Raw genomic sequence first — 72,089 nt, 5'->3', positions numbered from 1 at the left:
TAATTTCCTCTAGTGGTATTGGAAACTCATATATTGAAAATTAATCATGTTCAAACAATTAAATTAATCTTTAAATGATATTTGAACATAAAATTAATTTTTCATAAAGAATCATAAACTCCCCCTAACTAATAGCAATGAATGCAATCAAAAAATTACTATTATAAGCATTTTTCATTTATTCTTAAAAGTGCTAAAATTATTTTAAACACTAAGTGAAGATAGGTTGGTCAAACCTAATTCTCTCCTAAGTGTCCAAAATCTTTCCTTGTCTAAAGGTTTTGTGAAGATATCCGCTAATTGGTGCAATGTATCAACGAATTCTAGAACTACATCTTCCTTAGTGACATGGTCTCTAATGAAGTGATGTCTTATTTCAATGTGCTTAGTTCTAGAGTGTTGGATGGGATTTTTAGTGAGAAAAATAGCACTAGTATTGTCACACTTGATAGGAATGGTACCAACTTCAACTCCATAATCAAAAAGTTATTGTTTCATCCATAAAACTTGTGCACAACAACTACCAGCTGAAATGTATTCGGCTTCAGTAGTAGATAATGCAACACAATTTTGTTTCTTTGAAAACCAAGAAATCAGCATATTTCCAAGGAATTGGCAAGTACCGGAGGTGCTTTTCCTATCTAATTTGCATCCTCCAGAATCCGCATCAGAAAAAGCATGCAAGCTAAAGCTAGAGTCTCTAGGATACCAAAGTCCTAAACTAGGAGTGTATTTAAGGTATCTAAAGATTCTCTTAACAGCTAGTAAATGTGATTCCTTAGGGCATGATTGAAATCTAGCACATAAGCAAACACTAAACATAATGGCTGGTCTACTTGCAGTTAGATAAAGTAGAGATCCAATCATTGACCTATATAATTTAACATCTACACATTTATCTCCTTCATCTAAGTCAAGCTATGTTGAAGAGCTCATTGGAGTGTCATGAGGTTTGCCATTTTCCAGTCCAAACTTCGTGAGCATATCTTTGACGTACTTAGCTTGATTGATGAAGATGCCATCTTTTCTTTGCTTGATTTGGAGTCCCAAAAAAATGAGAGCTCCCCCATCATGGTCATCTCAAACTCACTTTGCATTAGCTTAGAAAATTCTTGGCAAAGAACATTATTAGTAGAACCAAATATTATATCATCAACATAAATTTGAACTACTAATAAATCTTTACCTTTATGCTTTAAAAATAATGTAGTGTCAACCTTCCCTTTTGAAAAACCTTTTTCAATTAAAAAATTTGACAATCTTTCATACCAAGCTCTAGGAGCTTGTTTTAAACCATAAAGAGCTTTTGTCAATTTAAGAACATGGTCCGAAAATTTTGAATCTTCAAAACCTGGAGGTTGTTCCATATACACTTATTCCTTTATAAAACCATTTAAAAATGCACTTTTAACATCTGTTTGATATAATTTAAATTCATGAAAATATACAAATGCTAATAACATTCTAATTGCTTCCATCATAGCTACGGGAGCGTATGTTTCATCATAGTCTATGCCCTCTTCTTGAGTATACCCTTGAGCAACAAGTCTAGCCTTGTTTCTCACTATATTACCACTCTTATCAAGCTTATTCCTAAATACCCATCTAGTACCTACAGTAGATTTATTACTAAGCCTTTCAACTAATGTCCATACTTTACTTCTCTCAAATTAATTTAACTCTTCTTGCATAACCATAATCCAATGTTCATCATTTAATGATTCTTTAATATTCTTAGGCTCTATGCATGAGATAAATGCAACATAATTACAAATATTTCTAAGAGAAGATCGAGTTGTTACCCCTTTGGATGGATCACCTATAATTTCACCATCCTTGACATAGTAGTACTCTCTTGGATAATATACTTCCCTTTCTTCAATGGTTGGATTCTCAAAAGGATCATGAGTTTCCTCATTTTTTGTTTCTTCCTTTGACAATGGTTCTCCAACGTCATGTCTAACGTTATTTGCATTTATAACACCTACATCATCATTCATACAAGAGTCCTTCCTCGGAAGGGGATTATCATCGAAAACAACATGTATAGACTCTTTTACAACTAAAGTTCTTTTATTAAATACTCGATAAGCTTTAGAATTTAAGGAATAACCCAGAAAATTCCTTTATCACTTTTAGCATCAAATTTGCCAAGGTTCTCTTTACCGTTATTTAAAACAAAACATTTACATCCAAAAGGATGAAAATAGCTAATGTTAGAATTTTTATTTTTGAAAATTTCATATGGAGTTTTCTTTAAAATTGGCCTAATCATTACTCGATTTATAATAGACAAGCGGTATTTGTGGCTTCCGCCCAAAAATATTTTGGCAAATTATTTTCACAAAGCATGGTTCTAGCCATTTCTTCTAAAGTTCGATTTTTCCTCTCAACAACTCCATTTTGTTGAGGGGTTCTAGGTGCTAAAAAATTATGGCTAATACCGTTAGAGTTACAAAATTCAGTAAATCCAAGATTTTCAAATTCAGTTCCATGATCACTCCTAACACTAGTTATAGAGTAACCTTTTTCATTTTGGATTACTTTTGAAAACGTGATGAATTGTTCTAATGCTTCATCTTTAGTACTTAAAAATAGAACCCAAGTATATCTAGAATAGTCATCTACCAAGACAAATACATATTGTTTTCCACCCAAGCTAGTAGTCCTAGTTGGCCCAAAAAGATCTATATGGATCAATTGTAATACTCTACTAGTTGATACGTCATTAATGGATTTAAAAGAAATTTGCTTTTGTTTTCCTTTAGCACAAGCATCACAGATTTTATCATTATCAAATTTAAGCTTAGGCAACCCTCGAACTAAATCACCTTGAATTAGCCTTTGCAAAACACTCATACTAGCATGTCCTAGTCTCCTATGCCATAACCAACTATCATGTTCATCCTTAGCAACTAGGCACAAATTAGTCATATCAATAGAATCTAAATGCACCATGTATATATTTCCTATTCTATGACCAACAAGCATAATCTGATTAGATGCAATGTCAATGACTTTACAACCATTAATATCAAACATGACATTGAATTCCTTATCACAAAATTGACTAATACTTAATAGATTATGCTTTAATCCATTCGCATATAAAACATTCTTAATTTGTATGGAAGAGGTATTACCAATAGTACCAATACATTCAATGTGACCTTTTGAATCATCACCAAAAGTCACTTCTTCTCCATTTTGGCGTTAAGCTTAATGAATCGGCTTTTGTCTCCGGTCATGTGTCTTGAGCATCCACTATCAAGGTACCATGAGTTTGAATTTGTTTCCCGTGCCTTGTAGCAATGCTCATTTTCCTACAAACATAGATTAATTTCTAATTTTTGGTACTCAAATTCTTTTGGGTCCATATTCATTAGTTTCCAAAATTCTAGTCCCCTTAGGTATCCATTTGTGTAGGATATCCTTATCTTTAGTAGTAATGAGCTCTTTAGGAACCCATATACTTCTAACGATTTTTCCATTAGAGGTTCTTTGGGGACCTCTATGATTGTAGTTTTTAAAACTTTTTCTAACAAAGTTGGATTTAGAATTTTCTCCACATTCAAAACGTTTTGTTCCAACTTTATCAAAGAAGATTTAAGATCATCAATTTTCTTTTGATGATCATCATTGACCTTTGAAAGTAATTTTGCAAATTAAATTTTTCTTTTCAAACTCTTCTAGTTTGATTTACAAATCTTTGATCTTACTTTCAAGATCGTTGTTGTTTTGGATAGCTTATTTTCATTTTTCAATTTTGAAACATCATTTTTATATTTTAAAAACAATTTCTCATAATCCAAGTCAACCCATTATATTCCTCTAATGCTCATCATAGGATAAATCATCAAATCAGATGAGTTAGAGGTTACCTTAGAATCTTCCCCGAATGCCATCAAGCACAAGTTTGCTACTTCTTGTTCCTCTTCATCAGAACCTTCTTCGTCGCTCCATGTAGCCACATGAGCCTTGTGCTTATTCTTTGATTGACCCTTTCTCTTCAATTATGGGCAATCATATTGACATGCCCCGGTTTTTGCATTCATAGCAAATAATCGGGTCCTTTTCTTTTGGTTCATTTTTGAGGCCTTCATTCGTTTGAATTTTCTTCTCGGTAAGGTCTCATCATTTTCTGAACCGTTTGGCAAACAATGCCATTTCCTCGTCATCGTCATCTTCATCCAATCACTCTCATTTTTTGTGGATTTGAGAGCAACTCCAATGTTTTTCTTCTTCTCCTTCCTTTGTGTCTCTTCAATCTTATCAAGGTCCACCTCATCTTCAAGCATCATTTCATGAGTGAGGAGTGAACCGATTAGCTCTTCAAGAGTTAAGATGTTAGATCCTTAGACTCGATGATTACCGTCTTCTTTGATTGCCACGATTTTGGGAGAGTAGACTAACTTCCTCACAAGCTTTTCATTTGAAATGATCTCCATATGATTTGAGACCATTGACAATCGTTGAAAATCTATCCGTCATAGCTTTGATATCTTCATTTGGTTTCATCTGAAATTTTATAGCTATGCGTTAGAAACTAATTTTAGATTTCTTTACCTCATGGTACCTTCATGAGTGACTTGAAGTTTGTCCCATATTTCTTTGGCGGTTGTACAAGATGAAACTCTTCCGTATTCATCTGGTCCAGAGCACAAATATGATATGGATGGCATTGGAGTTGAGCTGGAACATTTTTGTCTCTCCTTCACTCCATAATCTTGGATGAGTGAGAGGCTTGAAGTATCCTTCTTCTATGACATTCCATGCTCCCATGTCACTTGCTTGAATGAAGTACATCATTCTATTCATCCAATAGGCATAGTTAGCCCCATTGAAGAAAGAGGCTTGTTGACGGGCATCGAATCGAGACCGGAGTCGAAGTTTGAAGCGGAGGCCATTGATGACTTTGATTATCGATATAACTCTTCCCGAATGACTCAAGACGATTAAACCTTCAAATGAGTTAGGCTCTGATGCCAATTGTTGAGTTAATCGATTGAGGAATTGGCCAAGGGGGTGATTGGCAATTAAAAATTTGGTGGAAGCTTTTACAGAAATTGAAAGTAATTGCACAGCGATTTAGAGTGGTTCGCTTTCTTAATCAAAGTCCACGTCCACTACCTTAGCTATCCACACTAAGATTCCAACAAATTCACTAATTTGTTCTTTTTTAGGCCAAAGAGATAACCTTACAACACCCTCAAGAATACCCCAATTCTTGAGAAACTCTTTCCCAAAGAGAAGATTACAAATTTGCAAACTTACAAGGAAAACCTCACAAGGTAAGATGTTTGCACAATTCTAGAACAAGAAAAGAACACTCACAAATATTACAAATGAGCAAATGGTGTTCTTTGAAGCAAAATGAATATTGAAAGGAAATTGGCTTGATTTGCATAAACTTGGTTTTGATGCTTTCTCTCTTGTTTCTCTATGATTTCTTCTTGATCAAAGGCTTCAGAACTTGTTTAAATACACCTTGAATCACTTCTAACGTTGGGGATGATTAGTGAAGATCATATAGTTTTAGTGTGAAAACAATTAAAACAACTTGGAGCGTGGGGGGAATCGTACCCCCTATGGGAATCGGTTCCCTAAGTGTAAAATTCAAATATTTCGACCGTTATAAAAGGGGGAATTGGTTCCCTCCGAGCATACTGGAATTCTCGGAGCCAAACCATTCAGGGGGGAATCGGTACCCCCTGGGGGGGAATCGGTTCCCTCTGAGCAATCTGGAATTTTGGCTTTGAAATGGTTCGAAATACTTTGTAAAATTATTTTGAGATTGTTTTAAGATTAAAACTTAATTTTACACTTGAGTAAGGATTAAAAATGATTTTTGAAAGATTTGGAGTAATGTTTTGATATTCAAATAGTTATATCGAATATACTTAGAAAATCATTTGGAAAATCTTAAAATTCATTTAACTTAATTTGTTATATCGAAATATCAAAATGTTTTCAACAAAGTCACCATTGAAAATTGAGGACAGAGAAGACATAAAATCAAAAAAAATTATGACAAAATGTGATGGTTAATTGCTGGAAATTGAAAAGATGTAAATGAATAATGGTGACAATTGGGTTTAAAGATACAACTTCTCACCAAGAGTCACGATTCATGTCTTCAAAAGGTATGTACCCCTTCATCAAAACATCACGATTTTTCATTTTTCAGGAGAAACCAAATGAAAGGTCACTTCCAACTAAGATATCCTTAGAAGAAGATCTTTCCGAAAAGATACATGTTGGTAGATTATACTCAAAGAAAGGCCTTAGGAATCTTATAAAAACCTATTGGAAGTACCCATTCCTCTAAAGGATACAATCCTTTGCCGAAAGAGAAGATTGAACAAATAGCTAAGCATTTGGAAGGACACAATGTTGGACCCTTCAAGCATACTAAAGGCTTCGATTTGAGGAAAAATCACCCTAAAGAAGGGGGATGATGCAAGCTCGTTCATATAAAGATGTTTAATTATGCAAGTTACTTATTTGATAAAACTCATAACTAACAACCTAAGTATGAAATGTAATTGGTTTATAAATGATCATAATAATGAAAAGAAAGTAAAGTAATATAAAGTCTAAGAATACTCCCTTGTAGATTAAGTAAACAATGCTTGCAAATGGTGAGAACGAGCTTGAATCACCTATGTTGTACTTATACGGATATGAGGACGAGTACATGCAATGATGGATTCACATGTATTTGAGGGTGGACAAGTGCCTATTTTAAAATTTAAATCTTTTTAATTAATTATTTATTTTACTGATGATATCCATCTTAAAATTTTATATGTTTCCTCTTATTCAAAAATTTTGTGTTATTAATATATGTGTACTCACTCTAAAAAATATTTCAAGAACCGTCATTGGATACGAGGATGAAAATGAAAACCAATAATTTTCAAAATTATAGGATAGGAGTTAAATAGGGTACGGTTCTTAAACTATGCTACCCATACCACTAATCTGTCAAACCATTCATCAACACCAACAAAACTAATAATCCAAGTAGCCTTTCATTAAAGTTTCTTACGCTTACATACTACAGGGACGGAGATCCTTATGGTAGAAAGGCTCTCCCATGTTAAAATTTATATATTTAATATAATTTTGGTTTAATAGTATTTTAGTTCATGTAAAATTAAATATTTAAATTTAAAAATATAAATTTTATTAAATATTTAATAAAGTAGGATCGAACTAAAAAATGATAAGTATGTGTTCTCAAATTTTTAGTTAATTATAATTTAGGTCATTGTAAGTTTAAATATAGACAAATTAAAATTTGTCTTTTGAGTTTTAAGTTTTTTTTTTAATTTAGGTGAATACAAGGTAATATATGTACAAAACTTTCAACTATTTGACAATGAACGTTTATACCCTACATATGTGCTTGAACTCGGGACCTCAAGATAACAATAATCTCTAATCACTATGGTCACTTGATTCATGTTGAATTTTAAATTTAAATATCTAATAAGTATTTATATTTTTATTAGATTAATCTACGGTTTCTTATACTGCCGTACTCTATAACTGAGCAAGAGTAGAATCCCTTGGCCGACATTCGATGTACGATTCCAATTTCGCATTCCTCTCCAGTTGGTCGAGTAACTTAAAATCAATAAAGAGAAATTGCTTAAGATCAAGCTTTAATCTCACCCTATCGATCTATGTTTCTTTTTCAAAACCTACATCCGAAGTTCTTAGTAGATTTATCATGGTATAATAATAAAATTAGCCTTCAACATTTATTAAAACTGTCATTTTAGCCTCAATTTTTTTCTGAGTATTTTGACCTCCAATTTTTTTATTTTAATTCTATTAAATATTAACGACAAATGATTTAATTAGTATTATTTAAACATTAAAGTGATCTAATTGAAATAATTTCAAAATCGATGGTCAAGTGAAATTAACCTGCTTCCATGACGCACGTCAAGCTGATTCCAAACTCAAATGCGTGCAAAACTAACAAACCACAAATCTATGCCGTAAAATTTAAGGCTTTTATAAACTGGAAATTAGGTTTTGAAGGATAAGAGATTTGAATCTTGGAGATTTTAAGGACTTAAAGAGATTTAAGTGACAAAAAGAATAGTGATGGATCACTAGATGAATGTTGATGGATGGGTAATCGTTTAGCGATGATAATGGTGGTCGGTGATGATCGAGAGATGATGATGGTTTGAAATTAAATATTTTAAGAGTTTAGTTTTTTAGATTTAAAAAATGAATTTTTTATTTTTGTTTTTGTTTTAATATATAAATATGAAATGTGTCAATAATAATTTTTTAAGACCATTACACGGTATACATTTAAGAAAAGGGTAAATTACATTATTCCCACCGAACTTTGCTTTCTTTCCTATTTTATTCATTGTACTTTAAAATTTTTAATTTACTCACTTAATTTTCAAATTGCTCATGTTTTGATTACTTTAAATTATTTTATTATTATTTTCGTATGACATGACATTTTTTATTATTTTAACATAAAATAAATTAAAATATAAAATAAAACAGTCACCGGATGCAATCACCAACCATCATCAACCGTCATAAATGGTGGCCATCGTCTCAAATTTCATAGGTTGTTTTGCATCGACACCCTGAGTCCAAATCCGACCTCCATTTTGTAGGAACTTGCTCTGAAGTCCACGAGTTGGAGGTCAAAAGTGAGGAAGTCGAAATGTTTCAGTTGAGATTCACGGGGTTTGAGATATTTTCCGATGAAACAACCATTAGATTTAGACTCAAGTATCAAGACGAATCGACCAATAAAATTCGAGATCAAATGACTACCATCTACGGCATTCGAATAAAAACAATCCACTAAATTTATCGTATTTTTTTGGGTACAAGGCTAAATTTACCGTGTAAAGCACTTTAAATCCGACTCCGATTTGTTAGTGTCCCTATCTAATCCACTCTGAATCCAATTTCAAAAATGCTGTCGGGTTGGGTTGAAATGATCGGGTTCAGTTTCTCCTCAAAGCCTAGGCCCAACTGCACCTGCCCATGATCAAACGAATTGAAAATCAAAGATCTCCCTCCCAATACAGAAACGACCTTAGATTTCTTAAGATTTGGTTCATCTATATAATTATATCTTCTCACTCTTGTGCTTTACTTTTCGTTTAAAAAATTAAGATGTTGCTTTAATTGGAGTTTGCTTCCGGGATGTTGCTACGATTGATTAAGGTTGATAGCCAAATTATTTGATCGGTTGACTTCATTTTTTTTTGCGTTTTTTATGTTTTTATATGGTTCAAGCTTATATGCTTTATATGTGGGGGGGGGGGATTTAGAAATCTTTTCAATTTGTTGAATATTGTTTAAGCTGCGTATTTTTTAGGGTTCAGACAACTTAATTGAGTTTTTGCTTTGAATTTTGCGGTAGGTTTTGTTTATTTGCTCTAAACAATTCTTAAAAAGTTTATGTTGATTCGGTGCCTTTGATGCATGAGTTTACAGTTTAAATATTGCATTAACTGAAATTTGTGTGGTCTCCCTCTGAGTTTGAAGGAAGTAAAGATTACGAGAGTATTTTTAGAGAAATGGAAGAGAATGAGATATGTATAGGACATTCTTCACTTTACGAGTGGTACGCGCATATTTCCTTGAAGCCAAAGGAATTGGGAAGAAGCACAAATAATTTATTGAATGGGTATTTCAAGGTTTTCTTCCCTTATTTTAATTCTTTTTTCTTTTTCTTTTTTATTGGGATTTATGTTTTTGATGACTGATACTTCTATTGTTTTTGGAGAAAAGGAAAGCTGAGCCCATTGAGAAGCTAAAGTTGGCACAATCCTTATTTGTTAAAAGAATGTCTGAAAGGCTTAATACTTTTTCGCTTGGGAAGGTATTTAAAGCTTAACCCTTGGATGCTACCAGCACCGTTGTTATGACTTTATATGCTTGTGTGCATATATACAGTAGGTGCAGAATTGGATATTTCTTTTTTGATTTATACACATTTCAAATATTGTGATGAGAGTTCACTATGTATGATTTCATGGAAATATCAAGCTAAGGCAAAATAATTTCCTCTTATGGTAATTTGAAGTTTTCCCCATAAGATGGAGTTTGCATTTATTGTTTTCGAAAGTTTCATAGATTCATTGGTGTTAAGTGTTTTGAATCTTTTCTAAATAATATGCTAAGGCTTCAACGTCAGCTTTTTCCTTCTTACCCTTTTTACGGATGCATAACTAGGTATCATTGATAAACATTTCACTAATAAAGAGTAATACATTACATCAGAAGGTGCGCTTTGTTTGAGTTTTGAAATAAAACGCCTGGTTGGGTAAACCCTTGCTTTCTTTCCATTCAGGTTGATGGAGATGAACATGCTGAGTTTGGCAAGAAATTTATTAACCCATGGTCTCCCTTCACCGTAGAAGAGCTTTTAAAGAAGATACAGCCACAAATCACAAAATATGATGTGAGAGAGTTTGCCAATATTTGTTACGTGTTTCTTCACTTTTTAGTCTGCTACTGGTTAGTCTTATTTTAGCCTTTTTGACATTTATTTTAGGTATACCACCTGAGTAAGAAAGCTTATTCTGGAAAAGTAGCCTTATCTTCTTTGAAGAAATATTCAAGGAATAAAATTATTGAGATAGGTACTTTTTGTGATGCTACAATATGGTTCTAGCTTGATCCTTTGAAGTCATTGTGTGGTGAGAAAAAATTCTATCCAAAATTTCCAAACCAGATCTACTTGAATAATTAGTGAGATTAAAGGTGAGGGTGAGGATTACAGAAAAATATGAGATCAAATTTGCTGCCAACAATAATATGTACTTTTGCTTAAGGCTTTCATAATATTTACAAGCAACTTCTTTCATCTTGTAAGGAACTAAATGTGTTATTCTTTTATCTCTTATTTTCAAAAGGTGGAAGGAAGTATCAGATTAAGGGGTGTGCTGGTCAGGGTGGCTTTGCTCAAGTATCTAAAGCGCATGTTGATAGGAATCCAGATGATGTTGTTGCATTAAAGGTTAATTTTTCCTTCCTTTGATAAAGATCACAGTTTTTTCACATATTGGACTCTTTTCAAATTTGTACGAACTCCTCTTGCAAATACAAAAGCCTGCTTTCCCTTGGGAATTCTACATGTACCGTCAACTTGATGAACGCATATCAGGCGAACAAATACAACAATTCTAGTTGCTTATGATTTTACATCATTATCAGTATTTGCTGGTCCAATGAGCTTTTCTGATTTTTCTAATTTCATTGTATCAGAGATCAAGCTTTGGTTTTGCGCATAAAATTCATATCTATTATGATTTTAGCATACTCATATGTGACTATCTATCTCATGGGACACTTCAGGTAGGTTAATGTCCTCATGCTACAGCTCCAGCTAAACATAAGGGAAAAGGGATGCCTCTCTTACATTTGCCATTGTGTTGTACAGGATGCCATTAATTCTTATGTTGTCACTGGCAAGTTCATGGAAGAGGTATTATGTATTTATTACACTATGGAGATGCTTTATATGTTGGAAACTTTGCATAGTGTTGGCATTATTCATGGTGATTTCAAACCTGATAATCTCCTCATTCGCTATTCTAAGTAAGTGTTGCTTTCCATCTCATCATTATAGATAATGACTGAAGGTTTAGTACAAATTTCTTGTACGCTTGTAGCTATAGATTGTTACTTGATATATTGTAAAACATCAGCAACTATAATAATGATGTTTATAAAAGGAAAACTAATGATCCTATGGACAATGTATGAACTGTTATTTCTAATCTTTTAGATTTAACTCTACCACAATAAACACTACATTCCTGATGGTTTAATGTGAATGATATTGCACATTATTTATTAAAATGCATTGAGGAGAAGAGGACTCACGATTCACCTGTTAGTAGATCAGCGCACTAATGTATAAGCCATTTGCACCTATTTAAAAAAGTCATGAAGATATCTATGCAATACTCCTTTTCACCTTTTAAATAATCAAAAAACATATGCAAAACATTTTGTTGAGTTAATCGATCGGATGAATTAGCCAAGAGGAGGTGAATTGGCAATTAAAACTTTGATAGAAGCTTTGACAGAAAATTGAAAATATTTGCATAACGATTTAGAGTAGTTCGACTTTCTCAACTAAAGTTTACGTCCACTACCTTAGTTATCCACACTAAGGATTTTTCACAAATTCACAAATTTGTCTTTCTTTTGAGGACAAAGAGTAACCTTACAACTCCCTTAAGAATTATACCCCAAATTCTTGAGAATACTCTCTCCCAAAGAGAAACGTACAAATTTTGTAAACTTATAGAAAAACCTTACAAGGTAGAATGTTTGCACAATTCTAGAACAAGGAAAGAACACTCAAAGATAAATATAATTGAGCACAAAGTGTGTTATTGAAAGCAAAATGAATATTGAAAGGAATTTGTCTTGAATTGCTCAAACTTGATGTTTGATGCTTTCTCTCTTGTTTCTCTAGCTTTTCTTTGTAATGTTTAATGATCAAAGGCTTCAAGAACTTGTTTAAATACACATTGGATGAGTTCTAGCCGTTGAGAATCAAATTGGTGATGATAGAGCCATTGTAGTGTGAAAATCCACTTGAAAAAGCTGTTAGGAGCGTATGGGTATCGGTACCCCTTCAATGGGTATTGGTACTACCTGTATAAAATTCAAATATTTTGACCGTTATAAAAATAAGGGTATCGATACCTCTCAAGGGGGTATCGATACTTCTATGCAAAGAGGTATCGATACCTGTCATGATATCGGTACCTATATTGCAATCTGTTATTCTCAGAATCAAAATCAACACAAGGGGTATCGATACCTTTTCAATACCTCTGTATATAGGGGTATCGATACCCTATAGGGCATTCATACCTCTTTTGCATTCGATGTTTGGGGTATCGGTACCTCTAAAGAAGGTATCGGTACCTCCCTATTTAAAATCAAATTTTGACCCGATTATGGTTCGAAATTCTTTGTAAAAATTATTCCAAAAACATTTTAAGAATAAATCACAATTTTCATTAAGCAAGGAGTAAAAATTGATCTTTGAAAACTTGAAGTAATATTTTTGATATTCGAATAATTTAATCGAATATATAATTTTGAATCGAATATAAAATCTTAAAATTCATTAACACTTTTGTTATATCAAAATATCAAAATGTTTTCTCAACAATCTCCCCCTTTTTGATATAACAAAACATTTTATAAATTTTAAGATTTTTGTCTTTTGAAAAATTACTTTGAAAATTAACTCCCCTAATTAACTACCCCTTACTATAACATTTCTCTCCCTTTTTGTTAAATAAAAAAGACTCCATAAAATGTTTAAACAAGTTTTTAATAAAATAGTTAATTGATTTATATAGATATAGCTTCTAAGATCAAAGCCAAGAGAAATATTAGTCATTAGTCCATAATCAATATTCATAAACAATGTGTAATTGGTCATAATTTGATCTAAAATGTAGATGATGCATCTTAACATAAAAATGTAATATAAGTTCAAGTAACTAATAATCATCCAAAATCAAACAAAAACATTCAAAACACAAAGAATCTAAACCAAAATTAAAAATTGATCCAAATCATTCAACTAAGTTCACAATTCAACCTAAGAAAACTAGCAAGAGAAGGTTAATCATCTGTCGGAGGATCAGAAGGAGATAGATGTGCCCATATAGAAGCCACATCTTGTGTAAGCGCATCGACCCTAGTGTTGAGTTCATCAAAACGAGCTTGAGTTGCCCGTTGTTGCTCTTGATGTTGTGCAGTGAGCTGAGACTCAAGGGATGTAAACCTCATGTCAAATATCTCCATGAACGATAGAAAATATGGAGGCATCTGACTCTCTTACTAGATTGGCTCGTCGTAGGCCTGATTTACGGGATTGTCGACATCCCGTAGAAGATATTCTAGCTCTTGAGCATCAGCCGGAGTCGGAGCAGCTTGTGAAGAGCTAGCACCTGGAGTTTTTAGAGTTGAACGAACCTATTGATCTTTGTCTCCACTTCATCCCGATTTACGTAAAGATGTAAGATTGATTTGGGTGGTAAGGGGGATGGCTACATCAAGCTCTACCTTAAGCTTGGCTTTGATAAACATATTGCTAAACAGACATCCGTAAACTAAAGTTTCTACATGTTTAGAAGGGAAATTGTTTACAGTTTTAACGAGCTCCGCAAAGATAATTTGTGGCAGATTTATTTTCTTATTTTTCTGGATACAATGTATCCACCATAAGTCAAGTGCCCTAAGAGTAGAGTATTTTCCTCCCGAAGGTCTAAACCACCAAGAGATAATCAGATGAAGAAAACGTTCTTGATGATCTAAAACACTCGCACTAGACTTGGCTTTATAAGGAGTATCCATTATATCTCGCTCATTATCTAACCCTCTATTATTTAGACCAAATGCATTAGCGATGTAGTATTAGTAAATATGAATGTATTGGCCTAGGAGATAAGACCGAATACTCTCGGTTGCGGTTCTAGACTCGTTTTGGACACAAACATCATTTGAGTAGAAAATACGAACAAGTTGGTGGTAAACAATTGGTTCAAGCTGAAAGAGTTTATCAAATTTCCATGATTGGAGGGTAGGGAGATATTTAAATTTCATGTCTATCATGGTTTGTAGAGATAAGATACGTTCTTCCCTAATACTATAAGTCTCGAAGTGGTGAATGAACCTAGTGTAGAGACCTTTACGGTTTGGTTCACCAAAACACGAGTTTCGAATAGTCATCTCCGGCTTATTAGGGATTTGTGGTGGAATAGGATTTTGAGGTGGAATTAGAGGTGGGTTTGGAGATCGGTTTGATCGACTAAACGATGTCATAGGTCGTTTAGAATGAGACATGGTTACGAAATTGGAATATGATAGAGTACCTACAATTTTAAAACACATATATGCAACACAATCAATCCCAAAACTCAATATGAGTCCTCAATATTCAAGGTTCTCTAAAAACTAACCTAATGGGAAAAATTTGAAAACTATTTTGAAAACTAAGCTTAAAAAATTATTATGCATATAGTTTTTTTTAAACATAATTAAATCAAAAACAACAATTTAAAACAAAACTATTTTTTATTTAAAAAATTTATTTTTTTTTTGAAAAATCTTGTGTTTTTGATGAAATTAGTTATAGATCCTAGTTCTAAACTATAATCTATCAAATGCTTGATATTTATTTTGAGAACTAACTAAAACTAGTCTTATGTTTAAAAATCAATAAAATAGTGTTTTAGAAAATATTCCCTTGAAATTTGGATTTGAGTGGAATTTGTTGTTGTTTGCACTAATTTGATGAATGCAACAGATTTAGAAGTTGAAAAATGGAAGAAATCCGACTTGTATTCGAAGGATTTGAGCAATAAGAAGATTTTGGGTGAAAATGAGTGGAACATCGGGAGTGTTTTTAGTTTTAGGTTTTGGTAAAATGAAGAAATTTAGGGATTTTAAAGCCTAAACCCGACAGGGGATATCGGTACCCATCGAGGGGTATCAATACACATTCAAGGAGGGTATCGATACATATTGAATTAGTATTGATACAGAGCAAGGGGGTATCGGTACCTTTAAAATTTTATTTGAACATATCATTAATTTTCACTAAAGATCATAAACTCCCTTTAACTATTAGCATAGAATGCATTCAAAAATATTATTTTTATAAGCAATTTTCATTTTGCTAATTAAAAGTGTTAAAATTATTTTAAACACTAAGTCAAGGTAGGTCAGTTAAACCTAATTCTCTCCTAAGAGTCCAAAATCTCTCTTTGTCTAAAGATTTTGTAAAAATATCGGCTAATTGATATAAAATATTTTCAAATTCTAGAATTACATCTCCTTTTGTGAAATGATCTCTAATGAAATAATGTTTAATTTCAATGTGCTTAGTTCTAGAGTGTTGGATCGGATTTTTAGTGAGACAAATAGCACTAGTATTGTCACACTTGATAAGTATGGTACAAATTTCAATGTTTCATCCATAAAACTTATGCGCAACAACTATCGGCTGAAATGTATTCTGCTTAAATGGTAGATAATGTAACACTATTTTATTTTTTTGAAAACCAATAAATCATCATATTTCCTAGGAATTGACAAGTATCGGAAGTGCTTTTCCTATCTATTTTGCATCTTCCATAATCTACATCAGAGAAGGCATGCAAGCTAAAGCTAGAGTCTCTAGGATACCAAAGTCCTATACTAGGAGTATCCTTAAGGTATCTAAAGATTCTCTTAATGGCTTGTAGATGTGATTCCTTAGGGCATGATTGAAATCTAGCACATAAGCAAATAATAACATAATGTTCGGTCTACTTGCGGTTAGATAAAGTAAATAACCAATCATTGACCTATATAATTTAACATCGACACATTTACCTCCACAACTTCACTTGTGAGAGCAGCTTCTCCCGGTCCACGGTCCTGCGACTCAGTTACTGGCCGTTCCATTGGGTATCAGGAAGAAAGAGGTCTTCCAGAATGCCTTGGTATGTTTCATTGTCTGTGTCTTGCGCGAATGTGGTATGGCGGTCTTCCAGAACCTGCAATTTAAAGTAACGATTAATAGCAGTAGGAGTAAATCGAATAGAAATATCGCGAACTAAAATGCCATGTTGGTTGGGCTCAGCGATGTTTGAGTAAAACTTCTTCATTATCGATGTGTTAACAGTGGCGGGATGCTTGGCAAATTTTTGCCACTTATGCTTGTTAACCACGTCGAGCACCTCACTTCCTAAGGTAACATTCTCCTCTTCGGAGAAGACGAACCCCAACTCAAAAAGATCCGTCATTTTTTTATGGTTTGAAACCAGTCTCGGGTGACATCATCCAAAAAATGTGGTGGTGCAGAAAAAGAAAGTCGGGATCTTACCATGATGAAAACACAAAGTAAGGAAAGCGGTGGAAAGCGTGGAGCTTGGTTGACTATAGAGGTTAGGTCAAAACGGAGGGAAGAAGAAGATGAAAGAAAGTAAAAGTGAAAAGGTAAAGTAAAAGTGAAAAGAAGATAAGAACAAAAAAGATTTTTGGGGAAGAATATTAAATAGGAAGGTGGGGTCTAGGCGAGAAGAAAACAAAAAGAAAGAGTAAAAATATTTAATCCTGAGTAAGAGTGAAAAGTGAAAAAGTTTCCTCCTTTTACTATTCAAGTATGCCGCCCAAATTTTCACAAGGTTCCACCATACACCTCACATGCTAGCCATGTGGAATATCCCTTGCAACAAAAATAAAATAAAAGCAATTAATAAAAAGAAAGACTAAAATAATAGCAAAATCAAAATTATTTATGCACATGAGTAAATTGAAAATGTCTCGGTATCCTTAAAATGCTGGGCCAGTATCGACGTCATGCAAGAGAAACGCCGACTTGTCACGCAATGGTGGGACTCCCTGGTAAGCATTCAGGCGCTGGCCATTGACTTTAAAGATGAACCCATCATCCATGTTCTTGATATCAATAGCGCCGTATGGGTAAACGTGGTGGACTTGAATGGTCCCAACCACCGTGACTTCAGTTTGCCCGGGAAGAGTTTGAGCATAGAGTTAAATAACAGTACTTTCTGGCCCACATGAAAAAGTCGTGGCAACCGCATTTTGTCGTGGCAACTGTATTTTGTCGTGCCACTTCTTAGTCTTTTCCTTGTAGAGCTTGGCATTTTCATATGCTTGCACTCGAAACTCTTCCATTTCGTTCAGATTGAGCAATCGTTTCTCCCCAGCGAGTTGCGCGTCGAAGTTTAGCTTCTTTATCGCCAGTATGCCTTGTGTTTTAGCTCAACTGGTAGGTGGCAGGCTTTTCCATAACCATCTTGAAGGGAGACATTCCCAGAGTTGTTTTAAATGCCGTTTTGTAGGCCCAGAGTGTTTCATCGAGTTTTGGGGACCAGTCTTTCCTTCGAGGGTTCACCACATTCTCTAAAATTTGCTTGATCTCACTGTTGGACACTTCAGTTTTCCTATTAGTTTGTGGGTGATATGCCATGGCAATTTTATGTTGCACTCCGTATTTTTGTAATGTCTTGGCAATGAGCTTGTTATCAAAGTGGGTGCCTTCGTCGCTGATAATGACCCGTGGTACTCCAAATCGAGTGAAGATGTTCTTGTGAAGAAACTTGAGCACTGTCTTCTAGTCATTCCTCGGTGTGGTAATCGCTTCAACCCACTTAGATACATAGTCTACCTTAAGCAAGATGTATAAATCTCTAAAGAAAGATGGGAACGGTCCCATGAAATTAATGCCCCAAACATCAAAAAGCTCTATCTTCAAAATATTTTGCAGCGGCATTTCGTGTCCTCTGGAAATGTTCTCAGTGCGTTGGCATCTGTTGCATGCTTTGCAAAATTCGTGGGCATCCTTAAATAGTGATGGCCAATAAAAGTCTGATTGGAGGACCTTTGCAGTAGTCCTCACACCTCCAAAATGCCCTCCACAGGGTGTTGTGTGGCAATGGTGTAAGATATCGCGTTGCTCGTCTTCGGGGACACACTGTCGAATCATTTGATCGGCACATTACTTGAATAAGTACGGTTCGTCCCAAAAATAGAACTTGGAATCATGCAGAAACTTTTTTTTGCCCTGACTGTTCAATTTATAAGAAAAACATCACTAACAAGAAAATTAACAAGGTCAGCGTACCACGAATTATCGTGACATATAAAATTTTCTCATAAGGGAATTCTTCTTTAATATCAAAAATGTCATGGCATTCAGAAATGTTTTCTAGCCTAGATAAATGATCTGCAACATGGTTCTCAATACCTTTCCTATCAATGACCTCTAAGTCGAACTCTTGCAGTAGTAATATCCACCTAATAAGTTTAGGTTTTGCATCTTTCTTGTTCACTAAGTATTTTATAGCTGAGTGATCGGTGTGAACTATGACTTTGGTGCCTATCAAGTATGGCCTAAACTTGTCAAATGCAAATACCATGGCAAGTAATTTTTTTCAGTGGTGGTATAATTCAATTGTGCCTCATTTAAGGTACGACTAGCATATATATAACATGAAAGATTTTACCTTTACGTTTACCAAGCACAACCCCCACGGTAAAATCACTTGCATCACATATTAGTTCGAACAATGTCGTCCAGTCTGGGGGAACTACGATCGGTGCAGAGATAAGTCTTTGCTTCAGCTCTTTGAATGCGCCATGGCATTTCTGATCGAACACGAATGGTTGGTTCTGTTGCAGCAAGGTGCATAAGGGCTTGGATATTGTGGAGAAGTCCTTGATGAATCGTCTATAAAATCCAACATGGCTAAGGAAACTCCGAATGCCCTTGACAAAATTTGGTGGGAGTAGCTTCTCGATCACCTCGATCTTGGCATTGTCTACCTCAATGCCTTTTGTAGAAATTTATGGCCTAGAACAATGCCTTTGGTCACCATGAAGTGGCATTTTTTCCAGTTCAGCACGAGATCGGCCTCCTCGCATCGCTTCAGTACCTTTGCCAAATTGCCAAGGCATTTTTGAAAGTTATCTCCAGAAACAGAAAAATCATCCATGAAAATTTCCAGAAAATCCTCAACCATGTCAGAAAATATAGCTTGCATGTAGTGCTGAAAAGTTACCAGGGCATTACAGAGTCCAAAAGGCATTCTTCGAAAGGCATAAGTGCCATAGGGGCATGTGAATTTTGCCTTCTCTTGGTCCTCTGGTGCGACGACAATTTGATTATACCCCGAATATCCGTCCAAGAAACAATAAAATACCTTGCCAGCTAGTCGATCTAGCATTTGATCGATGAATGACAAAGAGAAATGATCCTTCTTGGTGGCCTTGTTAAGCTTGCGGTAGTCCATGCAGATACGCCAACCGGTGACTGTGCGTGTATGTACAACTCGTTGTCTTCACTCGCCACCACGGTCGTGTCTCCCTTCTTTGGCACGCATTGACTGGACTTACCCACGAACTATCCGAAATGGGGTAAATGACTCCAGCGTCAAGCCATTTGAGAATCGCTTTCATCACAACTTGCTTTATGATTATGTTTAATATTTGCTGTGGCTCTATGGATTTGCCATGTCATTCTTCCAACAGGATCTTGTGCATGCAGATAGTTGGACTTATTCCCTTCAGATCTGTCATCGTCTATTCTAACGCTTTCTTATGTTGTGACAAAACACTTAATAAACTAGATTCTTGGTTAGGGGTAAGGGCAGAGAAAATAATCACAGGCAAAGTCTCATTACTACCAGATAAGCATATTTAAGATGTTGTGGCAAATTCTTAAGTTCTAGGGTAGGGGCATGGTGTAATGAGGGCTTGGAAGGAACAAACTCTTCAAAACTCAAAGGTTCAAAGCGCGTACCTGAGCTAGCTTTGAGGAAGCTAGCCTATTGTTCCTCGATAGAAAAATCATTAGGCTCTCAGCCTTCAAGTCTTCAAATAGCTCCTCATCAGGTCCCAGCTGAATGAAATTGGCTTGGCAAAATTGATCTGCTTCTTTCATGATTGATATATCTACTTCTAAAATGCTATGGCATTCTTCAGGATCATCCATGTACTTGAGAGATCGGAAGATATTCACAGTGACATGTTGATCGGCCACTTGCATGGTCAGCTCGTCCCTCTCGCAAGTCGATGAGAATAAGACCGGTAGCTAGGAAGGGTCGCCCCAAGATGATGGGTGCTGTGGCGTCGACCTCACAGTCCAGAATCAGAAAATCAACAGAAAAAACGAATTTTTCAACCCGCATGATGACATCTTCAATTTGCCCTTCAGGACGCACACGTGAATGATCGACTAATTGCAAGATGACAGATGTGAGTCTCGCATTTTTTATCCCAAGCTTCACGAAAATTGACTTAGGCATCAAGTTCACGCTTGAGCCAAGGTCACATAGTGCCTTCCCAACAAATTTGCCTCCTATCGAACATGGGATGATAAACTACCTGGATCATATCTCTTCGGTGGCAGCTTGCTTAAGGAGGAGCAAAATTCTTTTGTCGTGGCAATTGTCTCGTACTGCTCCACTTTTCTCTTCTTGGTAACAATTTCCTTGAGAAATTTAGCATATGTAGGCATTTGTTCAATAGCCTCCAGAAAAGGAACATTGATTTGAAGTTGACTCAAAATGTCAACAAATTTTCTGAATTGAATGTCCTCGTTATGCTTTTTCAGTCTGTAGAAAAGGAGGTGGGGGTCTGACTTCCTGTACTGATGGGGTGTTAAAATAAGTTGCCTTGGTATTTTTGTTTGCCCCCTCAGTTTCTTTACTTGATGAACCCTCATCCTTATCCTCTTCTACTGGTGCTTCTTCCTGCATTTCATGCTCAGCTTGCACGGTCTCAAGGGGTGAATCATCCTTCGGTCTTCCCCCAATCTTGTAAGAAAAATACAAGGAAAGAACACTCAAAGATAAATACAATTGAGCACAAAGTGTGTTCTTGAATGAAAAATGAATATTGAAAGAAATTTGGTTTGAATTGCTCAAACTTGATGTTTGATGCTTCTCTCTTGTTTCTCTATCTTTTCTTTGTAATGCTTAATGATCAAAGGCTTCTGAACTTGTTTAAATACACCTTGGATGAGTTCTAGCCGTTGAGAATCAAATTGGTGATGATTGAGCCGTTGTAGTGTGAAAATCCACTTGAAAAAACTATTAGGAGCGTATGGGTATCGGTACCTCTTCAATGGGGTACCTCTTCAATGGGTATCGGTACTACCTGTATACAATTCAAATATTTCGACCGTTATAAAAACAAGGGTATCGGTACCTCTCAAGGGGTATCGATACTTCTATACAAAGAGGTATCGATACCTGTCATGGTATCGGTACCCATATTGCAATCTGTTATTCTCGGAGTTAAAATCAACACAAGAGGTATCGGTACCTTTGGCATAGGTATCGGTACCTTTGGCATAGGTATCGATACCTCTGTATATAGGGGTATCGATACCCTATGGGGTATTCGTACGTCTTTTGCATTCGATGTTTGAGGGGTATTGGTACCTCTAAAGAAGGTATTGGTACCTCCCTATTTAAAATCAAATTTTGACTCGATTATGGTTTGAAATACTTTGTAAAAATTGTTCCAAAAATATTTTAAGTATAAATCACAATTTTTCATTAAGTAAAGAGTAAAAATTGATCTTTGAAAACTTGGAGTAATATTTTTGATATTCGAATAATTTAATCGAATATATAATTTTAAATTGAATATAAAATCTTAAAATTCATTAACACTTTTGTTATATCGAAATATCAAAATGTTTTCTCAACACATTTTTAATGCTTATTTAGTTATTTTCTCAAGTCCAAAGTTTACTTCAAATTGATTGTTAATTTTATTTTAGGTACGATATGGAACTTTGTTTAAGTTAATCTCAGAGTTTGGCATATAATACATAGTTTTCTAATATTTTCATGGATGACCTCTCAGAAGAAGGGTTTAAAGATCGAACTGGCCCTTGGCTTGATCAGGTTTACTCTGTGTGGATATAAACTAAGAAATTTTTATTGTTAGAATTCGACAATTAGACTTTGTGCTTAAAAGTTCTATTTAGCAAGGTCTTTACCCTGTTGATTGGGGGAGGGGGCATTGATCTGCATCTTTTTCCTGCGAATACAGAATTTACTGGTGATTGTCAAACTTCTGGGTTTCATTGTATTGAAATGCAATAGAAAAAACCATGGATCTTCTAGGCAAGTCTTTGCTTCACGAACGATTGCAAAATGGCATTTTTAATTTTATTGTAATGATTACCTTTACATTGTTGTGTAATTTCTCAACAGACAAATATATTGTAACATCTGAAATACCGGTCTAGTGACCAAAATGTAAGAGTTTAAAATTTGGTGATTAAATTGTGATTAATTGAAAAGTTTAGGGACTTAATTATAATTTCTCTGTGTATGATGAATTAGCAAAAAATTGAATGATGGAAGGGAAAATGGTCTTTAGGCAAGAAATGAATTTAAAATTCATTTTACAAGATATTTAAGCAAAGAAGTGGGAAGGGAAGAAGTATCTGGAAATTTGGTGTATTTCTCTTCTTCTTCTTCTTCTTCTTCTTTTAGCCGTGGAGTTTCCATTCCAACGGTGAGTTCTTTACAAGTTGATTGTTTCTTGAATTTTAAGTTTAGTTTTTGGTTTTTGGGTGATATGGTCTAATTAAGAAGTTAGAAGTATTATAAATGATTAAGAACATGTTTGAAAATATGGTGTATTTTTTAGATTAAGTATTGAAGTGGGATTTTGGATGTTAAGGAATATTTAAGTGATATAAGTTAGTTTTAATAAGTATATTTGAGTTTAATGACTTGAAAGGAGTTAAAAGGGTTAAGTAAGTTTTGGCAAATTTTCGGGTTAAAAGAAATAAGTTATGGGCAAGGGGTATTGGTACTGTATGAACAATACTGATACTTCAAAGCAAAAATATGAGAGATATGGGTTTGGGTATCGATATTGTTCTTCCAGTATCGATACCATAAGGTGAAGTTGTACAAATTAGTAGTGTTGTATCGATACCAAAGGAAGGGTATCGATACTAATGTATAAGTATTGGTACCATTTTGAGAGATGAAATTCCATAATCGAGAATGGGTATCGATACTGAAGTATAGTATCGATACCATAGTGTAGAAGTATCGATACTGAATCTTGGGTACCGATACTATTCATTGAAACAGTGAATTAAGTATTTATGTTAGCTTAAGTTATTGATGATTGATTATAGTAATTCGAATTTTGATTTTCATATGGATCATATATTTGTGTAGATATCGAGCGAAAGCAAAGTGCGGACAAATCGACAATATAAGATTGATCAAGAGAGAAATAAAAGTAGTGTTTTGACTAAGTGAGACTAAGGTGAGTGCATACTATAATGTATATATTGTTGTATGGAAATATGACTTGCGATGAGTCTATTTCCAATGTTTTGATTTTTATGATTTCATGTATACTAGTATGTTGTTGATATAGTTTTATGTGTACATGAATGCAAGTATATGTTTGTGTTATATGCACTATTCTATATGATCTATGTGATACAATTCATCTTATATGCTACATGATTTATATGATTACATGAAATGTGATATAAGCTATATGACCATGATCTATGTGAATATAAGTCTGCGTGATACAAGTTATGTGAAATGTGTTTATGTTAAAGCCCATAAGTATGTGATATGAGAGCCAAAGGTATAATTAGCATGCCAAGAGTCGAGGGTTCTACGCGGTCATTCGGGACAATTCTACGTGGTCATTCGGGATATTTCTACGCGGTCTTTCGGGACAATACTATGTGGTCCTTCCGGGCATTTCTATGTGGCACTTCATTGCATATTCTACGCGGCACTTCGTTGCAATTTATACGAGCTGTGGTGATTGCATTTGTTCACAACCTCAATGCATTCACATACTTTAAGTTCTCAGTAATGTACCATGGGCTATTAAAAGAAATAACATGAATGAACAATGCATAATGTTATATGTTTTTGTTGGTTAAAGGCATGATGTTATATATACTCTTGTTGATTAAATATATGATGTTATCTGTACATTATGAAAGTACGTGATTACATGTTTGAATATTTCATTCATGAATTATATGCCGCACTAAGTTAATGACTTAACGTGTGAGTGATTTTCACACGTAGGTTCTAAGAAGTCGGGAGATCAAGATTAGGGCAAGCCAAGACAACATAGCTCTACAGAAGATCAGATCAGAATTGATTTAAGTTGTTTGTTCTTTTGTTATATGTTATTTTGTTAGCATGTAAATGAAAGTTTAAATCAAATATGTTCTGATCGAATTTTGTAAACATACTTGATTATATTTATGTAAATTATTAATTATTATTTTAAATTGAGTATGAATTCTCTATGATTACATTTATTTAAAGGCTCCACCGCTTTAACGTGATATATTGTTCGAATTATCGATTAGTTTTTAAAACTGAATGTTTTGGAAAATTAATGTGACACTTTGGATTCATATCCGGGTCGGATACGGGTTGGGGTGTTGCACATATGGCCTATGTGTTGTTGTCCATATGATGTTGCACAACACTTACATGGAGATTGAAAGAAAGGCCTCGGATGGCGACTACATCTATTTACACAAAATCATCTTTTAAACGGTATCATTCTTTCATTAACGCATGTCCAATTTCTTAAATCAACTTGTTTTGATCCATTGGCCGCTGTCGCGGTGTCATCTCTGAACCTCCATTACTTTTTTTGCACAATTGCTTTCAGATGTTGAAATATTGACCTATGGAAGGCTCTCTTTACAAAGCTGCTAAATGCCAGCCCAGGCAACAACCATGTAGAGTTGTTGCGCAGCTTGAGGAAGTCATTCCTAGACCACATGCATGCCAATCCCCCGCTTATAAAGAAACTGAGAGAACTGCTAGTCAAACAACGGGCTACCCTGTGTTCTGCTTAAACCACCTCTGATCATCGTCGTTATTCGTGCAGACATTTTGCAACGACAGTCTCGTAAGTTTCCAACGGATAACAAATTGTTATCTGGGAACAGCCTTAAACGGTGAAATCTCCAGATTTCGCAATATAATATATGTATGTACAGCCATAAATCCGACTGTCAGTTTGGTGTTGTATTACTGTATCTCTCGGAGGGTCTTACAAGAGAATTGGTTCAATGATAAGTGTATTGTTAAGGTATCCAGTTGAAAGTTCTAGGAATGTAATATGCTACTTCTTGTTCTCTTCCAATCTCTTTTCGGTTGATGCATTAGAAAGATAGATTCAGTTGATCTCAGTTTAATTATGATTATTAATAAAGTTGGCGTTTCATTAAAAATGTTAGGTTTTTTTTGTGGGTAAATTTACCATTTTAGGTGGTGACATTTGCAGGATTTTAATATTGGTACTTGAGGTGTCAATTAAAGTTTCAATAGCTTGGAACCGCTTGCTCAATTAAGTTGAAAATAATAGGAATGCCACTGCACTAGTATTGCTCCGTGTGGTTAGAATGATAATACTGTTCAAATTCTATCCACGTTTATGTCACATTCTCGGTTAATATTAGGGGTAAAACAACTCTAACCTTTGAATTTGATAGCATTTTTATTTACTCCCTAAATTATTCTTGTTCATGATAATTATTGAAATAAATAAACTAAAATTATGAAAAAACACTTTAGTTAAATGTTGACATTTTGTCAACATATGATTATATGATTAAATTTATTGAATTACAATAAAATTAAAAGTAAACTGATATCATGTTAAATTTTAACAAATTGATAAAATTAAAAGATTGATGACAAAATTGAAATATCTCCTTAAAAAAGTTATCATGAGTGTAGTATATTAAAGGGTTTCTGCAAGTGAGGAAAAACGGTTTAGCTTACTTAGCTGGTAGGGAGTTAGGTTAGGTTGAGTCTGTTAGTTTGTTAGACTTTGCATATCTGCCAGGTTTAAACCTTTATAATCATGTACAAGGCTTTGAATGAAAGAGAGTTTTTGGAGTATTGTTAATTCTTGTGTTTTTCTCTCTCTATATATAGACATATTTGATTACACAATGTAAATTTTTTTAATTTAAGACTGTTGAATGAGTGAAAATAGAAAACTAAAATTATTAATAGAAACAAGAAAATATTCTTAAAAAATACGAGGTTAATCTCAATTATATATTTTTACTAATTCAACATCCTTAATCTATTTAAACCTAGAATAGTTTTATATTATAAGTAAATTTAAACCTATATATAAAATGATTTCACTATTAACAAAATACGATCAAATTTGACTCAATGGGTTAAGTGAACTTTTACATCTTGAGACGCAAGTACAATTTTTTTTTTTAATTTTCCTCCGATACAATTTAACTTATATATAAAAGACATTGTTAACTAAATATTAAGGTCTTTTGTTTCCTTATAATTGATTTTTTGAAAAATGTTTTTCTTATTTTTCAATGTTTGGTTAGGGAAAACAAATGTTAATGTAATTTATTTTTCTGGTCAACTGAATTTCCTTTGTATTTTCTGAAAAATGACTTGTGGTCTGATTTTTCGTAAGTCATTTTATGAACTTTTCATTTCAAAACATAACACTCAAAATATTATTATTTTATATATTATTTAGTATCATTTTACTAAAATATTAATTAATAAATTATATTTATTGATAATTTTATAATATAATATAGTATAATATAATATTTTTATTTTAATAATATATAATAATTTATTAATAAAAACTAATATTATTTATTAATTTCATAAAATTAATATTATTGAATTGTTAAACATTTAAAATATATTTCTTAAAATATAATATAATATTCTTATTTTAATATTATAAATTTTATTAGATTAATAATATTATTATTTTAATAAGTAATTAATATACTTAATAATATATAATTTTTATTTTAATAAATATTTAATATAATTATAATATTTTTATTTTAATAAAATATAATAATATTAATATTTTTATTAAAATTTTAGATATAATATTTTAATAATAATATTGGAATAAATAATATTAGATAAATTATTCTAAAATTTAAAAATATTATTATTATTATTTTATTAAATAATATTATTTATTGCATTTAATGTTTATAATAAAATATTTTAAAAAAATTACCAACGAATGGAAAATGAATTACACAACATCATCTAAACACTGTAAAATGATTTCCAGAAAATGCTTTTAAGGAAATGTAATTTATTTTAAGGAATTTATTTTCCGTAAAACAAACAAACTGTTAGATTTGATATATATTAAATTTTTATTACCCTATTCTCTTTTGCATTTTTTTTCATTTATCTTGATAAAATAATGATATGTATTAAATTTATTAAATTAGTTTTAAATGAGATTAAAATTAAATTAATAAAATGTATAACTAATGAGACCTAAATGTATTATTATACAATTTTATTTTATTTATATAAAATATTGGCTCGCGTCCTTTCGAGAAGGTTAGGAAGGTGTTTAGGAGAGGTGGTTGGCGAGCGCCAGTTTGCTTTTACTGCAGGGAAACATATAGTGGATTGCTCATTGATAGCGAATGAATTAATTGACGATCTAGTGAACAGAAAAAGATCAGTCTTTGTCTTCAAAGCAGATTTTAGTAAAGCATATGATAATGTAGATTGGAGTTTTTTGGACTTCATCATGGGGAGAATGGGGTTCGGGAAGAAATGGCGAAATTAGATTAAATTCTACATATCGACATCCTCAATTGCAGTATTAGTCAACGATTATCCTTAAAACAAGTTTAGAATTAAGAAGGGTATCAGACAAGGCTGTCCCCTGTCCCCAATGCTATTCAATATAGTGGGGGAAGCTCTAAGTGGATTACTGCGAAAAGCTTCGGATGTGGGAATCATTAAAGGGGTTCCGGTGGGGCGTAGCGATCTGAACAACTCGCGCATTCAATTCGCTAATGATCTGATCATATTCTCCGATGTGAGTGTTGAAATGGTTAGAAACATAAAACGAATTTTGAGAGTATTTGAAGTTGTTGCCGGGTTAAGACTGAATCTGAAGAAAACTAAACCCTATGGCATTAATGTGGAGAATGAGTCCCTGTAAGAATGGGTAGAGGAGATCAACTGTCAAGTGGATACTTTCCCATCAAAATATCTTGGTCTCCCTTTGGGCCATAAGAGGAACTCGAAGGAGTTGTAGTTGCCTATTGTGGAGAAGGTCCAGTCTCGCCTCGACGGTTGGAAAGGTAGAATGCTTTCTTTCGGGGGGCACATCACTTTGGTGAAGTCTGTGTTCTCAAATCTTCCAGTATATTTTATTTTCCTTTTTATATTGCCTTCAGCAGTGGCGGATCAACTTAATAGATGCATTGCTAAATTCATTTGGGGAGCTAAGGATGATAGAACTATTCACGGGGTGAAATGGGATTCGATTTGTAAGCCAACTTCATTTGGTGGTATGGGTTTTTTTTTATATCAAGATTAAGAGTCGATCTCTACTAAATAAATGAGTGTGGTGATTTGGACTCGAGCGTGACGGTTTGTGGAGGAAAATCATCATAGCGATATACGACTTTGATGGCGATGCATTGATTCCCAGGCAATTCCATAGGGAAAATCTTCTTGGATATGGAGGAACATTTCCTCTCCACTGCTCAACGAATTGGACCCGTTCACATCCAACCTTGATGTTCAGTGGGAAATGGGAAATGGACTAATTTCTGGGAGGATCATTAGACGGAAGTTCGATCATTGAAAACAGCTTTCGCTCGGGTATTTCAGATTGATGTCCGCAAACAAGGTAAAATTAAAGATTTTGGAGCGTGGGTAGATGGATGTTGTGAATGGAGAATTGCAACAAGAAGAGCACTTTTTGAGTGGGAAGGCGAAATATGGTATGAATTCATGAAAACTATAAATACCTATGAAGCACGGGGACGACACTGCTTCCCACGTTTCAGTACCCGATATGTCCCGACACCGGGACGGCATGGGTACGTATTGGGGACGTGTCACATGGCGGGGTACGGCTGAGTAAACTTGAGGATGTTTCGGGGACGGCATGTGACTATCACATGCGTCTCCAGGCCGCCGAATTGACCCACAACGGCGGAGAATGAGAGTCAAAGCTCGCGGGTTTCATATCAACATGACCCACGTCGACGGTGAGGGTTGGGGTCACAACGTGGAGGCTTTTGGATGATGATCGGCAACTTAAGGATGGTGGCGGTACGACGAGATATGAATTTATGAGATGACCGGCGAGGATTCGTGAATCATCGAAGGAAAAGAAATAGGGATGTGCAGCTAAACGTTAAAACAAAGCCAGAGATTTGTGATTATAATAAAAATGGTATAACTTCAGAGTTATTCCTCAAATATTTTAGGGTTTACAAAACAAGTTATATACTTTACAATAATTACAATTTGGTCACATAAATAATTTAGAGATTTAGGCCAAAATTCCCAAATCTTAGGGTTTCAAATTTTCTATGAAGTATTGACTTTATGAATTTTATTTTCTAATATTTACTTATGGATTTTATTTTCTAATTTTCTGTGAAATATTAACTTTATTTATGATTTTTTATATCTATTTATAATTTAATTTTTATTATATGTCTTTCTCTTGCCGTCCCCGTACCCTGTAATTTTAAGAATTGTCGTTTCCTTATCCGTATCAGTACAACATAGATAAATAGTGTTGGCATACGCTCACTGAGAAACAATCAATTGAAATGGTGAGGATCTTCGAATGGTGTTTATCACCAAAAAGCTCTACTGCTATAATGTTTCTAGTGCAGGACTTAGTGTTGACAAGATATGGAACGATGTTTGGGCCAGCCTCATTTAGAGTTGAGACTTTTGTGTGGAAGGTATTACACCAGAGACTTCCAACTATGATGGATCTATATAAACGAGGAATTTCTGGTTTGGATTCTTTCTTCTGCGTTTTTTGTAAAAGAGAACCAGAGTCTATCAACCATCTGTTGTGTCATTGCGAGTGCGTTTGGAGAGTGTGGCAGGGATGGTGCTGTTTGTGGAACGTGTTTCTCGTGTTTCCTAGTAATGTGAAGGCTTTGTTATGCTCGTGGAACACCAGAAGGTTCATTGGAAGCTGGTAAATATTAGGAGAATGATTCTGTTTGGTATCTTGTGGACAATTTGGAACTGCAGGAACAATATCTTGTTTGAGAAGGCTGTTATCGATGAAAAAAGAATGTTTGATCTAGCTTTAATTAGGATCGAGACTTGGGCAAAATGCAAATGGCCATTGTGCATTCCGTCAGTTCAAGATTTCATTTGTTGCCCGAATGCTGTTTTTGTTTGCAGGAAGTAAGCAGTAAGATGAAGCGTTAGATTTGAGGTTGAAAGTGGATTTTCAATGGTGTAACCACGAGGTTGGATTGTTCTGATGAGGTATAGGAGTTGTAGGTTTAAAGGTTCGCATTGACAGCATTTTTGTCTCTGTTTTGTTTGATCTAAGTTTTGGCTACTATTTAAAGAAGGAAATATGTTGAACCAATGGAGGTAGCACAAGTAGTTTGGTGAATTATAATTAAGAAAGGTACGTGCAAAGTGTGGAGAAATAGGAGGTGCAGGTTGGGGTAGAGCATCGTGGGAATATAGTAGTTGGTCTTTCAAAGCAAAAATTCACATTTGGAGGAATTAATCAAAATTTTTAGGTGCCAGTGGCAGTTCAAGGGTCCTGGGAGCTGGTAAATATGGCAGATTTTGTTCTTTAGCTGGGTTGCTGTTTTGGGGTATGTGGGATGATTACTTGGTGGATGCTGTCTTGATGATCGAAGTCGTTCAGGAGATTAGAGATTAAACATCTGTAACGTGAAGAGTGTGTGGCAGGTTAATGGAATTGATGGTGGTGGAGGTGAGCAGGTTTTTCAAAGTCGATGATCGGGGTTGTAATTTGAAGAGTGTTCTGTTCTCATCTCTTAGCCTGTTAAAGGGATTTTGACTCGATCGATTGTGTTATCTGTTGATGTGTTATTGGTGTGCGTCGAGTTTTCTGTACTGTATTACTTAATGATGAAAGACATGACATATCATCAGTTTTGTGCACTCTTTTCGCTTCAATTAGTATTATGGTTTTTTTTAACGATGTCATACTGTTATCTCGCTGTGTAAATACCTCTTGAATCATACAAAGTTTCTTTTAGAAAAAATAAATTAAAATAATTTATTGATTTTTTTGAATAGTTTAAATTAATTACAAACTAATATTTATTCATAATATTTATTGTATCTATTCGACGTACACAACTACTTGAACTTAATATCCCGATAAAAAACAATACTCGTTTCTACCTCATTCAATAAGACCATTCACCGCATAAGTTCGATGGGAGCGTAATGCAAGCCCGGGAACCCGTCCATAAGATCAAAGGTTAGCATGGATGCCTTTGGTTTTTGTGGCCGCCGCTCCAAGTAAGCCACCGGCAAAGGCGCCGCCGTTCTTCTCTCGTATGTTCCAAGCCACTTGGCCTCCATGTACTTGTGCTTTCTCCAAGGAGCCAAGTGCATTTTATTCTCCTTCGCAGTCATTGGCAGCGGAGCATAAGATCTTGATCAATGCATTTACCCTCTCTGTTTTTCCGATCAAGAGCTCCGGTAACCGGGCGACCAACTTGTTGTAATCCTTGTTGGCTCTCGCCATTTCGAATTCGGCTCGAAAATTTAAATCGGTCACCACTCTCACTCACCTCTCCCTTTTTGGGATTCGATGATTTATCTAAACACTTCCAAATACGGAGGGGAGCTCCTCCATTTGGACTTGCTTATGTAACAATTGAAACCTGATTTTCGGAGACGAACCGAGAGCTCCCTTTGCAGACAGTTCCGGCAACCACCGGTCCGACAACCGCACTTTTCTATTTCATTCAATGCTTGTTTTGTAGCTTGTTGAATTCTTGATTCCAGACAAGTAGTTCGGCGCAAAAATACCTGCAATTTACAATGCATCAACATTAATCACCCAACTACAAGATGTTTAAAACTTTAAACATGGGACATAGTTTACCTGAAGCAGCTGTTGTTGGGCTTCCCAGAAAATTTTGTTGTGTTGAACCTCCTTGCGGTTAACATTTTCATCAGGGTCAACCAAGTCCCCTGAATTTTCCTGACTCGTTGTTTCCATCTAAGAATCCAAACATCATGTCGGCGAAACTCGCTGCTCCGTCAAGGAACTTGTCGATTTCCTCCGAATTATGTAATGTCACCATCATCTTTTCCATTTCTCCGGCCACTTCCCTTGTTAGTTAGGAGTTTCAAAATTTTAATGTGGCAACGAAATTTTGGTTCTCAAATTTATAGCAACTAGCAGAGCGTGTTGGGTTCTACCTGGGACAGTGATGATCGGATGTACCAACTGCCGCGGCCAATGAACGTGGCAAGTGATTATCGGATGATTATTTTGGTGGATTGAGGTAGACAGCTACGATCCACGTCGGATTAGCCAATGAATGGAGAGCAGGGGATATACTGTGATTACCTTTTTTTAAAATTTTCTAATTAAAAAATGATTGATTGTTGTTTCTTTGTAACGGTTAGAGCTTTGGAGCAAAAGAAAAATAGTAGAGAACTGAAAATCGGTTTAGGGTTATCCCTAATCCAAAACTAATTGACGGAAAATAAATGAACAATATGATTTATTTTCGTGTTATTTTATAAAATTTTCAAGCAAAGTATAAATATTTAAAATATTATTAATTTATATATTTAATATTAATATATAATTTTAATATTATTTTAATAAAAATATTGTTGAAAATATTTTGATGTTTCGATATAACAAATTAAATGTTATTGGATTTTAAGATTTTCTAATCATTTTCAAATATATATTCGATTAAAATATTCGAATATAAAAAATATTACTCCAAGTTTTTCAAATGACAATTTTAATCCTTACTTAAGTATAAAGTTATGTTTTAATCTTAAAATATTTTTGAAACAAATTTTACAAAGTATTTCGAGCCTTAATCGAGCCAAAAATCTTTTCTTAATAAATCTCAAACCGAAAAAGGTAGATTGCCCAAAGGATACCGATACCCCTATGTAAGATTTGGCTCCGAAAAATAACAGAATGCTCTGAGGGTACTGATACCCCCAAGGAGGTACCGATACCCCCAGTCTTATAACGGTCGAAAAATTTAAATTTTACACTGAAGGTATCGATACCCTATGATAGGGTGCTGATACCCTCCACGCTCCAAGCTGTTCTATTAATTGCTTTCACACAATAACGACTCTATTGACTCCATCAATGATCCCCAATGTTCAGAATTGATCCAAGGAGTATTTAAACAAGCTTAGAAGTCATTGATCAACAACAATTAAGAAGAATTAAAAGAGAATCAAAGAGAAAGCATCAAACCCAAAGTTTGAGCATTTTAAAGCCTATTTCATTCAATATTCATCTTTGCTTTCAAGAACACTTATTGTGCTTTGTTATATTATTCTTGAGTGTTCTTTCTTTGTTCTAGAATTGTGCAAACATCTTGACTGGTGAGGTTTTTCTATAAGTTTGTGAAATTTGTATTGTTCTCTTTAGGAGAGAGTGTTATCAAAATTTGGGGTATAATTCTTGAGGGATTTGTAAGGTTACTCTTTGTCCTTAAAAGAAAGACAAATTAGTGAATTTGTGAAAAATCCTTAGTGTAGATAGCTAAGGTAGTGGACGTAGACTTTGCTTGAGAAAGTCGAATCACTCTAAATCGTTGCGCAATTATTTTTCATTTTCTACAAAAGCTTCCACCGAAATTTTTATTGCCAATTCACCCCCTCTTGGCCGATTCGTCGATCGATTAACTCAACAATTTGTATCAGAGCCTCACTCATTTGAAGGTTTAATCGCCTCTTGAGTCGATTCGGGAAGATTACATCGATAATCAAGTCATCAATGACCTCCACTTCAAACTTCGACTTTGGTCTTGATTCATTACCCGTCAACAAGCCTCATCTCTTCAATGGAGCTAATTATGCTTATTGGAAGAATAGAATGATGTAATTCATTAAAGCAAGTGACGTGGGAGCATGGAATATCATAAAAGACAGATATATCAAACCTTCCACTTATCCAAGATTGTGGAGTGAAGGAGAGACAAGAATGCTCCAGCTCAACTCCAAAGCTATCCATATTATATTTTGTGCTCTTGGACCGGATGAATACGGGAGAGTACCATCTTGTACAACTGCCAAGGAGATATGGGATAAACTACAAGTCACTCATGAAGGCACAAACGAGGTAAAAGAATCTAAAATTAGTCTTCTAACTCATAGCTATAAAAATTCTAGGATGAAACCGGATGAAGATATCAAAGCTATGACGGATAGATTCTCCACGATTGTCAATGGTTTCAAATCATTTGGAGAGATCATTCCAAATGAGAAGCTTATGAGGAAGTTAGTTTACTCTCTTCTAAAATCTTGGCAATCAAAGAAGACGGCGATCATCAAGGCTAAGAACTTAAAATCCTTGACCCTCGATGAGCTAATTGGTTCTCTCCTCACGCATGAAATGATCTTCAATATAAGGTAAACCTCGAAAAGACGGACGAAATAAAGGAGACGGAGAAGAAGATGAACGTGGAGTTTCTCTCAAATCCACAAAGGATGAGAGTGATTCGGATGAAGATGACGATGACGAGAAAATGACATTATTTGTTAAACGGTTCAGAAAATTAATGAGGCCCAACCAAGGAAGAAAATTCAAACGAAACGAACGCTTCAAAAATGAACTGAAGGAGAAAGACCCTATTATTTTCTATGAGTGCAAAAAGCCGGGTCATGTCAAATACGATTGCCCTCAATTGAAGAAAAAGGGTCAATCCAAAAAGAATCACAAGGCTCATGTGGCTACATGGAGCGATGAAGAAGGTTCCGATGAAGAGGAACAAGAAGTAGCAAACTTGTGCTTGATGGTATTTGGGGAGGATTCTCAGGTAACCTCTAACTCATTTGATTAAGATGATTTATCTTATGATGAGTTATTAGAGGATTATAATGGGTTGACTTCGGATTATAAGACTTTATTTTCAACCACGGTGGCAGGTACGGTTGATCGAATTCAGGGATGGTCAAAGCTTACCTGGAGACGTTTCGGGGACGTCCCGGAGTAATTACCAACGACAAGAATTGCTCGGGCGGAGAAGAGGAAGAGGAAAAGTAAGAGGAGGAGGAGGAAGAAGAAGATGCAGAGAATCAGGTGGTACCGTGGTCAGGAGGTTCTTCTTTCTCGATGAAGAAACCGGTGGCTAGCTCGGATTCTTTGAGTAGTACTGAAAGCGAAGGCGGTGGCGGCGCTGGTTTTGGATTGAAGAGGATGAGAAGAAGTCTTAGTTTCTGCTCTGAAGTATGTTGATTTGTTTCCCTTGCTCTGTTTTTTGACCTTTAATTATATTCATCTTTAAAATGAGCAGAGATCAGAGCCGTTAGATTCCACCTCCCTCCAAATCTCTTATTATATAATAACCTACACCATTCAATTTTTCTTTTTCCCTTTTCTGGAAAATGTTTCAGATTTCTTGACATAAAAAGCCATTGTTGTCTTTTTTTTAATTCCTTTTATTGTTATATTTTAATACTACAATTATTTGAATAAAAAATGATCAACTGTGTTTATAGATATATAATAAATTGATATTTAAAAAATGTATGTAATTAACAGATTGTTTCTTAAAAATTAATTAATTGAATTTTTAATTAAACTCTATGTCCACTTGCTGTTCTACAAACAAATAAAAAATAACAAAGAAAATAAATCTTGGGCGATGGATATATATGGGTACAAATTGACATTTTATGACTTCTTTTATGTCAAAATGAAGGCATATATGTTTTATTTCCACACATGTTTCTTCACATATAAAGGCTTAATAGGGATTTTGGCTCTTCACATATTTTTATTTTCACACCAATTTTTCTATAAAGTATTATCTTTGTAGAATTTACTGTTCTAAATTAATAATGTAGTTTGAGTCTTGATATTTGACTTTATTTATGATTTTTTATATATTTATAATTTTAAAATTATTTTATATGACGTACTCTCGCCGTCCCCGTACCCTGTAATTTTAAAAATTACCGTTTCTCGTCTCCGTTCCCGTCCCCGTATCCGTATCAGTGCATCATAGTAAACTAGTACGCTAAATCAGTAGGTATACTTCTCTACTTTGTTGGAATACATATGTACTTGGAAACACTTGCAATTAGGGTGTAAACGAATCAAGTTTGAGCTTGTGTTCATTTGTTTAAATTTTAAAATATTCGATTCATGTTTGTTTATTTACTTTCAAAAAGTTCACGAATAACACTCTCATTTTATCTTTTTAATTGCGAGTAAAGAAAAATGAAGAAATTACACCACTAATCCTTAAATTCCTTAGACTTCACATTTTGAACTTCAATGTTCAAAGATTACCTTTAATTTAATTCATATATTCACCAATATTTAAAATATGAAAAATACATAAATATTTAAAATTTAAAATTTAAAAGATATAAGAAAAAATATAAAAAAATTGAAAATTTTAAAAATTTAAAAAGGGAGAATTGAGTAAAGAGTTCGATAAATGAATTTATTTGTAAACATAAATAAATTCAACACATTTATATTTGTTTTCGCTCAAATGAACATAAAAATTGCATCCATACTTGCAATAAATGAGCAATAAATGAACAAAGGGATCATAAATAATAAATTGAATACTTTGTTTATTTACACACCCCTGCATGCAATGAATTATTCTTAAGTTATGAGATGGGTCGAAACATCTACTAGGCTTGGGTTAATTTACTGATATCTTAGCTAAGCTCAATAACCCCCCCCCCCCCCGGCTATTATACATGAAATACTAACATAAGCAAGTATAAAAAATGGTAGGAACTTTGGACTACTGTTTCACCACAAGTGATCCTCCTGTCTTTACAATTGAGACATGATCTCGAATTCGTTTATTCCTGACGAAAATAGAATGGAAGATACATATGCATTAGTGCATCATGGAAAGGAAGTGGATGCACCTAAACATCAACTTCATTACCATAAATCAAATTTTCAATTTGTTAGTTTAAAATGAAATATTCGGTAAAGATGCAAAACATTCTTATAGAGCAAGTCTTTTACCTTGGGACTAGAGTCTGCATCTTCAGTTATACGCGCTTCTGATTTCTCGTTAGAATAACTTCAAGAAAAAAAAAGCATTCAGCCTGTGTTAGACACATCGAAACAAACATGACATGCATTCAACCAAACACAAAACCCGGCAATTTCTGCACCAACATGAGCGCCCGATATACGATTTTATCATTGTAGCAACTAAAAATATACTAAGAGCATGCTGGAGAAACAGTTACATATTTGTAAAATATTAAACAAGATGACAGAGATACTTACGTTGACAATATGGTTACCCAGATAAGCTCCACACAATCAACCCAAAGAAGCCTTTGTTCGACAGGTATCACACCATAGGTGATCAAATGAGCAAATGGCCAAAGTTTCCAACCTGCCTGTAAAGTGTTGTGTTATTTATCAGCAATAAATGATGTTTAGCTAAAGATATGAATCAAAAGGCAGTTAACTCATCAAACCCAAACAAACATATCAGTCAACAGACATGTCTAGCAAAACTCATGTATATACCACAATGAATCACACCCAAAATTTACATAGAAAGAAACAGGAGAAATGCTTCTTACAGTTAGCATAGGCCAAAATGTTGCCTTCAGTTCTTCAAAGATATTATCGGAGGATTCGAAACGCAAGAACCCCAAAACCACGAAGTAGATAGTGTTCCAGATTGCTGCCCAAACTGTTTGGTCGAAGAGAACTTTTGCCGGAACCACCCACCAGTCATCAAAAGGAAACAGAGCCTGGAACTCAACGTGACCGATTTCAGTGGTCCATGGAAACATGACAATCAAAGCAGTAACACACATAAATTACGAACCACAACGATTACCTCACAGAACTGGTAATAATAATGTGAAAGTGATCCGTGGAGAGTAAATCCAACGAGGCCGGATCTGAACAGGCGTGTCCTGTCAAAGTCGAAAAGAGGATTTCCTTCATAACACTACACATAGGTAAACACAATATGAGCTGAATGCATACATATTTAAAGGATTTATTGACTGGATAAGGGGGAAGGGAAAGTACTTGTGCAATCCAATCTCCTAGTGAGTAGACTATCCCACTTATTGCCATTTTAGCTATCACTGGATTGGCTTTAAGAGCTTGTTCATATGCGATCCAATTATGTTCAGGAACATATCGGAGTACCTCATAAAGTGTCCATCCCTGATAATAACAAAATAATTGCAGGGATAGAAAACACAATAAGTAGCAGAAAAACAATCTCTAGATTCTAGCACTTTAATTTTCTCTGGGTTTTATTATGAGGATTCCAGCTTCCATTTACATAAACGATTCTGTTACATACTAAATTCTTATGCAGGGAAGAAAAGTTCAAAATCACGTCCAAATCAATTGGTTTTTGAAAGCTAAACTGCATAAACCTCAAATATCACTAGTTTCAGTAAAATCATAAATGAAGAACTCTCTCTCTCTTTTTCTCCCCAAGCAAAACTTCAGCTTTCATGGTTAGTTTAGAAATTTATTAACACGTAAAATAACTCAAAATTAACATAAAGAAATGAACGGAAGAAGTTAACCAACTCTAGCAAATAAAGAAGTAAAACTTAGAAGTACTATCGATGGTAAATACCTTTCTCAAAACAATAACAAACCAAGAGACAGAAGCTCATTTGAATTGAACCTGGGAGATAACTTACATGCCAGTAATCATGATCAATTGTAAGCAGCTTAGATACAGCAAGTGTGCCAAACTCCAAGAACAATAGATGCATTGATCGCTCTACTACTCATCTTCTTGACATCATCACCACCACCTCCCGTATCATCATCAGAAGATTCCAAAATTTTGGACGCATTTGGTTTCTTAGCTTCATCGGAATGGTCAGTCTTGGATGGAGCCAATTCTTTGCCCTCCGTGACTGATCCGATGACCCAATTTCTTCTGTTTTTGGTCCTGAGCTTTAATGGGTTTGGGTTGGTTTTGCAAGAGAAAGGAGTTGAGAGAAGATGTGTGGTGAAACCGGAGAACTTGTGGGATTCGACTATTGGTTTGAAAACCGCCGAGGGTTTATGGCCGGTGATAGTAGCGGCCATGGATCCGAGGTTTGTTGGAGTAAGAGGTTCAACTAAGTTGGATATTATTCAAATGCCGTAACATTGGTTTACTGAAGATCTTTATCATTAATTATAAAAAATGAATGAATGAGACTAAACTAAGTGTGAGCTGATCTTCCTCTATTTTGTCTTCTTATCACTTTGCACGCTCTTCTTTATATTATTCGAATTGTTAAATTTTTCTTTAATCATTAGAACTAGTTCTATTATTCTGAATTTTAAAACATTATGCATACGTGAAATGCTTTATCATCAATTGTTTTGTTCATTCTATTACAGCAAGTGGGTCATTTAGAAATATAAATAATGCATCGATGTGAATTTTGATTATTTTGTAAAATGATTTGAAGCCAATCACATGCATGAAAACAATAAATTATTGAGTTCCAATTAGTTATAATAGTTTAAAGACATGCATGAAAACAATAATATTCAAATGAGTTTGTCTGTCTAAGGGTCAAATTGATTAATTTTATGAGTTTAAAATCTTAATTGATTGCAAAAAAAGGAAATAAGGATTGAATTGAAAACTTTTAGCTCCAGTAAGCCTTGATTAACTTTTTAAAATTTGTTTGAAAAATACTTTGAGACTTTCTCAAAAGAATTTAGATCTAATTAAATTTTAAAAAGGTCAAAACCAGATTTGAATTGGGTGAAATTCAGCACTGATGGTGGCCCAAGGAAAATGGTTGCAATGGGTGAGTTTTGCGTGATTCTTATGGCCGTGGATTTTCGGATTCGCTCGGAGTCTTGGTATGTTTTCTGCCTTAAATGCGCAATTCAGGTTGGGGATTGGAAATGTGGTTGGTCACCGTCCAAATGAGAACACACCCCAAATTACGGCAAGAAGGAAGACTTTTGGAGTTCTTTTCCCGTGGGTTTTAGAGTTAAGCCTCATTTAGACGGTGGTTGGAATTTATTTGGTTTGAATATAATAATTTTTAAAATATAAAATAAATAAAACACATAATATATATATATATTATAATGAGTTTTTTTTTAAAGAAAATCCTGAATTTTACGTTAACGACTTAGTTTGGAGAGAATTTGAATTTGATTTTATAAATTTGATTTTTAGAGTCGTCATCGACCTTTGAGTTAGATATGTCAAACACCTAAAAACGTCTTTTAAAATAATTTTAAGAGAAATCATTTTAAAGACAAAAATTGGTTTGTGTATTATCAAAAATCCATTTTTAAAGATTCAGAAGTCGATTACGCGTGAGGAAAAGTAAATACCCCACAGGGCCCAAGATTAATACCTATAGATTATACATTGTCTAAAATAGTAGAGTTTTATTTATTTGAATCCAAATTTTAAATTACGATCCCTTAACTTCTATTAATGAATTTTGAAAAGAGACAATTTCTTTGTCAAATGTTTGACTTTAAAATGAATTTGATTCACTCGATTTTATTTAAAATGGATATCCCTTTGCTTCAAGAGTTAACGAAAATGATTATACAGTCATGTTTGACATGATTCCATTAACTCTTGATATAGAGTAACATTGCCTTTGATTATTTTAGAAAATGAGAAAATAAATGCATGATTCAATGATGCAACAATAATAAATAATATGAACAAGATGAATGAAATATCAAATATAATAATGATAATTAAATAAATAAATGATAAACACAATATTTTTATTTATTAAGATTTAAAAATTGATAGGATGTCTTTTCATTCGTGCTTTTTAAGAAATCACATTCCAGGTTTTTGAATGTTTTCTCATAGATCACCTTCGTTTGAGACATTTAACATAAAATAAAATAAAATAAATTTTATTTTTTTTTATTTTATATTATATTAAAAATATTTTTTTATTACAAAAATAAAGGAATAGAAAATGTCCCTTCTTCGAGTAATCCTCGAAACAATACTCCAGTTATATTAGAGAGATCCATAGATTAATCGCTCAGGAAGTCTTTTTTTTTTTGAATGATAATGAGATCAGACACCTAACTAGGCAGGTCTGTAAGTACAGTAGGGGGTCGTCAGAGTCGTGTTGCAGCAAGTGTTGAACAAAATTCAGGGCGAGGGAGTGATAAACCAGATCAAAATGGTCCGGTGTGACATTTTTTGCCATGGCATCAGCAGAAAAGTTTGCTTCTCGATAGGTCCAAGTAAAATCAAGCTCCCAACTACGTAGCTTTAATAAGGAGATGGCTCGAACAAGGGGAAGCTGACATGAGAGAGCATTAGGATCGTTGATGATAGCTATGACTTTCTAGCAATCTGATCGGATTTGAATTAATTTGTAGCTAAGGTCCCAGTAAAGACAAAGACCATCTTGAATGGCCCATAGTTCTACTAGTAAAGCATTTGAAAAACCAATGGTGCGATTGAAGCCACCTAACCAATGTCCAGTGCTATCACGCAAGAGGCTATCGATGGTAGCTATCTTCGTTCCTAAGCATAAATCGCCATCTGTGTTAAGAGCTATCCACTGAAATGGTGGGGGAGTCCAGCTGATGAGAGCTTACTGTCGAGGGGGCTGCTTGTACATCAAGCAAATTCCTGCAAGTGCTATAATGCTTTGCCCAGAGTAAGTTATGATGTATAATATTTGAAGAATCGGTGGAACCCGTTGCAAAAATACAGCTAGTCCTAGTTTTCCAAAGATGCCAGCAAATAGCAGCAAAGGTTAAATTCCAGTGGATGTCAGAGATAGACCAGGTTGCAGTTGTGTTGATGTTTTGCAAAATCCAATCATGAACACAGCTGTAAAGAAAGTCAGAATTGACACTTGCGGAGAAACATGGTTCCAAACATCGCAAGCAAAGTTGCAGTCTCTTAGAATATGCTGAAATGTTTCATTAGAGGTCCGACAAATTATGCAAATGGTCGAATTGGATAAGATTCTCCGAAAACGCTCAACATTTGTTAGGAGCCTCTCCTTAAAGGCCAACCATATGAACGGACAGACTCTTTGAGGGACGGGAGAATGCCAAATTGTTTTCCAAACCGTGGAATGGGGCTCCCAGTTATTTTCCATGAGTTTTTCGAGGTGTTGCCGATTGAGAAATTATCGTGCCAACACCAATTACAATAGTCTTTAGTATCACCGATGATAGAACAACGAATGCTAGCAAAATGAGGCAAAACGTCTGCAGGAAATAAAGAAGATAAAAGAGTATAATTCTAAGAACTTGTATTACTCATGAGATCTTCAAAGAGGGGTAGAGTTGTTGTGTCGAGGGATCAGTTACATGATCCCGTAAGGGACCCAAATGAGGAATCCAAATATCCTCCCAAGGATTAATAGCAGAACCTAGGCCTGTAAACGAACCGAACGCACAGGAACGGAGGTATGTTCATGTTCGTTCATTTAATAAACGAACACGAACATAAACGAACAAATTTTTTTTGTTCATGTTCGTTCATTAAGGAATATAGGTTGTTCATGTTCGTTCATTTAATAAATAAACGAACATAAACGAACACGAACATAAACGAACACGAACATAAACGAACACGAACATAAATGAACACGAACATAAACGAACATGAACAAAAAAAACCCTACCTTCCATTGTTCTTTCATGAAAAATAGTCGACATTGCAAATCAACCAAATCTACAATGATAAATAGCGTAAGAGCTGATTAGCAGTGATGAAATGTTTGAAAATATCATATATTTCGATCGATCTTTTAAAGATATTAAATGATTCACACAACTTTAATTTAACACTATAACATTTATCTTAGTGGTCCATGATTACATATGAACAATCATTTTTTACTACGCTATTCTAATAAATTCGTCGGCTAAAAGTTTTGTGACATCAATGTCGGACTTTAGTGAAATTTGTTAATAATGGTCATTTCCATTGGCATAATAGAAAATTTAACAGCATGAAGATTTCGAACGGTACAAATTGAACTACAAGGCAATAACAAGATCCGAAATCCCTCTGATGCTACAAATCTAACTGATATTATTGATAAACCACCATTCAAAATTTTAACGTACCTAAAGTCTACTCCACAACTAAAGGTCACACAAGAACTATGAAAACAAAAGTTCATTGTCAAAGTGTATTTTCTGCTTATTAATGGGTTCTTCCTGGAAAACCCATTACTTCCGCTATTACACTCTTTTTCATAAATTGCATAAAAATCTTTGTTTTGTTTTCTGGCAAATTCTATATATTTTTCTCTTTATTGATGCTCATATATTTCCGATTGTTACCTTTATCTTCCCATCTATTTCTAGAAAGAAATATGATGTTTTCTTGAGTTTTAGATGTGAAAATACCCACAATAATTTTACATATCAACTATTAAGCCAAATAAAATAGAGAAAGAGATGAAAACGGACCTGTAAAACTTCATATTGCACTATAATATAACTTGTTTTGAAGCTTTCACTGATCATCTCCACTTTCCAGTGAACACTAGGGTTTGGGAAAAAAGGGGAAAATGAATATAGGTGTGAGGTGCCTCACGAGTTAACATATTGGATTTAATCTCCAAATAAAATTGGGTTAATTATGGAGTTGGTCATCAGAATATCAGATTAATTAATATTTTTAAGATACTTACAAATTGGTCACCAAAATTAATTTAAGAAGATTGGGTTAAACATAAATGAACGAACATAAACGAACATAACTGAACGTTCACGAACGTAAATGAACGAACGAGACCTATGTTCGTGATCGTTCATTTAATTAAACGAACACAAAATCTTGTTCATGTTCATTCATTTAATAAATAAACGCACATAAAGGAACTTCCCGCCGCACGGTTCATGAACGGTTCGCTGAACGTTCAGTTCATTTACAGGCCTAGTAGAACCATCTCTAATAGACCAAGCTATATGAGAACGAAATTCCTCCCAAAATTTTGAAAGAGATTTCATCAAAGTAGAGCTATTGGAACGTTGAATAGAACGGGGCAACAAATCAATAATTTTATATTTTTACCGAAGGAGCTGAATCCAGAAGGAGCTAGTGTTATTGATTAGAGCAACACCAATCTTCATCAAAAAGATTTGTTGTATTCATATATGCGGCGAAGACCAAGGCCGCCTTTATCAAGCGGTTGACAAACTGATTCCCAATTTATGAGCGAAATCTTCGGGACCGATTGGGTAGAGCCCCATATGAAGTTGCGAATAAGTTTCTCAATATTAAGGCAGAGTGTGTCATAACCATTTGTTCAAAAAAACAATTAAATATTATTTTAAAAAATAGTTATGACTTTTTTATTTAAAATATGATTGATTTTGTATTAATTTGAATTATGTTGAAAAGAGTCGCTATCGACCTTTAGGTTAGGTATGTCGAATACCTAAAAACTGCCTTTTAAAACAATTTTAAGGAAAAATTGTTTTTAAGACGAAAACTTGTCTACGTTTACCAAAATTTTTATTTAAAGGGTCCGAGAGTCGATTACGTGTGGGGAAGGCTAAACACCCCACAACGCCCAAATTGTTGTAAATGGTGGAAATTAAGAATTGAATATAAAATTAAAATATGATCAATTTATTAAGTTGTTTAGAATTATTTATTATTAGGGAAAAAATTTTAACATGAAAAGAAATCTTGAAATTAGCAATCCTCTATCGAGAAAGCTAACTCGCCTATTTCTTATCAGTAAAAGAATATTCCCTCCTCATTGATTTAAAAAACATGAATCGAATATAAATGGAAAATCGATATTTGCATAGAATAACTTACCACATAAAAACGCAATGAATTATTTGAATAAACAAAATTTAATTAGTAAAATGAACGTGATTTATTTCAAGTTCCCATTTCGTTCGAATGTCGTATCGGATCGCAATACTTCGACCAAGTAGTGCTTTCCACGCTGTTCTATAAATCAGTGTTCTCGAAATTATTCAGATAATATTAATCGATAGATAACGAAAAAAAACCGAAACCAAATACAATTTGAAATCTACGAAATAAAATATTCACAACACACAGAGCTAATAACGTCTATTTAAAATAATACATATATATAGTCGTAATATACAAAATACATATGCATGAAGGATTAGAACAAATTAAAATATTACATATCAAAAAAAATAATAAAAAATAATCATATTCAATTTAAAGAATCAAAATAGAAAAAACAGAAATTTAAATGACTAAAATATCAAAAATAGAACTTCGAATGGCTGAACCACAAAATATAAATAAACCAGATCCACAATCAACATTTTAAACAAATACATACACTATAAATGGAAATAACCCATAAATGATGATGAGGACTAGAATAAAATGAACATAAAATAAAATACCAAATAATAATTAAACCAACTATGAAGCAGTGACTAAAAAGAGATAATTACAAATATAATGACCAAAGTCAAACTCTAATAAAAATGTAATAATAAACCATATAAGGACTAAAATAAACTAACCAAGAAAATAAATTGCTTAAGTATAAATAAACTAAAACACGATGACCTAGGCTTAAATAAAATATAAAAGTATCCAAAGGTAAATGAGGACTAAATTACAACATATATAAAAACAAGATATCGAAATAAAATGAAATAAATTGCATTAATGACTAAAATAGGAGGGTACAAGATATAGAGGACCTTCACTGTTAAATAACCCACTCGCGAAAATGATTTCTAGGTCCTCTAAAGTGACATCATATCGATAGCATATAAAATCAAGGTTCAGGCCAAAATCGGCTTCCTCAATTCCATTTGCTTCATTTTCTTCATTTTGAAAAGAGAGAGAAAGAGAGAACTCTCTCAAAAGCTTCAACCTGAATCTTCATTCCCAGAATCCGACGATGTTTCTTCCGTATCAACCACCATCGCCCGACGACAACTACCATACACTGGCGCCGAAAGAGAGGTAAAAAGATACCAACAGAAGTGTCTCCTCCTTCTCAGTATGAATCCGAGGTCATTTTGAGATGGGGGCTAGATCGGAGCAAATCTAAATAAAAAGGTAAACTTTTTCTTCCCTTCTCATTCTTTCTTCTTTCTTTTCTTTTCTTTTTCTTTCGATTTTTCCTTAAAACCCTGAATCCATCCTCTCTGGTTTTTCCCCTTTCCTTTTTTCGAATCTTTTTTTCTCTCCTTCATTGTGTTATTTTTTCCAACCCCGAATCTCTCTTGGTTTCTCTCTTTGTCTCGCTTCGAATCCCCTCTGTATTTTCTCTCTGAACCCGAATAAATCCCCCTTTTCTATTTGCCTCTTCTTTTATGTTTATGGCTTTTGATCCTCCCAAAATAATGCTACCAACGAATCTCCTTTTGACAGGTTTCATATTTCCTTAGGATATCATCTAAAATTTTTTTATTGGGTTTTTGATAGGATTTTGATGGTTGACTGTAGATGAAAACGACGGCGTCAAAGGTGGTTGGTACTGGCAGCAACAACAAATGGTGATGATAGCTCTTTAGGTTTAGGGTTTTAAACCTTAAATAGCCATTGATCTGGGTCGTTAGATGGGTCCAATCTAATGGTACTGACGTATGAGGCGTCAGGGGCAGAGGGAAGAAACCCCAAAGGTTTAGGGTTATTAAATAGGTCAATTCGGGTCCTCTTCGGGTAGGGTTGAGTGTTGTTGGGATCCAAACAGGTCGAAATCGGGTGGGCTGGAGTTGATGGGCCTGGATCGGGTTCTGGATCCTGGGTAGGGTCTGGATCCTCTTATTGGGCTGTTGAGTTGGGTCTTGGGTTATGTATTAGGTTGTTGGCTGCTGGCTGCTGGGTCTTGTATATTGTAATTGGGCTTCTAGGTGTTGTTGTATCTGGGTCTGGGCTCGGGTGGACTTGTTGTTGGGTTGTAATCTGGTTTGGGCTTTAAGGCCTGCAAAAATATAAGATGTAATATTAATAAATAATAATAATGATAATAATAATAATAATAATAATAATTTTTTGTAGAACCGAACAAAAACGGGTGTCTACAGCTGTCCCTCTTTGCACATTCTTATGTTAACAAGAATAAGACAAAGACGAAAAAGGCAACCAGTTTTTGTCTGGTTCTCTTTTTTTTTGGTTTTGAAATTTGATAGTGTTTATGGTTGGGGACGACACTGCTCATACGTGATGAAGAGTTCTGGTCATCTAAGGGTGACACGACTCCTATATGATGAGGAGAACTGGTCGGTGGATGAACGGTTCCTATGCGATGAGGATGACATGCCAACTTTAGGGACGGTAATAATATGGTTCCTACGTGATGGGGAAGGCTGGTTATCTAGGGCTAACACAACTCCTACGTGATGAGTAGGTTTGGTTGGTGGATGACGGTTCCTACGCAATGAGGAGAACATGCCATTTAGGGATTTATTTCAAGGGAAACAGACTCAAAGATGATGTTTCAATGGAAACTGTTTCAAGTGAGACAAAATTCATTTCAAGGGAAACGATCTCAAAGGTGGGTGTTTCAAGAGAAAATTTCTCAAGGGATACAAAACTTGTTTCAAGGGAAATTAACTCAAAGATTTGTGTTTCAAGAGAAACTATCTCAAGGGAGACAATTTGTTTCAAGAGAAACAAACTCAAAAATGATTTTTCAAGGGAAACTGTGTCAAGAGAGACAAAATTCGTTTCAAGGGAAACGAATCAAAGATGATTATTTCAAGAGAGACAAAATTCATGTCAAGGGAAACGACTCAAATATGATGTTTAAAGAGAAACAATTTCAAAGTTTGTCTTAAGGAAGACTGTCTCAAGTGAGACAAAGTTTGTTTTGAGAAAAACAATCTCAAGTGAGATCAACTTTGTTTCAAGTGAAACAAACTCGAAATTTGTATCGAAACAATTTGTTTTATTGTCTAAGCAAATAAAATTGTTTTTTAAGAAAACTTGTCTCAAGCGAGACTACCCTTTGTTTCGAGAGAAACAATCTCAAAGGCGATCGATAGTTTGTTTATTTCTGCATGTGGAGGAAAAGCCTTCAAAGATCTGATCGTTCACTTCAGGATGTTGAATCTCCGAAGATGCCCTCAACATTCATCATTTCTCGCTTCAGCACTGATTCTAAGCATGTGCTTTGTGCCTGAGAGCAACATGTCAACTACCAAGATCCACTCCAGAGAGATTGTCTTGTTTGAAAAACATTTTTCTTCTTCTTTTATTTTCAAAAGTCTGAAAATATCAACTAAAAGAATGTTGAAGAATGTTTAATAAAAAATTTGAAAAATATTGTCGCTTTCTTAGTTTTCACAATTGAGACAAATCATAAAAAAAGAGTTAATTGGTTATCAAAGAATTAATTACTCTTTTAATCCTTCAATAAATTAAAGTTATTCGACAAGTGTCAATATTAATGTTATCTTTGAGTTATTGTTAAGTAAGGAGAGGATAAAATGTGTTAGGTTGTTGCCTTTGGTCAAAGGTTTGGTATTCTCGTTTTTTTATGTTCACTGATATGATGGAGTAGCTTTTATGCTCATCTACTGGAAGTGTTCTCCGGCTCTCGACTCTCATGATCACACTCAGGTTGTGCGAAGCCTTATAAGGATTTGTGATATTATCTTCTATACAACATCTACACAGTTTTTATATTCGAGCTGCCTTTTCAGGTTTTCAACTCGAATCCTCCTTTGGTTTCAAGACGTTATTTAGAATTTATGTCTTGAACCCCCCTTTGTTATTATTTTTTCATGTTTCCATCAATCATGCATTAAAGATTTTAGAAAACCTTTTGTAAATAAAAGATTAATCCTTATGCGCAGGATGAAATATGAAGATAGTATATTCTATTTAAAATCCATGTATGATTAGAAGAGAATTTTAAGGCACTTAATGTAGGTTGTGGTTCATGCTTATGAAAGAAAGGGATAAAAGACCCAAACAAGTGTTTAAAGGTAATTGAACCAATGATCAATTCATTTTGATGCTTTCAATCTTGTCTTGCATGATTTGAATCTGCTCGTATATGTCTTTTATGATCTTCTGGTGAACTGATTCTAGAATGATTGTTCTTGATCAATCTTATGGTTTGAAGCTTGATGCGTCATTTGACTTGAGGGACTCTTTGCATGTGTTTTTTGCCCTATTTTTCTTTGTTTTTATTTTTTTTCTTTGCTTATTTTCTCTTTTTTTCTTTGCTTTTCTCTCTGTTTTGATTTGATCTTTGCATTTTGTATTTGGTTCAGCTTTCGGTATCTCATCAGGATTGATAGTCTTCACTCATGCGAGCAAATTTCCTCCACCTTGCCCCCCAGTGTGGAGGGTGATCCTTGGTTAGGGTTGAATCAGAAGAAAACATAAGTTAGGCTCAAAGGGGATACAAGAGATATATTTTCTCCTTTTTTGAAGGGATAAAGAAAGAAAGTCGTTCATCATTTCATACATAGAAGTCCTTGCAGAAGAGGTATCCCTAGGGGGATAGATTTTCAGGATTAATTTTTATTCACATGAAAACAATGTAATTAATGCATGATAGAATTATTTTTAGTTAATTTCCTTTCTCTTGTTGCTCTCATCACGTCTCAATTATTCAGGCTCATCTTCGGGAAGTTGAGTCGAGATGCTCCATTTTGTCTCTTCTTGTAGGAGGGGTCATGTTCAAGTGAACATCTTGTACTCAATGCCTTCAGGTTTTATTGGTAGAAAAATGTTGGTTTTACGTTAAGAAGACGATGGTGTAACTTTATTTGCTTAATGAAAGTTAAGGGTATGACTTTTTGTGTCTCGAAATAAAGATAAAAGCAATGTTTCAAAATTTCAAATAGAGGAAATGTCAAAATTTGGTCCTTCGGTAGTGACCATGAATTATTTCAAGTAAAGAATTGAGAGATTTTATTTTTGGGTTTTAGATAGGATAAGAAAGGTCTAATCTTGCCACATGTAAAAAATCCACAATTCTTTAAGATTTAAAGAATTCATAATTCATTTGATATTCGAAGAACTAAAGATTAAAACTCGTTCAATTTTTCAACATTAGAAGGTAGTATAAGTTGAATCATTAAAAGATTAAGAAATATGAAAGACAAAACAAAAATGAGTTCAAACAAAATAATGCTCTTAATGCAAGTAGTAGATGCAATGCCCCCGTCCTTCTTCGATTGTCCATGCCCCTGAATTTATCAGGTTCTGGATCTTGCACTTCAGTGCCTTACAGTGCTCAGCGGAATGTCTAGAGCTTCCTATGTGGTAACTGCACACGGCTTCAACATCATAAACCTCAGGATATGGGAACTCTTTTCTCAAATCATCTTGGCAGGCTCAGTCCTACAACCAGCTGAATAGCTCCCACCGTACTAATTTCAGCTTTTTCTTTTAATTGTTCAAATCCTGCTTCTATTATCAATCTGATGTCATATGATTAGGACTACTTCATAGAGTCCTCCATGATAATCCCAAGTTTTCATGAAAGATGCATGTGAAAATGCTTAAAAAATAAAATAAGATGCAAAAATGTTTAACACAATGATGAATATCGTATAATAATTTTCATTGGAAATAAAAGCCTTCACATTACAAGACAATTCATTTCACAGACACACTTTCACGTAAATGCTGAGTCTGAAATAGATCACTGCTTCGTCTCAGATCTTTGTCCTTAAAATGATGCCCCTCAAGCATTCTGTATCCTAACTCTGTTAATGCCCCAGCAGTGCTAAATTCAGTGCGTAGCTCATTAATGACTAGTGATGACATGATTGTAGATAAGACTCCACTGCTAGATTACTCCTCGGATCAGTGGATCATTATATCAGTCTCGAATGCTACACGATCTTCGAGCAAGCCTTATTCTTGTACTCGCTGAACTTCTTTTAGCCTTCGATGCATGTCTGTGTACGCGTCCACTTGATTGAAAACTTTTATCTATTCTTATGAAAATTTTCTCTCGAATATCCCCTTGCGGATCAACACTTTCGCATTATGTCATGTTGATGAAATGCAATGCAAAAGAGGATGAAAAATGACACAAACACAAGAAAAGAAATAAGTTAGTATTGGTTAGATAATTGATATGGATAAAATGTTATACGGAGATGAATATAACACCTACACTATCATGATATCTACCTGAAATACTTTTATTAAATAGCATTCCTACCCGGACATGCTTTCTACCCACAAAGATTTTTCAAGAAATTGTTCCTAACCACATGGTATCTAGTTCGCATGCTTTATTTAACATAATTTAAAGCAAAAAAGAAAGGTTCAGAAATACTCCTAATTTGTGTACCCTTATTTTGGGTACCTACTGACGGATAGAGGTTCAGTATGACTATATCTAGGTAGACCGTTCTACGGTTCACTATATGCATGGTTTCGGCTCTATGAGAAAAAGGGTAATCGAATAGTCCTTGATGTTGGTGCCCCCTTGGGATGTCAAACCCTTGATCATCACCCATTACAGGTTTCGAACGGAACAAGTTCAATTCGAGGGGATTCACTGCCTTATACCCATACGAGGAATAAATTCCTACGAAGGTATAAGGGATGTATCTCATGGGTTATTTGCTAAAACTCATACGAAGAATAAATTCTTACGAGAGTAAAGCATTCACCCCGACTAATTTGGATCGAAGCTCAGGTCTAGAGTTTATGTCATGCAAATGGACGTGATGCGTGTGAGGAGAAACGTACAAACCTTTGACTCAAAAGACGAACAAATAAAAACTCTCAACAAAAACTTAAACAGAGCAGAAAGAAAAAATTAAAATATTAGTATGACAATTAAAAATAAAGAAATTAAAAAGTTCAATAAACGGATCATAAGTTAACTAAAGACTCGAACTCATAGTTTCCACCACAACAACAATGTGTAAGTAACTTACAGCCGGAACTCTCTAAAAAAAGTCCACAGCAGAGTCACCAAGCTGTCATAACCATTTTTTCAAAAAAAAAAACAATTAAATATTATTTTTAATTTTTTTGACTTTTTTTTGAAAAATGGTTGATTTTGTATTAATTTGAATTAAGTTGAAAAGCGTCACCATCGACCTTTGGGTTAGATAGGTCGAATACCTAAAAACTGCCATTTAAAACAATTTTAAGGAAAAATCGTTTTTAAGACAAAATAGTTTTTAAGACAAAAATTGGTCAGCGTTTACCAAAAATTCTATTTAAAGGGTCCGAGAGTCGATTATGTGTGGGAATGGTAAGCACCTCCACAATCAACAATTTAAACAAATATAAACACTATAAATGGAAATAACCCATAAATGATGTTGAGGACTAGAATAAAATAAACTATAAACATAAAATACCAAATAATAATTAAACCAAATATGAAGCAGTGACTAAAAGGAAATAATTACAAATATAATGACCAAAGTCAAACTCTAATAAAAATGTAACAATAAACCTTATAAGGACTAAAATGAACTAATCAAGAAAATAAACTACTTAAGTATAAATAAACTAAAACACAATGGCCTAGGTTTAAATAAAACATAAAAGCATTCAAAGATAAATGAGAACTAAATTACAACATATATAAAAATAAGATATCGGAATAAAATGAAAATAAAGTTGCATTTATGACAAAAATAGGAGGGTAAAAGATACAGAGGACCTCTCTGGTAAATAACCCAACCACGAAAATTCTTTCCAAGTCCCTCTAAAACGACGTCATATCACATAACAAATAAAAGCAAGGTTTAGGCCAAAACTAAATTCCTCAATTCCATTTGCTTCATTTTCTTCATTTTGAAAAGAGAGAGAAAGAGAGAACTCTCTCAAAAGCTTCAACCTGAAGCTTCATTCCCAGAATCTGGCGATGCTTTCGTCGTGTCGACTGCCATCGGCCGGCGATGACCGACGTACGTCGACGCCGAGGAGAGGAAAAAAGATACCACCAGAAGCGTCTCCTCCTTCTCAGTATGAATCCGGGGAGACAGAGGCTAGATCGGAGCAAATCTAAAGAAAAAGGTAAATTTTTCTTCCCTTATCCTCTTCTTTTTTTTCTTTTTTTTCTTTCCATGTTTATTTTTTTCCTTAAACCCCGAATCCCTCATCTATGGTTTTCCCCCTTTGCTTCTTTCGAATCCTTTTTTTTATCTCCTTCATTGTTTTATTTTTACCAACCGAATCTCTCCTAGTTTCTCTCTATCTCTCTTCGAATCCCCTCTGTATTTTCTCTCTTTTTCTTGAACCCAAATAAATCCCTTTTCTCTTTGCCACCTCTTTTATGTTTATGGCTTTTGATCCTCCCTAAACTAATGATGCCACCGAAATCTCCTTTTGACAGGTTTCAGATTTCCTCAGGATATCATCCAAATTTATTTTTATTTTTTATTGAATTTTTGATAGGATTCTTATGGTTGAATGATTTGGTTGATTGAAACAGGAGACTGGTCATGTAGATGAAAACGACGACGTCAGAGGCGGTTGGTGTTGGCAGCAGTAGCATATGGAGTTGACAAATCTCTAGGTTTAGGGTTTTAGACCCTAAATGGTCATTGATCTAGACTATTGGATGGGTCCAGATCCAATGGTGCACACACATGCGGTGTTGGGGTAGTGGTAAGAGTTTGAAAGGTTTAGGGTTATTAAGAGGGTCGATTTAGGTCCTCTTCGGGTAGGGTTGAGTGTTGCTGGAATCTAAACTGGTCGAAACTGGGTGGGCTGGAGTTGATGGGCCTAGACTGGGTTCTGGATCGAATCTGGATCTTGGGTTGGGTCTGGATCCTCTTGGTGGGCTGTTGAGTTGGGTCTTGGGTTCTATATTGGGTTATTGGCTGCTTGGTCTTGCATGTTGTAATTGGGCTTCTGGGTGTTGTTGTATCTGGGCTGGGCTCGGGTGGACTGGTTGTTGGGTTGTAATCTGGTTTGGGCTTCAAGGCTTACAAAAATACATGATGTAATAATAATAATAATAATAATAATATTTTGTAGACTTGAACAAAAATGGATGTCTACAAAGTGTCTTCAGGAGGATAATTGTTTGCATAAAATAAACATATATGGCTTCTAAAACGGACTTGGTGAATGTGATTCGACCCACAAGAGAGGGATTGGGCAGCCCAACCTTTCAAGAGAGAATGCATCTTGTCTAAGATGAAATCAAAGTCAGAACATCGAACACGTTGGTGAATAACCAGAATTTCGAGGTATTTTCCATGAGCATCAACCATATTAAACCCCAAAAAATTAGCAATTGAGCCACGAATCTCCTCATTAGTGTTAGGAAAAAATAATATGTGTTTTTCTCTTGTTAACACTATGACCCGAATACTTTCCAAACTTTGTTAGCACGAAAGTAATGATAAAGCATTGTCCATGTCGGCATGTGTATGTAAGATAAGGTCGTCACAAAAAATAAATGTGAAAGCGGAGTACCTTGCTTGGCAAAACGAAAAAAGAGACCAAGAATTGAGACTAATAACATTTGAGAAAGAATTGACAAGTCTTTCCGTAAAGAGAACAAAGAGATACGGGGATAAGGGATCCCCTTGTCGAATCCCCCGTTGTGGCCGAAACGTTTTGGAGAAATTATCGTTCCATTAAATTTGGAAAGCAGACCCAGTGACACAGTTCATGATAATACGAACAAGCCTAGGAGGAAGGTCTACATCTTCAAGAGTATCTTTACTAAAAGGCCATCAGATACGATCAAAAGATTTTTCTAAGTAGACTTTAATTGTCACCCATCCATGCTTCGACTTGGTGGTTCGCATCGAGTGAATGACCTCTTGATTAATAATTATATTGCTTGTAATGTTTCATCCCATGATAAAAGACAATTGATTGGGAGTGATAAGAAGGAGCATGAACTTTTAAAGGCGCTTGACGATGACTTTAGTGAGAAGTTTGTAAATAATTGAGCACAAACTAATCGACCGAAAGTCAGAGAAAGATTCAGGACAATTGGTCGTGGGAATTAGAGCAATGATTGTTCTATTCAGAGTCAGATCAATATCATGACCCTAAAAAACATGGCAGATATAATGGAAGACTAAGACACCAACCTCATCCCATTTTTTTTTAAAAACTCTACATGAAGGTCATCAATACCTAGTGCTTTTAAAGGTGACATATCTTTCAGAGCTAACTGAACTCGTCCATCGATGGGGGATCATCCAAACCATGTAACATTTCAACCGAAAGTGAAGGTAAGTGACGACTAATAGAGAAGTTTGGTAAATCATAAAAAATAGACGTTTAAAGATGCAAACGCCTTCTTGTTTAAGAACATCATCATCATAAAACCAGTCACCATCAACATGTTTCATAGCTTTGATACGATTGCATTGCTTTCGGATAGTCACTTTACGCTGGAAGTAAGTAGTGTTTCGATCCCTGAAATGAATCCAATCAGAACATGACTTTTTCTTCCATAGGAGTTCCTCCTGATCAAGAAGAGATTTAAAGAAGAAGAGTGTCTTCAAGACGAAATAGAAACCGATTTGGCTGAGAGCACAAAACCTTTTGTACCCCCTAAACCGCACCATAATAATGCGTTTATTAGGCCCAATATAGCCAAAAATTGATTTACTCCATTCTGTTGTGGCAGTAGCAAACTTGGATATATTTAGAGAAATGTTACCTTCAATATCCCAGTTTTCAATAAGCATGCGCATGAAGTGGGAGTAGGTATGCCAAGTAGAGAGGTATCTAAAAGGTTGAATTGGAGTACATCGATGGAGGGCTCCAATATGGAGGACAACAGGTCGATAATGTGAACGCATTCGAATGTGATGATGAACACTGGATTCCGAAAAAAATCGTCCTAGAAGGAGTTACAAATAAAACGGTCCAGCCGAGTAAAAGCATTACCTCTCGACCAAGTGAAATTGGGACCATGGAATCCCATATCTCGTAGACCGTAGTCCTAAAGAAGATACCCAAAAAGAAACACTTGGTCTAGTGGAAGAGGCACAACCTTCTCTATCAGTAGAGAAGATAGTTGCATTGAAATCGCCAAAGATTAACCAAAGTGAGGAAATCCGTGCAACAAGTCGACAAAGATGCGGCCAAAGGGTCTTCTGCTTTGTGGCGTTCGGACTGGCGTAGACAAGAGTACCCAGCGTTGAGGTATTATCTGCTTGGCAGCAAAAACAAAAATGAATAAACTGGAAGTGGTTAGTAAGGATCTCGATGGAGACCGAGTTGTACCAACATAGCCATATCCCTGCCCAAAAAACCCAAGGCTTCAATACGGCGGGGAACCCCAAAGAAGCAATGACAGAGTCAGTTTTAGAGACATTAATCCGAGGCTCAACCAGACCCACAATATCAGTTTTTCATTTCTGATAGCAGACAAAAATCTAGGGTGGCCACAGCCCTACATATTCCAACAAAAAAATCTTTAAAATCATTAATAAAATAATATAGGAGGAAAAACCAACAAGCTTTAGCATTAGCTCTAGTGTCCAAATTTGGCAATGAATCAACATCCATTTCAGGAGTCAAGTCGCGAACTGCATTAGGCAAAACAACTGATCGTTGCAAGTCTCTATGATCAAGAATGTCCGGGGGTACTCTCGGGTCAAGATCAGGAGGATGGATGTTACTCGTGCCCTGCTGTCTTTGCTTTAATTTTGATATAGCATATATGTATCCTATTAACATATAACGAGGATAATGGGATATGCATATATGTATACAATATAAAGTGTAATATATACAATGACGAGTGAAATGGACAAAAATGAAACGGTCAAATGCATGGATCCAACTCACAGAATACACAGGGACTCAATCTAATACAAACCCAAAGCTCACTTCGATCCGTTATGATAAATGTATAAAGCTAATAGGTTATACTAAACCAAAAAAAAATGAAATAATAAGGTAAAAATAGATAGATAGATAAATAAAAGATAACACATAACAATAATATTCGAGACTAAAAGGAGACAATAAATAAAACTAGACAGCCCAATCAGAAATAAATAAACATATGAAAGAATGGAAATAAAGTAGAACAAAATAAACTGCACTTAATAATAAAATAAAAAGGCATAAAAAACTATGAATGGACTAAAATGACTAAATAATAAATACATGGGTTAAATAATATAATAAGAAACTTAAACTAAGAGTTAAATCAAAAGGAAAAATAAAGAAATAACATTAGGCTAAGCATGTAATAAAACCACCAAATCCTAAATACTAAACTAAGGATAATGACTAAAATAAACACAAGAAAATTATTTAAAGCCTAAATTATACATTAATCAATTTTAATCAAAGATAAAAAAAAGACCAAAATGAAAGTCGACTAAATCGAGCTATCCAAATCATAAAGACTATAAAAAATGTACTAAAGAACGAAAACGGATGAAAGTTCGAAGAAATTAAAGCTTGAAAATATAAAAACTAAAACTTCCATTATATGACTAAAACAAAATATTACAAGTTCTAAAGGACTCTTTATAAGAATATACCATGTGTACGGAACCCTAATATAAGCCAAGTAATTGGTTTTAAAACCTTTTATGTTTTAATCTCTCACTCGCCGCACCTATGAACCCCAACAATAACTTTGCTCTCTTTTTTGTTTTTGAGAGATAAAGATCTCTCTCATCTAACTCCAGAAAGCCAAACAAACATCTCCAATATCCTAGATATGAAATTGGGGGAGGGTTACCTTTTGATGGTGAAAGCAGACTCCTTCGAAATAAGTATATTTCTTTTATTTTTTTTATATTTGCTATCTATTTTTGTTGGATCGAATACTGCTCTCTCCTTATTTCTTTTTTGATATGATTTTCTTGAATTTTTTTTGGAATCTCTTCTCTCTTATTATATGTGATCTATATAGAGGGTAACGTGCTTGAGAGATGTTTGGTGAGGGTTAGTGGTTGAGGTATGGTCATGACAGAGGAAGGTTGCTCGGTTGGTGAAGAAAAAAAAGAGTTTTTAATGCCCTGGATTTTCCGGGGTTAGGTTGATTTATTGATCTGATTTTCGGTTGATTTCTTGGATTAGGGGGGGTTTCAAAACCGGTGCAGGTGACGGTGACAGGCTTCTGTTGACTCGAACAACGATAGCGGCGACATGGTACCTTACTAGGGCTAAAAAGCCCTAAGTTTATTTGATTGAATCCGAGCCATCAGATTGCCTTCTGATCCTACGATCAAGATGCTGGCAGCGCTGGAAGGGTTTAGAAAACCTAATTGTGATGGGCTCCACAACTAGGCCTTCGATCCTGGGCTTCGGGATTAAAATTGTTCGATCTTCAGACTTGGGTCTATTTTGTATTTTGTGATTGAGTTTTGGTGATATTTGGATTGTAACCTGAAAAATAAAATATGTAAGTGATATCATATATATATTTTATTTTTAAGTATTATATATGCATTTGATATTTAATAATAATCAAACATAATAAACCCCTAAACAAATAACACTAATTAAAGTAAGCAAGTGATATGTAAAAAAATGCTATTATTAACAAAAAAAGGGGATTGAATTAGAAACCAGACAAAATGTAGTGTCTGGAATATAAATATAGTTAAAGGTGATTACAAGTGAAGATGGGTCTGTCGTGTGATATTTTTTTTAAAATTTAAAATTATCATATATTTTATATTATCTTTATATTTTGTGTTGATAATCTATTTTCTCTTTTAGAATTTTATAAATTCGTCTCCATTTAAAATTTAAAATTTTACTCTCCTAATATAATTTTTTTATGTCCGTCTCTAATTATAAGATAGTATCTGTTCAAATGTTCTCTTAACTTAATATAATGAAAAACTTCTTATAAACACAACTGTTCAAATTTAAGATATCTAGGAAGAATAGAACTTTTCTTTATTATTAAAACCATTCAATTTCAAATGACATCTTAACCATATACCTAAAAAAATTACTAACATTCAATCCCAAACATGTCACAGTAGACTTCCATCAAAGTGAAAATGCGATGGAATCCAAATGGAACCCTAGATTTATATTTTTAGAAACTTCAACGAGGATAAGGCAATGATCCTTTTGTGGTGAACCATTGCCCATTGCAGGACCACGTTCATAATTTTTTTTGAATATACATGAAAAAAAAAAGATATTTTCAAAATACATGTTTTCATCATTATTTTCGATTGAAATGTTTTTTATTTCGTTAGATTAAGACAACTTCACTTGTACATATTTTAAGAATATATATGTCATAAGTAACATAACTAAATTTAAAAGAAAATAATATAATTATGGAGAGATTGATTCCAAATTATCATATATATTTCTTTATAGAAAGTAGCTAGTTTTATTAATAATAAAAAATATCTAGAATTATAATGAAGATTTACAAGCATAACCGTAAACGTAAACTAAATTATAATTATGATATTTTCCTATTACCATTGACACAAAAGTTAGCCACCTAGATCACATAAGGACTAAAGAAGGAAAGGGTTAAAAAACCTAATCAAAATGCTCAGACAAAATAAAGATACAAATAATTTTGACTGTATCGGCAAAGAAACAATAAAAGGGGATAAAGCTAGTGAAAAAACACCGACAAATCGCAAAGCAGAGCCAAACGACGTGAAAAAAATATCCACGAATGCAAAATGCGTATCCAAATAAATTCGAGGTGTCCCAAGCAGGGAAGATCAACATGGTAATAAATAAGACCCAACTTGATTAGTCGTTGCGATGTCAAATCTAACACTGAGAAAAAAACATAAATGAAAAAACAGCCAAATGACCTAAAACTACCGACAATTAGAGAAAAATGTGCCACAAAAGCAGAGAAAATGTACCACAAAGACAGAGATAAATGTGCCACAAAGGCATAGATAAATGTGTCACAAATACAAAAATTATTCTTATTAAAAAACTAAAAAAAAAGACAATCGAAGATCGACAACCAACATCAAAACTGGTGCCGCCGCTGGCTAAACAAAATTAAAAAAGAAAAAGTTGATTTTATCTATAAAATATGACACATATTGTAAAGAAAAATAAGAGATAGGGAGAGGGAGACTAGGGTTTGGAGAGCACTGTAACATAATAATAAAATTTCAAATTCTCATATATTTAAATCATGGAAGATTAAGAATTAATTAAAAATCATGTTTTGTTAGTGTCACCTAGAAAAGCCTTTGGGATTAGGAGGATTTGCATGATGAATCGGGATTTATTTGAATTAGATCGGTTTATAGACAATAACCTACAAGATAAGAATAAATCGAGTTGTCATTTGATTCATGGAATGTAAAATTATTATTGGGAATATGATTAACAAAATGTCACATTACTTAACACATTGTTAAAAATGTTGTATTATCTTATTTGGTTTATTTGGCATGAATGTAAGATTACAATGTTTAGTTAAAGAAATATAAGATAAGAAAAATATATGTTTTTGTCACGAATGGAGGAAAAGGGTTAGGGTTAAAAGGAAGATGAATTGGAAATTAATGATAATAAATTAGGGATTGTTGAGAAAAAGGAAATGAAATTAGGAATTTCAATTGGTAAGATAGGATTAACAAGTTAGAGGTAGATAAAGGGAATGGGCTGAGTTCTGAGATAAACCTGCAGATGACCATTACAATTAGTTATAGAAAAGAAAATCAGTTGTAGAATCATCTAGTTGAATAACACCTTGTAAACAAATAAAACAAAGGTACTGAGCATGTAAAGAATCATCTAAATATTGAATGAAATTGCTCTTTTCTAAATCTCTATTCCTTCTTTAATCTTCTTCTCTCAATCTCTATTTTCTTTGAGATTATGGTTCTTCGATTCTCTTGGGTTCATAACAAATTAGTAATCAGAGCCACATTGATTCCTCCCAAACAAGCAAGACACCAAATTTTCAAAGATGGTTTCTAACGGATGGGAGGTAACAATGGATATAAAAGAGGCTAAGCTTATAGAGAAAAACAAGTGCCTCGTGATTAGAGATTTTAATGCAAAAGGAGTTCGATCTTGTACCTAGATGTTGATTTTATGATTCAAGCACAATCATAAATCAACATTGTTCATCATGCATCTATACAATAGAAACAAGCCACGGAAGATGACACAAAGACTGCTATGATGGATGATGATTATGGTAAGAACAACTACACTGTCTATACACTTTAAGAAACTAGTCTTTTGTCCAAGATTAATTTAGAGAGTAGTGACCAATCACCTAAACCAACACATTGTGACTCCACCAATGAGTTTACAACCATGTGTAACATCCATCTCCCGTATACATTTCCGTACACGAGATACAAATGTCACATCACTTTTAAAATAGTTCCTCATTTGAAAACCCGTAAAATGTTTTTATTCCTTTTTATAAAACATTTTCATTTAATAATAATAAAACATGCATTAAACTTAAATAGATAACAAAAAGAAAGGTTCAAACACTTCACCGTTTTACATCAGGTTAAATCAAATGCTTCTCAGAGTGTTTTTACTATATCTATTACATGCCAACTAAATACATCAAAAGTAGACATGGATGTTGTACTGTTACTGACGAGGCAACACTTGCTTTGTGATGTCCGATGATCTCCTTACTCCATTGTATCAAAACCTACATGTGAAATTGACACACGCTATGTAATTTTTAGTGAGGCATAAATAACCATAAACAAACTTATAAACATGAGTATAGCATAATAAGTCTAATATCAAGTAATTCTTTTAATTTATTATAAACCTTATAATTTTGCACCCGTAGTGCTAACATGGTAATTTACCCACTTTCTAGTCATGATCATTTTATTAAGATGCACACGTAGTGCCTATACGATCGTTCATCAACACATGATGAATTCTGTGGGTTACACACATAGTGCTTGTACGGTCGTTCATCAACACATGATGAATTATGTGGGTTGCACACATAGTTCCTGTACGGTTGTTCGTCAACTCATTGATGAATTTCGTGGGTTGCACACATAGTGACTGTACGGTTGTTTATCAACTCATGATGAATTCCGTGGGTTGCACACATAGTGCCTGTACGACTGTTCATCAACTCATGATGAATTATGTGGGTTGCACACATAGTGCCTGTACGGTTGTTCATCAACTCATGATGAATTTCGTGGGTTGCGCACATAGTGCATGTAGTACACATAATACTAATATACAATTACAACATACACTTGTAACAACATACATTTATGATTCTTAATGTATATTATAAATGCACTCACCTGGTTTGTCTCGCTATTATACCCAAGACGCCAATCTGATTACTCAACTACTTTACCTTTTCCTTTAGTTTTGCTTGATTCTGGAGTTTAATTTTGATCTACTCAAACATCCATTAAAGACACGTACAATATCAATTGTTAGTATATTCACTAAATTTTATACTTAAACATACTCAAAAGTACTATTATTATATTTTCTATAACAATCTTAGCATATCTTCACATCTAGTTCAATAGTATCGATACCCTACATGGTATCGATACTATTATACTATGGTACTGATACTCTATTATGGTACTGATACCATTTTTTCATTTTGTTATCAATGGTATCGATACCATCCTCATAGTATTGATACCCCCTCTTAGTATCGATACTACTTGCATCAGTATTGATATTACTTAGCTCAACCTACCAAAATTTAAGCCTATAGTGTCGGTATTGTTCTATCAGTACCGATACCCTTACCCAGATTTTCCATTTTTCAGCCCGATTATTACCCAAATTTGGTCAAATTTCCTTATGCTTACACCCAACAATACTATTAAACTCTTCTACTTATCTCTACTAACTTTCCTTCATTTAATTTCTTAAAACATCTCAAATCTCTCAAGAACATTTAAATCTAAGAATCACACCACTTTTTCTAACTTGTTTTTAAACTCATCCAATGCTTTTAATCTCTCATTTACTACTTTAACAAGTCAAATATACTGATAAACGCCAATAAAAGCTCATATCCTAACATGTCATTCAAAAACCCTTTTTCTTTAATCTCAAATATTTCAACCATCTCCTAATTTTAATCTTACTTAACCCTTTCCTTAAGCTTCCATAAGACTCAATGTTCCAACAACAACCCAAAACAAAAAGAAGATCTGGTTAAATTAAATCTTACATTTGGCTATAGAGGATTGCTATTCCACGGGAAATGAGAGAAAAAATAACTTAGGTTTCCCCCCATTTCCATCCTTAATACCTTATTAAAAATGATTATTAAATTCATTTCCCTTGTAAAGGACTAAAATGCCCTCTCTATTTCTTTATGGCTACAAATTAGTCTAATACACTATTCCAAATCATTTCTCATCTCTTTCAATTATTCAATAAATCCTCAAATTTTAAAACTTTTCACTAAAGTCCTTGACCTGGTATTTGGGGTATTACAATTCTCCCTCTTAAGAAAATTCATACTCTAATTTAAAGAAGTACGTGAAATGAAGAGGTGTGGAAACTACTTCCTCATGTCCTCCCTCTTTCTTAAGTAGCTTCTTATACCCTATGATTCTGCTAGAGCAATTTTACTAACAGAATCCTTTTTTATGTAATTTTTTGTTTTCTTTAGCTAAGATCATACTGATTATTCCTCATAAGTAAATCTAGTCGAATCTATATCTCTTCAGGCGTGATGACATGGGATAGATCTGATCTGTATCTTCTAAGCATCGATACGTGGAAAACATTGTGGATCTTGTCCATATAAGAGGCAACACTAATTGATAAGCTATGGGTCCGACCCTTTTTAAAATCTCATAAGGTCCAATGAATCTCGGACTCAGCTTTCCTTTCCGCCCAAAATTCAATACATTCTTCCAGGTGATAACTTCAGAAATACTTTGTCCTCCACCTGAAATTTGATTTCCTTTCTTTTCAAATTAGCATAAGACTTCCGGCGATCGAAGGCTATTTTCAGATTGTTTTGGATAATTTTCACTTTCTCCTCCATTTCTTTCATCAAATCCGTGCCAACTAGGTCTCAATATTTTAGTTCAAACCAATTTAATGGTGTCTAGCACTTTCTCCCATACAAAGCTTTATACGGGGTCATCTTAATACTTGATTGGTAACTATTGTTATACGCAAATTCCGCTAAAGGCAAATACCTTTCCCATGATCCCTTAAACTCAATCACATATGCCCTTAGCATATCCTCTAGTATCTAAATAGCTCGCTTGATTTACCATCTGTCTGTGGATGAAAATTTGTACTAAAGTTCAATCGTGTACCCAATGCCTCATGCAAAGACTTCCAGAATCTTGAAGTAAACCTTGGGTCTCGATCGACATTATCGATATCGGTACTCCATACAGTCTAACTATCTCTTTTATATACAACTCTGCAAACTTATCCATCTAGTAATATACTCGAACCGGGATAAAATGAGCCGTCTTAGTCAGTCTGTCCACTATTACCCATATCGAGTCCTTTTTACCCAGTGACAAAGGTAACCCCGAAATAAAATCCATTATAACTCGCTCCCACTTCCATTTAGGAATAGTTATTGGTTGTATCAATCCGGAAGGCACTTGATGTTCTGCTTTCACTTGCTGACATGTCAAACATTTAGCAACAAACTCCGTTACATCTCTTTTCATACCAGACCACTAATAACGACTCTTCAAGTCCTGATACATCTTATTCCCGCCTGGGTACATCATCAAAGAGCTATAATGTTCCTCACAAAGAATATCTTTCTTCAACTCATAATCATCGAGAATGTAAATTATTCCACGATAATATAAACATCCATCCACTCTCATATCAAAGTCTTTTGCTTCATCTTTCTCAACTTGCACCATTTTCGTCAAACATTTTTCATCTCTACCTTACAACTCTTTTACCCATTCAAAAAACATGTGCTTTAACTTAAGTTCAACAATCAAGACACCATCTTCCTTTAAATACATACGTGCATCTAAAGCTCGTAGAGCCGCAAAAGTCTTTCGACTGAGCGCATCAGCTACCACATTAGCCTTTCCAAGATGATAGTCAATAATCAAATCATAATCCTTTAAAAGCTCAATCCATCTTCTCTGTCTCAAATTCAACTCTTTCTGAGTCAGCAAGTACTTTAGGTTTTCGTGATCCGTGTAAACATAGTAACGCTCACCGTATAGAAATGGCGCCAAATTTTCAAAGCAAACACTACTGGTGCCAATTCTAAATCATGCATCGGGTAATTCTTCTCATGATTCTTCAATTGTCTTGATGCATAAGCCACAACTTTCCCCTCTTGTATCAAGCACACATCCCAATCCATTATGTGATGCATCACTGAAAATGACATAATCCTTACCTGACTCAAGTTGTACAAGCACTAGGGCCTCCGTTACTATTCTCTTTAACATTTCGAAACTTTCTTGGCATTTTCCCGTCCAAACAAAAGCAAATCTTTTCATAACAACTTAGTTAGCGGAAAAGCTACCATTGAGAAATTCTTCACAAACCTCCTATAATAACCAGCAAGCCCCAAGAAACTCTGAATTTCAGAAACATTCTTTGGGGGCTGCCACTCTACTATGGCTTGAATCTTTTTGGGATATACTCTTGTCCCTTCTACAGAGACTATATGACCAAGGAAAACAATCTCAGCTAACCAAAATCCGTATTTGGACAATTTCACATACAATTTCTTATCATGAAGTATCTGAAGAACAACTCGAAGATGAGCATCATGTTCTTCTATTGACTTGTAATATACCAACATATCATCTATAAACACCACCAAGAATTGATCGAAGTACAGTTGAAATACTATGTTCATCAAGTCCATAAATACCGCATGAGCATTTGTCAATCCAAATGGCATTACCATGAATTCATAGTGTCCGTACCAAGTCTGAAAAGCTGCCTTGGAAATATCATCCTTTTCGATCTTTAATTGGTGGTAACCCGACCTCAAGTCTATCTTAGAGAACACCGATGTACCCTTCAGTTGATCAAACATATCATCAATCCTCGGAAGAGGATACTTGTTCTTTATCGTTACTTTATTTAATTGACGATAATCAATACATAACCGCATAGACCCATCATTCTTTTTCACAAATAGAACTGGTGCTCCCCAAGGAGAAACATTGGGTCTAATAAATCCTTTATGAAGTAGCTCTTATGATTGTGCTTTTAATTCCCTTAACTCCGTTGGAGCCATTCAATACGGAGCCATAGAAACCGGTTTGGTACCCGGGTAAACATCAATTCTGAATTCAACTTCCCGATCTAGAGGTAAACCTGGTAACTCCTCTAGAAACACCTCTGGAAACTCTTTAACTGTTGAAATATCGATTAATCTCATTCCCGACACTCGAGTGTCTATCACATTAGCAAGAAAAGCTATGCATCCCTTAGACATCATTTTCTTTACAGTTATGGACGATATCACATTGGATAGTGATTTCACTTTTTTGCCTATCACTACTATTTCGAAGCCTTTCATATCCTTTAAGAATAATTGTTTCTTGCGAAAATCCACCCATCCATGATGTGGAGATAATCAATACATACCCAAAATAATTTCAAACTCTTCGAAAGGTAACTCCATCAAGTTTGCCAAGAACACAACTCCTTGTATCTTAATCGGATATTAATACCCGAGTTACCCTTGCACTATGACCTATAGGGTTTACTGCTATTATTTCACTTAAAATTGGTTCTAAAGGAATTCCTCTAGTTCTAACCAACTTTCTACTAATATAAGAGTGCGTAGAACCAGGGTCAAATAAAACAAAGATAGGCTCATCAAAAAGGTGGAATGTACCTGTTATGATTTCAGGATCATCCCGGTCCTCTATGGTCTTTATTTATAAATTCGGGCCACTCCCCGAGGCTCCTGTTACTGGCCAGTCTCAGATTGACCGCTTGATCTTTCTATTCCTCTACTTCTACTAGGAGCTAATATTGATCTCTCAGTTTGGCTGATCTATCTCCAGATCTCTGCGGACAGTTTCGATCATAGTGACCTATTTCTCCACAAACAAAACAAGCGCCAAAAGCACTCTACATGTTCCCTAGTGAAATCTGTCACATGTCTGACATAGATTACTTCTTTCTCCATAAGCTCTACCCAAGCTAACAACAATAGATTGGGATTATTTAGTTTTCTATGAAGCTACAGTAGAATCAACTCTATCTGTATATCGGGAACTTGAACCTTTGCCTCTCTTATCATGGTGTGTAGATAAAGACATTTTGCTCATTTTACCCGTCTACATTGTAATACCCCAAATATTAGGTATATGACTAAATTGAAAAAATTAAAATTTGATGATTTAATTGAATAATTGGTAAAAGATGAGCAAAAGATTTAAAATAGTATCTTGAACTAAATTGTAGCAATAAAGGAGTTAAGAGGGCATTTTGGTCTTTTAAGAGATAAATGAAATTTAAAAATAGTTAGGGATTTTAAATAGGAAAGAAAGAGGAAAGTAAAATGTATTTTCTACACTTTTTCTTCTTCAAGTGGGTGCCCACTTCTCCCTAACATAATGTAAATTCTCCTTAGCTAGTGTTTTCTTTAAATTATGGGTTGCTTTGGTTATGTTAAGTGATATATGTGCATAATAAAGGATTATGGAGATTAAAGTCATGAAATGGAGAAAATGTTGGTGATTTTAGAAAATGGGTTTTGAAATGAAATATTAGTATATTGGTGTTTATTGATGTTTATTGGTAGATTTGACATACCAAAGAGATAAATAAGAGATTAGAAGTATTAGATGAGTTAAAGAACAGATTAGAAAAAGTGGTTTGATTATTAAAAATTGAACGTTCTTGAATGATTTTAGATGTTCTAAGAGGCTAAATGAGGGAATGTTTGTATGGATAGTTAAGGAGTAGTTTAATAGTATTTATAGGGGTAAATGAGAGGAAAATTGGCCAAAGTTGGGTAAATTTCGGGTTAAAAACTGGAAAATCATGGCAGGGGCATCAGTACCTAATGAAGTGGTACTGATACCATAGGCAAAAATTAGGCTAAATTATATGAGAGGTATTGATACTGATTCAATCAGTATCGGTACCCAAGCAATGTGGTATCGATACCATGGTAAGGGTATCGATACCAGTAAACATCGAATCTAATTAAAACATCGAATCTAATTAGGACATTGAATCTAATTAGGGTATTGATACCTAAGGGGGTATCAGTACCATAACCTAGTGGTATCGATACTGTCATAACCGGTTTTCGTCCGGGCACGAATTTTACTTGATGAGAAAAATAAAACGAATAAATAAATGATTTTGAAAAATATTTTGGGAGTCGCCATTGACCTTTTTGGGTTAGGTAGGTCAAATACCTAAAAATAATCTTTTAAAATAGTTTTTAAGAAAACATAATTTAAAAGATAAACTGATATGCGTATAACCAAAATTTTTTTTTAATAATAAAAAGGGATTCATGGTCGGTTACGTTTAGGGAATGATTAGCACCCCTATAACGCCCAAAATTGATACTTATTAATTATAAATTGTCTCTATTATGGAAAATTTAAGAATTCAAAAATATATTTAATTCATAATCTTGTTATTTCAAATTTATAATTTTAAGAAAATATATTATATTTTTATTAAATAAGATATTTATTTATTTAGAAATATCAGAAAAGAGCTTCTAGGTGCTTTAAGACAACTTCTTTCTTAATATTAAAAATAAATAAATATTAATAAAATATTTATCTAAAAATAAATATATAAAGAAATAGATTTATTTATAAAAGTAAAATATTTATTTTTATTTAAAAATATCAGAAAATGGACATCCAGTTGCTTTAAGACTACCCTTTCTTAATATTGATAAATATATATTACAATATGATTTAAAATGATTTTAAAAGTAATATATTAAATAGGATTTTAATAGAAATAAAATAAATAAATATTATTTATTAAAATTATATATATGTATTTAAGATTAAATACTATAATAATATATTAAAATTGAAATACAATTAAATAATGACCAAAATAAATAAAATTATAACTATATAGTAAAATAATAAAGCTTATAATTGAAAATATTAATGACTAAATTATAATATATTAAAATTAAATATCTAATTAGTAATTAATTATTTAAAATTATAGTGGCTAAACATGCTATTTTACCCATTTATTAGTTTAGTGACTAAAATAAAATTATATTAAATTCAAATCTCAATTATAATTAACTAAAACATGCATTTCGAGGTGAATATATTAATTAATAAAATTATAATGACTAGATCGGTTATTTTACCTAATATATATATAATTATGTAAATGACTAATTTATAATAAAATAAACTTACGAGACCAAATTAAAAAATTAAGATTTCTTTTAAGTGACTAAAATACAGAGTTACAAAACTGCAATGGCTACGAGCATGGTTATTCCACGCGTAAAATTACGAACACAACCCTCCCCAAAACGACGTCGTTCGGGGAGAGGTATAAATACCCATTTAAATCGACCTTTAGGCCATTTTCCTTTATTTTCTGGTTTGAGCTTCTCTCTAAAGTCTCTCCGGCTGGCAGCTGTACTCCGGGCCGGTCACCACTGTCGGCCACCGTAAACGGTGGCCGAAAATTACAAAATATCCCCAAAGCGTAGATCTAAACGTCCTAAGGACCGATCTAAGGCTATTTTAGCCTAAACCCACATAATATATCATAAATCTATGATTTTCACCTTCAACGTTTCGGTTCTCCGGCGACATTTGGGGCTCTCCGACGACAGAGTAAGTTCCTCTCTTCTCTTATCTTTTATTTTTGTTTTTTGTTGTTGTTTCGTTCTGCTCTGTTGGTTGTTTGCTTGCTCTTGGATTTCTCTCTGTTGCTGTTCTCTGTGTTTGGCTTTTATTTTTGCTCGATATCTCTCGATTGCTCTCGCCGTCTTTCTTTTGTAGGTTCGGTGGCCTTATTTATAGGCCACCACGAACGCCATTCAGACTGGTCAAATTGAGTGACCCTAGGTGAGTCACCATAGCTATAGTGGTGACTCACCATAGGGCTTCGACGTGGGGCTTCTATTTGATCTTCTAGAGGCTTCGGTGGTGAAGTGGCTTGATGGTGGAGCGTCGGCAGCGGCTGGACATGGCACCTGGCAGAGGCGGCTGCTGGAGTTCTTGGAGATAGCTAAGCGGCTGGGAGGGTTTAGAAACCCTAGCTAAAACCCTAAATGTTTAGGGTTTCCATTTAGGTATGGGTCGATTCTGATTGGGCCTGTGTTATAAACGGGCCTTCAGTCTTTGGGGTTGTAATTATTATTTTTAAATAATAATATTAATAGTAATAATATTAATAATAATATATAATAAAAATAATAATTTTAATAATCATAATAATAATAATAACTATATGAAAAAATTAGTGTTTACAGCTGCACATTTTTGCTTATTTTTGTGTTAACAAGAATAGAGCAAAGACGAAAAAAACAATAATTTTTCATTTAGCTTCTTTTGAGTATGATGGAAATATTGAAAACATTCTGCCCAGAGGTCTTATGAATGGCCCTGAGGTCTTATCATCTTGCTCGGAAGGCTTACAAATGGCCCGAAGGCTTTGAAAACATCATTCACTGAAGGGCTTACAGATGACCCGAAGGTTTTGAAAACATCATGCACTGAAGGGCTTACAGATGACCCAAAGGTTTTGAAAACATCATGCACTGAAGGACTTACAGATGACCCGGAGGTTTTGAAAACATCATGCACTGAAGGGCTTACAGATGACCCGTAGGTTTTGAAAATATCATGCACTGAAGGACTTACAGATGACCTGAAGGTTTTGAAAACATCATGCACTGAAGGACTTACAGATGACCCGAAGGTTTTGAAAACATCATGCACTAAAGGACTTACAGATGACCTGAAGGTTTTGAAAACATCATGCACTGAAGGACTTACAGATGACCCGAAGGTTTTGAAAACATCATGCACTGAAGGACTTACAGATGGCTCAAAGGTTTTGAAAACATCATGCACTGAAGGACTTACAGATGACCCGAAGGTTTTGAAAACATCATGCATTGAAGGGCTTACAGATGACCCAAAGGTTTTTGAAAACATCATGCACTGAAAGACTTACAGATGACCCGAAGGTTTTTGAAAACATCATGCACTGAAGGGCTTACAATGACCCGAAGGTTTTTGAAAACATCATGCACTGAAGGACTTACAGATGACCCTAAGGTTTTGAAAACATCATGCACTGAAGGACTTATAGATGTGGGAAATAGTTTACTAAGTAAGAAACTATGAAAATAGTTTTCTTACTATTCAACAATTTCATTTTTAGAAAAGATTAAATGAGAAATTTTTGGAAATCGTTTTGTCATTGAAATAACTTGTTGATTGGGTAACATGTCCAAAAATAATACTTCTTTTGTGAATTGTGTCCATCTATTCTTCAGATGTTTGCGTGATTCCCTCATTTGAGGTTTTAAATTCTACAATTCTTCTTGTAAGGTATTGTTCATCATGAATATTCTTTTTCGTATGAAAATCTGCAAAACCTTATGTTTGAATGCAATTAAATGTATAAATGTAATGCATTTTCTGTTATGCAGATGATGTTCTTAGGAATGCATGAATGTTTATGCAAT

The 72,089-nt window shown here is 34.2% G+C and overlaps 2 protein-coding genes and 1 long non-coding RNA gene across 5 annotated transcripts; 2 read left to right on the top strand and 1 right to left on the bottom strand.

The window, feature by feature from the left end:
• The first annotated feature begins 9,087 nt into the window (after positions 1-9,087).
• On the top strand, positions 9,088-11,704 carry LOC120149283 (mitotic checkpoint serine/threonine-protein kinase BUB1-like). 3 transcript variants are annotated; one of them, XM_039162123.1, is made up of 8 exons: positions 9,092-9,222; positions 9,547-9,688; positions 9,793-9,883; positions 10,355-10,465; positions 10,559-10,646; positions 10,920-11,023; positions 11,272-11,361; positions 11,447-11,699. In XM_039162123.1, exons 2-8 carry the CDS (start codon positions 9,579-9,581, stop codon positions 11,606-11,608), a joined length of 756 nt encoding a protein of 251 aa, XP_039018054.1. In that variant the 5' UTR covers positions 9,092-9,222; positions 9,547-9,578; the 3' UTR covers positions 11,609-11,699. The 3 variants fall into 3 exon arrangements, with proteins under 3 accessions (XP_039018055.1, XP_039018054.1, XP_039018056.1); XM_039162124.1 differs by lacking the exon at positions 11,272-11,361 and having other exon boundaries at positions 9,088-9,222; positions 11,447-11,704; XM_039162125.1 differs by lacking the exon at positions 9,092-9,222 and having other exon boundaries at positions 9,608-9,698; positions 11,447-11,697.
• Positions 11,705-37,231: 25,527 nt separating this feature from the next.
• Positions 37,232-39,728, bottom strand: LOC120149277 (protein SYM1-like). Its single transcript, XM_039162121.1, is given in 8 exon segments — positions 37,232-37,448; positions 37,615-37,672; positions 37,885-38,000; positions 38,190-38,363; positions 38,453-38,566; positions 38,650-38,790; positions 39,285-39,335; positions 39,337-39,728. Coding segments are annotated over 8 exon segments (1,005 nt in total). The 5' UTR covers positions 39,682-39,728; the 3' UTR covers positions 37,232-37,442.
• On the top strand, positions 37,627-44,548 carry LOC120149278. The gene is made up of 3 exons (XR_005518464.1): positions 37,627-37,701; positions 44,285-44,289; positions 44,538-44,548. It is a non-coding gene; the product is annotated as an uncharacterized LOC120149278 (long non-coding RNA).
• The last annotated feature ends 27,541 nt before the right edge of the window (positions 44,549-72,089 follow it).

Source organism: Hibiscus syriacus, unplaced genomic scaffold (assembly GCF_006381635.1).
Source record: "Hibiscus syriacus cultivar Baekdansim isolate YM2019G1 unplaced genomic scaffold, ASM638163v2 tig00111000_pilon, whole genome shotgun sequence".
Lineage (NCBI taxonomy): Eukaryota > Viridiplantae > Streptophyta > Magnoliopsida > Malvales > Malvaceae > Hibiscus > Hibiscus syriacus.
Note: the sequence above shows the minus strand (reverse complement) of the source record. Positions and strands in the feature narration are given on the sequence as shown.

Excerpts from the sequence above, each read along its gene's own strand:
- LOC120149283 (XM_039162123.1), top strand. The coding sequence starts at position 9,579 with ATGGAAGAGAATGAGATATGTATAGGACATTCTTCACTTTACGAGTGG. Across the intron at positions 9,689-9,792 it reads ACAAATAATTTATTGAATGG|GAAAGCTGAGCCCATTGAGA; the intron begins GTATTTCAAGGT and ends TTTGGAGAAAAG. Across the intron at positions 11,362-11,446 it reads TATCTCATGGGACACTTCAG|GATGCCATTAATTCTTATGT; the intron begins GTAGGTTAATGT and ends TGTGTTGTACAG.